This window comes from Lissotriton helveticus, chromosome 1_2, assembly GCF_964261635.1.
Source record: "Lissotriton helveticus chromosome 1_2, aLisHel1.1, whole genome shotgun sequence".
NCBI classification, from domain to species: Eukaryota; Metazoa; Chordata; class Amphibia; order Caudata; family Salamandridae; genus Lissotriton; species Lissotriton helveticus.
In genome coordinates, this window is record NC_136058.1 from 205,108,547 (window position 1) to 205,180,635 (window position 72,089).

Below are 72,089 nucleotides of genomic sequence, written 5' to 3' on the forward strand. Positions count from 1 at the left end.
ACTGATCAACTCAACCGAAAGCCACAGCCGCTCATCAAACTCATCATCCCTCAAAACAGCATGCGCCACAGCGTGCTATGGCACCACACCGTGCTATGGCACCACACCTTTTGTGTCATGCAAGTAGAGACGAAAAGACAATGATGCATTCCTAGTTTTAGATCTTACTATTCAGTGTTTAATGAAGGTTTGCAGGTAGGTGTGATACAGTCTCTGCATGACCTGATCCAGGACCGTTCTGCACATATAGGTTGAAACGTCAGACCCGTGTACAGTCATCCTTAGAACGCCCTTAGAACATATATAGCAGTGGACCACAATGAGCCATGATTCTCTTTTTTTGTTCAAGTAGTGCACTGTTAATATACCCAAGGGCTTTAGTGACCCGATATATGAATAATGGATACCCTGGCCTTGAAAATAAGGCTCACAAAAGATAAGGCCATTGCATCATGATCATCTATATGGTTCAACATTATGTCTATTTAAGAATGGTTGTATCTAATAACTATAGTTCAGCTGCCAAGCAGGAGAAGCATGTCACTGATACGGTAAATAAACTGTTGGTGAAGCCACATCTAGGTGGGCAGGGGAAGAGGTATTGTACGGGTAAGTGCACCAGGCTGCACTTGGCACATGCTTTACCATGATCAGACAATGTCTTGGAAAACCCCCTTAAGCAAATTGTTTGTGGCATAATCCATGGCAAGGTTTTACATGGAAACGGTGTACCTGAATCCGTTGCCCCGCTGCTATGTTAGTGAAGCAGAACACACGGCCATATCTCCCATGTCTTTGGTTCCCTATGTGTCTCTTTCTTTCACCTGTCTCCATGTATCCGTGACTCTGGGTCCCTTCCTTCCACCCACTGCTTCCCTGTCTCCAACACCCTTTCTCCTTCACCGTCTCCTCTTCCATCCCTCCCTTCATCCCCCTCATTTGTGGTTGTGTCCATTCCACTCCTCTCCAGTATCCCTGCTTTGATGTCTTCATCTTCATGTCTTCCAGTGTCTGCATCCCTAGACCCATGTCTCTCTCGCTGCCTGCGATCCTGTTTCATGGACTCTTCATGGTTTTGATGCTGCCTGTCTAGATAACTAGCATTTCTCGATGCTACTGGCGGTTTGCTCGCTTTGCTACAGGTAGCATGACTCCCACACGCTGGTGGTAGGTAAGATTTGGTAGGCTTAAGTTCCACAACAATGCCACATTTTGCATCGCCAAGATTGTATCAGCATATTATCCTGAATTTGTACAGAACTGAAATTAAGTTGAATATGTGTGTATCACATACGTCTAAGTACAGGTCTATCCTCCGCAGTCAAGGTGGTATTATAGCTCAATCCCTCCGCGGTATTCAACAGCAGTAGTCACAAGGCTAACTCGGGGGAATGCAATGCCTCTGTAGGCAGGAGCTCCAGGGAGAAAGAAGAGCTTTGTGAAAAAACCCTTCCAGGCAGACCCGGGAAGGTCACTAACACTGCTACCAGTTTACTCTGCATTGTGCCTTCTTCGCCTACAGTCCACACAGCCAACCAAGCCCAAACCTGTGGAGTTGGTTCTCACACGTAGGCAGATGGCACACTTGTGCCACTCCTTCAGGTATTTTAGGGAGGAGTTCAGCGGGGCAGCCACTCCACCCACCTGCTTTCTGTTTAGGGAACACTTCTGGCTTACCTCACCATCCTGCTTCACCAACCCCCCAGTGGTGTTGACATCTCTAATGAGGCCCTTCTCGAACCAGCCAAGGTGCAGGCACACGCATAAGATTGCTCCAAAGCTGGCTGTGAGTGATTGGACACAGAAAGGGGTCTTACTGGCAGGGGAAGGCGTGGAGCATGAGAATGAATTTTACATCCATCAAGAAACTGGGACGGAGCCACACCTCACCATTCGGCAGTGGCGGCTCCTCTGCTAAAGCGGAGGAGAGATGCCCCACTGCTTCACAGCAGTGAAGTAAAGGAAACATAAAACATTTTATGTTTCCTACTGCTGCTGCAGCTTTGGGGGCGGGTGGGTCTGCTCCGACTACAGAGGAGCAGGGCTGAAGTGGTTTGCCCACTCCTACGGCCACATGACTGGGTGGCCTTCTCGGGCAGGACAAACAGTCATGCGCACTTTGCATCTTCTCCATGCGAGGTGCATTACAGCCTTTGTGGAGAACATGCCCAGGCCCCCCTTCCCTGGCTGAGCATTGAACCACGGCGGTCAGACCAATCACAACACTGCATTGCAGCATTGTGATTGGCTATCGGGAGGCTGGGAGTGTGCTTCCTGCATCCTGCTGCAGACCGGAGATAGGAAGAAGAGGACAGAAGAGAGGCGGCGGCGGTGGTCGGCCGGCCGTCACAGGTAAGTTTATTTTTTTAAATTTTTTTCACCCTTTCACCCCTCTGCCCAACCACCCGGGTCCGGTAGCAGCCACTACTTCCGTTTGGCAGAGTTTGGTTTTGGAAAATATGACTTTGTGGCAGAGAATCTGCAGCTGAACACCGACTCCAAAAAAGCTGCTCACATGACCTTCTTCTTCCTCAATGGGGTGAGTGTAGGGACCACCTACAGTTGCCTGCAGCCATGCTACTGCTAAACTGTATCACCATTTCGGTGACAGAAATCAACTTCTTACCAGTTTGCTAAGGGGCTTCTGTGTTTTAAGTCTGCGTCAGCTTGAAAGAGCTTGCAGCATCATGGTACCGACAAACGCTTCTGCTCCTATTTCTGATCCATGACCTGCAAATCATGAACTACTTCATTCATTCTGCGGGTCTTTTGTCAGACTCTTTCCCTCAACCGTAGTTCGCACTCTTCCACAGGAATGGAGAGACAGTACAGGGATATTACAGAGTAGATGTTTGTTACATTTACCTAGGATTTCCCCAACTGCTGGGTTGACAGTGCTTAATTTGTGCCGGTGTTTGCTGGTGCTTGGCTTGCACTTGTATTTCAGAAAGTACATCACATGCTGGCGCTCTCGCCCTGTTTTTGAGCAGAGCATTTCAGTGGGAAATTTAACAATTCAATATGCTAAACAAAGAGAAAACTGACACTTCCAGGCCATCCGTACAGCTTGGAGTTTTTGATATTTACACTTTTTCCTTGTTATGAACAGAATTTTCCACACGTTGCTCTGATTGTTCTGTTCAACTTTATGATTGTTAATTAAAATCTTTGGTCACGACTTGCAGTACCTATTTTTTTGCCAGTTTTTCTCCTTGTTATGCAGATAGGAGGTCGATTCGACAGCAAAAGAGTAGTGCAAATGAAGGGATGACAGAGACCCTAGCGGGGAACCTGCTTTAAATATAAAATGTGGTACCGATTGGTCAGTGGGTCACACCAAGTCTGTACCCTAAACAACAAATAAAGGAATACCTTGGTTACATATTGTATAAATAATAAAAAAGGGAAGGAGTCCTTAAAAATGTACAAAGAAAATCCAGCAGCTGTGGCAGGAGCTGTGGCTGCAGCCAGCTGCAGTGAAACACTTCAAGCCAAAGCACTTGCTTTTTTACAAATTAAGCACTACACTAGGAATACTCACTGGTAGAAAGTAGGTAGAAAACTAAGACCGCTTAGTCAACCCAACGAGTGAGTAATTAATTCAATTCAATTACTTTATTCAGATAAAAACATACCCATAAAAGAGCAATTCATATAAAAGCATCAGTGAAACATAGGGGAGAATTAAGAGAGTGTAAATTACAGTAGGTACTGCTCCCGGGCGGGAATAAAAAACAAGAAAAATGCACTTACCTGGGGCCGGTCGGCCGCCGCCTTTCTTCCGTCCTCTTCTCTTCTCCAGTGGCAGGAAGAACACAGCCTCCCAGAATCCCCCAGCCAATCACGATTCTGCATGACAGCAGCATCACGATTGGTCTGAGCTTCGACCCAGGGGCTGAGAGGCTGTGCATGTTCTCCACTCAGGCTGTGCAATGCCACCTGGTGGAGAACATGCTAAGTGCGCATGAGTGTTTGACCAGCCCAAGACAGCTGGACAAACAGTCATGCGCATTAGAGAGTGCCTATCGCAATTAACAGCCCAGCCCCGCCCCCCAACAAACTGAGCCAGTACAGTAAAATAAAACAAGAAATTTGTGTTATTATCATTTTATTTTTCCATTTTGAGGTGTTCAGTGGGGCAACGCGACCCCGGCTTAGCGGAGGAGTCGCCACTGGAAAATTAAGCACATGTACACTACCACACAATGCACTCACCAACCACAGCCCAGCTTCCCCTATTATTCGTTGACATAATGTTTGCCTTTGACCATATACAGCCCTCCGCAGCATTTTGGCTAGGTTCGTACTATAGAAATACCATATATATGCAAGCATAGGAATACATGTAACTTACGCACTCCTATTTCACTGAATGTGCAAGCGTGGAACAACTCACATTAGTTTAATTATTCCTATTTACTCAAGTACCTTAGGGTATAAGATAGCCATAGGTCTGGAAAGATCCTTTATAACACGGGCCCTAAGTTTCTTATACTTTGGCAACAATTTTAACTCGTATGATTGTATTCTGAATTACTTTTCCTAGGCCTTATTGCTATTTTTTGTATTTTTTGTATCAGTAGTAGTTATGTGTTTAACTATTCACACACAATGTGTGTTCTTTAGACTTAAGTTAGCCCAATTTAGAAAAACTGAACTGAAACCTATATTGTCTAAGACGCTAGTACTTCCTTAAACCGTCAAAACATGGCTTTCTAAGGCACAAAACAAGGTATGGCACGTGTTGCTTTAAAACATTACTTCATTTAAAAAGAAAATGGGAAACGTGGAAGTAAATTGTGTCTTAGCAATAGCATTATTATTTCTGATGACAATGTGTATGTCACAGATATCACTGGATTTGAGGGTAGGAAGAGGCCCGGGGCTCCTGTTCATGGCCCTCCCCTGGTCAAGACCTCGGTCCCCTGCCTAACCCCTTAGCTGTGGTACCCCCTTCACTGTTCATCCCCATGTTGCTCAGACTCCAGTCTGCACACTCAACCCTGAGGTGATGCTAACCTCCCATGCTGAGTCACTAGTGCAATTCCATAGCTTCTCTTTAAAGTGTTCTAGTAGAAATGTCTCTTTTTGGTTTGTGCACCTTTAATCCCACGTTCAGACCCTTTCTATGATTCCTTAAAATAGAACATCAAGTATGGAGAATCAAGATGCGTCTCTACCTTTTATTCATACAATGTTTGAGTCTCCTACGGGGCTCATTTTGTAGAAGCTAAGGATGTACTCTAGGTTTTCTACTGCCTGGAAAATAAATTCTTGAGAGTCAAGTTATGGGCTGCCTTGGGCAAGAAATGTTGCACTTCAATGTATAAATCGGTCTCCTTGAGAAGGCGGAGGCTAGCCATCTCTTGCAACAAACAGTCGTTGAGGTTGCTTTGTTGCCTGAAGTGAACATGCTAAAAGTATTCCATCAGACCCTACCAAGAACAATGCGGATAAGCGAAGCGGTTTCAGCACTGTATTGGTGAATTGGCTTCATCAGGGCAGTGTGATCTAGAAACCAAGGCTGCTACTAGGCGAAGTTCCATTATGCACATAACTCAGGAGAGCACATCTTCTCGGACCATAGGCCAATTACAATACTGCGTAGGCTGAGGAAAAACAGGTGATTATGCCGGTGATAAAAGAAAGTAAGAAAGGAGGAAGGAAGAAAAAAGCAAAGTAAGAAGGAAAGAGAAAGACGGAAAGAGGAAAGAAAGAAAGAGAGAGAGAAGGAAAGAGAATGACAGGAAGAGAGGAGGAACGAAAGAAGGAAAAAAGAGAAGAAAGGAAAGAAGATAAAGAAAAAGATGGAAGAAAGGGGAAGGAATGAAAGATGGAAAGAAAGGGAAAGAAAGAGAGAAAGATAGGAAAGAATAGAAAAGAAAAAACAAAGAAAACGAATGAAAAACAAAGAAAGAAGTAATGAGAAAAAGAGAGCACACAGTGAAGGACAAAGTGGAAAATAAAAATAAAGGAAAGTAATATTGAAAGAAGGAAAAGAAAGAACAAAAAAGAAGGAAAGAAAAAGAGAGAAAAAAAAAGTAAAAGGAGGATAACTCAATTCAGAACAGTTTCAAATGGACACAAACTGGAATGCTGTGAAATAGGAGAAGTCAAAAAAAGCAAAACACTTCTAAAGGAATTTACAACAGCATTGGCAGGAGATATAATCTGATAAAGATGAAATGTGCATCAGAAGCGCCCTGCTACCATACCAGGCTCTAAACACATAGGCAACACCCAAGTAATTATAAATCCAATAGAACTGTCGGAAGGTAGGGCCGAATTCGACCAAGAACCCTTCAGTATTTGCCCGGCGTTAGCCGCCTCTCATACCATTCGAGATTACCAAACAAAGAGGCAGGCGCTGGAGACAGAAGACAGGAAACAGGAGTTTATTCCGACGGAGCAGAACACGTCAAATCAGACAACAGGGTATCTTCTCGAGGTGCTCTAAACGCATCCTTGAGGCCTGGCCTCTTATACACAGGTTTATTGCTTTATTACATAAAACCCATTCTTGTCAATACTTTGATGTACAGAAAGGCATCCTCGGAATCTCTGCTCCAAACCCGTTCCCACACATATTTACAGTAAAAGTCCCCTCCCCGATCTCAGTAGGTGATGACTATCGCGCAGCTGGATATCCTGCCGGCTCCCGGAATGTGTGCGGCTGATCGGATCTCATGGGGTGGGGGCTTTTATCAGTCATAGATTCTTTGAAGAGGGACAGCTTCCTACTGTAAGGGGCAATAAACTGTATCCGCAGGGCTAGGTGATGGCCTGGGATCGGGCGGGACAATCGGGCACAGAGGAAGGGGGTTCATCAAAGGATGCGTGATCATTAAAGGGACGGAGGGAGGTGTTAGTCGGGTACGGGATGTGGCTCCGAGGCAGGGCCGCGCTGAAGGGGTGGTTTATGGCCCAAGCATGTGAGAACGTGGGCTGTCAGTGCGAGGGGGATGCTGGCGGGGTCAGAGAGGGAGAGAGAGAGAGACGCGCTGGCTATCGGCAGTGGGCAGAGAGGCCATGGCGTTCAAAATGGCTGCTACTTACGCGCACATTTGAGCTAAAAGGGGACAAGATGGCGCCGATAATGTTTACGTTGCAATCTAGATTTTAACAGTCCTCCCTTTTCAACATATCTAGCCAGCTTGTCAATTTATGTCTTTCCCCATCATATTACGGATCTCTACATCATACAAAGCTTTCATGCGTTCAGCTTCAAAGTTCGGAGTATTAGGGCAAACACAGTTAGCAAATAGTGAACACAGAGGTGGCAAGCATTGAATACCCAGGCAGAGTCCGCATATTACGACGATTGGTATCAGTACAATCATGAGCAACCTCCATCCCCAGTCCTTTACAGTACTCCAGAACCAACTCCCGAGCGACCATCCTTCTTGTTCCTGATGAACTTCTGAGGAGAGTCTGTGGAGGTGTTCGATGGCCTTGTAAACGGAGGGTGAATTGTCTGGTATGTAGGTACAACAGCTGGACCCGATGATACGACATGCTCCTCCAAGGTCCGCCAGAACAAGGCGGTTTTGAAGAGCCACCAGACGGACCGCCTGAAGCTCGGCTGTATTGTTTGTGAGGATACCAGCTGTAATGTTCATCGTTGTCTTGACTGCCTGGGATAAATGTCGAATGGCACGACTGTTCGCCATCGGACCCCAAAGTGGAACAAGTCCTTTCATTGCATCCAAGAATTGTGCTCCAGTGGAGTCGGCCCGCTCGATGTCCTTTGCTCATCTCTGTCGGTGATGGTTTGCCGGAGCCACATAGGTTGGAGGAAGGATGAAGGCTATGTAGCAGGTACCTCCCCAGCCCTTTGGGAGACAGGTGTAGGCTTTTGTACCACAGACGAAGTACATGTTTGGAGAGGTGACAAAAGAGGGTGGGTCGGTTGAGTACAAAGTTCTGGTGATGCGGCAAGTGCTGTGGCCCACCATTTGTGTCCCATGGCCTGTGATGCATACGAGGCCCGAGACATTGACGACAGATAGGGCCACAGTCAGGGTGGCAGCTGTTCGTTTCCGGAGGTAGGAGAAGGTGGGTCTGGCTGGATTGTTGAATATTTGCATCTCCACCATTTCTTTAGCGGGGATGTCCATGTGAACAAAGGCATTGGAGGATAGAGGGCAAAAAGGAGCAGCAGCTCTCCCGGTTTTGTTCAGCCAGACTCCATGATAAAAGTGTGACATAGTTTCGCTGGAAGTGGCATTGTCTCTGTAGCTCTCTTGCAAGAGGATCAGCCAGGCAAGGCAGGAGCCATGAACATAGAAAGGTGAAGGGATGAAGGGAATGGAATGTCCGGTGGCATGTGGTATCAACCCACAGATCCAGCAATTCGTGGCATTTGCAGCAAGGTTGTGTTGGTGCAGCAACTGTACGAAGGAGTTGTTCCAGAACTCCTTACGCCTTTCTTGGATTTGAGGTGAAAGAGAGACCAGGTAGTGTTCTTTCATGGTGGTAGGCTGTGCAGTCGTTAGAAATGTCTTATGAGCCGGTGCGTTCTCTTCCACGATCCAGAAGGTAGTCATGAGGAGGAGGCAAAAGAGAAGAGTGATAAGAAGAGCAATAGTCTTTGAGCTGTGCAAACTGTCAGTTTTCGGGTTCCTGTAGCGGGTCTTCGGATGTCCGGTTGCTTCCATCATCTTCGTATCGGGCGCTTCCATCATCTTCAAGGTGCTCGGTAGTGGGCAGAACCACAGACTTCGTTTGGTTTCTCTCCTGGCAGCCTTTGTAGTGTTAGGCCGCCGCTCTGAGAATGATAACTTAGTCAGTGGTCTACTTATCCGAAGCTCCATCCTTTCGTCGCAGGTTATACCCTTCTCTGGATGGCACAGTGGGATCAGGGAATTTCGCCAATTCGAGTGTCTCTGTTTCAGGGTAGCAGCTCAGGGATGGTCGGTCTTTGTTCAGGAGCTCTTCCTGGGTGCTCACGTCTTCGGTCGACGTCAGGGCCGGAGAGATTTTCTTGCAATGATGTGCATGCAGCCAATTTCGCTTCCCCTCCACTCGAAGAGCTGTTTGGGTGGTGATCAAGACTTGCCAGGGGCCTGTCCAGCGGGGTTCCAGACTCTTCTCCCATTGGAAGTTCCGAATCAGGACGAAATCTCCAGGCCGGATGGCATGTCCGGGGCCCCTGGAAGCATCGGGGATGGCCTGGAGCACCTGACGATGAATAACAGACAGTGTTTTACTTAGGTTATACAGGTAGTCAGACATTAGGACGTCTGGGACGTCGTGAATAGATGTCGGTTTGGGTGCGGACCAGATACTCATGGGCCGGCCGAAAACGACCCCGTAAGGGGTCAAGTGGTGTTTGGTGGGGGTGGAACGCATTGACAGCAATGCTAGGGGGAGAGCGTCTGGCCATTTTAGTCCTGTGGTAGCCACTATTTTCGCCAGTTTTAGTTTCAATGTGGCATTGTGCCGCTCGACCAGTCCAGCAGATTGGGGGTGAAAAACTGCGTGGAATTTCTGTCATACCCCCAGTCCTTTCAGGATGAGCTGGATAACCTCGGCTACAAAATAGGGGCCATTGTCACTCCATAAAATACGGCAAAGGCCGTAGCGAGGGAAGAACTCTTTCAGTAGTACTTTTGCAGTGGCAATAGCAGTGTTGTCACGCGTCGGGTAGGCTTCCACCCATTTGCTAAAAGCGCACACAACAACAAGTACATACTTCAGTCCTTGACATCTCTCTAACTGGATATAGTCCATCTGTAGGACTTCAAATGGATGGTTGGGGACCCCAAACCTTCCCCGGGGTACGACAGTTCCTTTCCCAGGGTTTTGTCGAAGGCAGACTAGACTAATCGTTTGGCTGAGTCTGTAATTCTATCGTTATGCCAAACTCGGGAGACAAGTTCGGCCATAGGGGCAGATCCTATGTGTGCAGGGGAATGGGCCATCGTCAGTATGGGGATCAGGTACGAGTTGGGTAGCAACCATTTGTTCGTGTCTTTTGTCCGCCAGCAGCCTTCATCATCCTTTAATCCCACCCGTGCCCATTCAGTCAATTCTTGTGGTGAGCTGGCCATTTGGATGTCCCTAATAGTTTCCCTAGCGTCCGTCCATTTTTCTGCTTGTGACCTAGTCACGTACATGCGAGTCGTCGTCCTGTTCTCAGCTGTGGTTCGGGCAGTGATGTCGGCCAGTGCATTTCCCTGTCCAATGATGTCTGTCACCTTTTTGTGTGCTTGGCATTTGATTACGGCAAGTTGTTTGGGGAGGAGAACCGCTTCAGTCAGAGCGGAGACTAGACCTCCGTGCAGGATGGGCGTGCCATGAGATGTCAGAAATCCCCTCTCCTTCCATAAGAGCCCAAAATGATGAACCACCCCGAAGGCATACTGGCTGTCCGTGTAAATGTTTGCTGTCGTCCCCTTTGCTAGGATACATGCTCGTGTGAGGGCAATCAGTTCTGCCGCCTGGGCGGATCGTTGCGTGATGCGGGCGGTTTCAACTACAGTTCGGGCTGTGGTAACTGCATAGGCAGCTGAGGTGGTACCGTCGGGGAGTTTAATGCAAGAGCCGTCTACCCATAGCTCTCCGTCAGGGTTTGGGAAGGCAGTGTCTCGGAGGTCAACTCTACTCCTAGTCTGTTCGTCCGTGAGGGTCACACAGTCATGTATTGGGGGCACATCGGGATCGTTTTCAGGCAGAGGCAGCAAGGTGGCTGGGTTCAGTGTGGTGCATCGTTTCAGTGTGATGTGAGGTGCGAGCAGTGTCAGTTCATACCCAGTCAGTCGCGCGCTGGTCAGGTGTTGTGTCTTTGTCTGGTTTAGGAGGGTGTCAACAGCATGAGGCACTAGTACCGTGAGAGAATTCGATAGTACGATTCCCTCACTTTGTCGGATAGAGACAGCAGCAGCGGCTACTGCTCGAAGGCAGGCAGGCAAAGCTCTTGCTACAGGGTCAAGAGTGGCAGAGAAATAGGCACATGGTCGTTGTTTGGGGCCAATGGACTGGGTCAGGACAGACAAAGCGCATCCCTCCCTTTCTTGAGTGTAGAGAGAGAAGGGCTTTGTATAATCAGGGGTTCCTAGGACGGGCGCTGAACAAAGGGCGTCTCGTAGTTCCTTGAAGGAGGATTGACATTCAGGGGTCCAAGGGAGCGGGAAGGGGACATCTTTAGCCAGTAGGGAAAGTAGTGGTTTCACAATGAGGCTGAAATTTGGCAACCATTGTCGGCAGAAGGAGGTGAGGCCTACCAAAGAGCGGACTTGCTTCGGGGTTTTAGGGATAGGGGTCTCTAGAATAGCCTGTATTCGATCGGGTGTGAGCTTTCTCCCGTCTTTGGACAAGAGGTGGCCTAGGTAAGTGACTTGAGGTTGGCAGAATTGCAACTTCTTCTTGGAGACCTTGTGGCCATTTTCCGCGAGGAAGTGCAGGAGTTGGATGGTGGCTGTGACTGCAAGTGGAGTGGTGTCGGCTGCCAAAAGGATATCATCGACGTACTGTATCTCCATCCGGCAATTGGACTGCGTCCAGCTGTCTCTTGAGGGCCTGGCTGTAGATGCTTGGACTTTCAGTGTAGCCCTGGGGTGCTCTGCAAAATCTGTATGAGCGGGATTTTAAAGTGAAGCCGAAAAGGTAGCGGCTGTCCAAGTGAATGGGGATGGAGAAGAATGCGTTCTTGAGGTCGATTACCGTGAAGGTGGTGGCAGTGGAAGGAATCAGGGTCAGAATGGTGGTGATGTCTGAGACTACAGGGTACTGGGGTACAACCACTTTGTTGACTTCTCGTAGGTCGATGATGAAGCGGTACGCTTTTTCATCTCCCTCACCCTGCTTCTTCACAATGGGTAGGATAGGGCTGTTGCAAACATTGCTAACTATCTCTTCTACCACTCCTGCATCTACCAGGGACTGGATGATTTTTACCAACGCCTTCTCGCCTTCGGGCGATATCCGATACTGCGGGAGTTTGGGGAGTACTGCGTCCTGTCGAACAGTTATGTGTACAGGGTCTATCATCATGCGTCCTACGTCCGAGTCAGTCTTTGCCCATAGGTACAGAGGTAGGGTGTCGAGTAAGGACAAGTCAGTGTCAGTGATAGGAAACATGCGTTGTGTGCGACAAGATCTGAGCAGTGTTGGGTTGTCGTACAGAATGACTCGAACTCCGTCTTGTGAACACCTGATAGTAGCTCAAAAATGTTTCAATAAGTCAAGTCCCATAATGGCGTCGGGGGTGTTGGAGGAGAGCAAAAACGTCGTGTCAGTGGTGTTATTGTCCAAATTAAAAGAGATCGGTGTGGACAAGGGATTAGTGGAGGGCGTTCCATCAAAACCTATTGATGTCAAATGTGAGCCAGACAAGGGTGCCCTGGGAATCAATCGTTTAGACAACGCACTACGTGTTGCACCAGTATCTACCAGAAATGGAGACTTCGTACCTAGGACCTTAGCGGTGACATAAGGGCCTTGCTGGTCAACATAGAGCTCAACTGGATCCCTTCCTTGCCCTTGGCAGTCCTATGCAAAGTCGTGGGCATTGTCGCAGTCAGACTGTTGGCACTGATTCTGTCGGGGACGGTCAAACGTGTTCGATCTACCAGGTCTGTCATTGTTGGTGTCGCTTGTGTGCCCTCGTCCCTGTCCTCTATTTCTCGGCCCGCCCGCTACGTCTCTCGTGTCTTTATTTCTGAGTGCTTCTTGCAGAACTGGACATTGAGATTTCCAATGGCCAAATCCTTTGCAAAACGCACACTGGTTCTCATCGAGGTCTGTTCGTGGAGCGCCGGGTGCGGGTGTGCGGTCTCTAGGGGGTGGATTTCTAGGAGCATTCGACTGGTAGTTCCCTCTATACTGTTCCCTTCTTATAATCACCCCTTGCAACTGAGCAATCATTACCCTCTCTTTCAAGTCCTTTTTCTTTTTCTCAGTCGCTTGATCGTTCTCGTTCTTTTGTCGCTCATAGTATTGAGCCATCTGAAGGATAGCTGCGGGTTTGGAGGCCGCCCAACTACTCTCGCTAGTCTGTAGTTTCTGCGAGACTTCTGGTGTCAGGCCTTTCACATAGGTCTGGACAAACAAGTGATGTCCGGTTGCAGTGGTCATGTCCTGGCCGCTGTAATCGGAGAACACCGTTTCAAACCGGTAGAAGTATTCTGATACGTCTTCCTGGGGTTTCTGGCGACAGGTCGTTACTACCGACCAGTCCACCTTCCTTTCTGGGACTAAGGTTTTTAATTTCTGCACGATCTTATCTGGTAGGTCTAGAATGGCTTTCATAGGTTTCTGTCCCGGCTCTCGCTGTTTGTCTACATCACCGAGTTGTATCCAGGTATGTCCGAGCAGCTCAAGGTGGTCGACTTTCCGGATTTGCTTCCACACATCAGCTGGCAGACATAACCCGAAAAACAAATCGATATCCGCTAGGGTCATAATCGTTGAACCCAGAGCGGTGGCTAATTCTGTATAGAAGGCTGTGGGGTTCTTTCGCAGATCAGGCAAGGACTTTCGGAAAGTCAGGATGTCTTGCCGATCCCATGGTTGGTAAACCCAGTTGTAAACTACTCTCCCTCTCGCATCTTGGTGGTTAATATCGTTGTGTGTTCCCTGTCCTTGTGGGGGAACCCAATAGGGAGCGGCCTCCTTTATGGGCATCATAGTGTCCATTTTTTCTACTCTGGCTTCAGTCACTGCAGGAGTCGTGGTGTTGGTCTCTGGTTTCAGTTCCGTGAGGTGGCGGAAAACTTCAAGCGTACGCGTGAAGAGGTTCGCCACATCACACTCGCCTCCATCTCCGACATCAATTTTCCTATACAGAGTCATTAGGTTTTCAGGGCCTTTTCCTTGGTATCGGTCCTCGTAGGCATTAAGGGTGTGGTAACAAAGGCGTACGACAAAGTGTCGTCTGTGGCTATTGGCATATGTATTGTACATATCCGTTATATAATCCTCACTTTCCTTTCGCACCACCAGTGTCTTTACAATCTTATTGATCCCAGCTCGTTCATCCTTACTTAATCTATTCGATCTCGCGGGGTCTTTCCTCCCCGCTTCGGGATCACCTGAAGTTGCTGCTTGTGCTGCGCTGAGTGCAAGGGATTCGGTCGGCGCAGAGGCCATGAGGACCGAGGCTCCGGCACTACTCTCGCCTGTCGTTGGGGGTTGCGGGTGCTGTGCTAAGGGTTGGGAAGGGGCATATGGAGGGGGCATGTAGATGATTGGGGGACCTAGTAGTAAATCATCGTTCGTTCGCTGTTTCAAAGGTAGCTCGGGGTAAAGTGTAGAGGGTGTCCTGACGGGACACTGGCCTGATGATTCGGAATCTTGTTTTAGCTTGGTTTCCTCTCTTTCTTTTATTTCTTCCTTTAATTTGTTAGCGGCCAGGTGAGCTGCCTTGCATAATTCCTTTTCTAACCTGACCTCATTTCTCTTCTTTCGCTGTTCTGTTTCTTTGCGCCACATGCCGAAGCTATCGAGCATAGTGGGTGTTGTCTTATTGTTATAAAGGGCTGTTTCCAGCGCGTTTATTTTGTCGTTATCAAAGGATCCTATCAGTGGCCACTGACTTCCCCGATCCTTTCTCGTGTATGTATGCCACAGCTTACTATAAGCCACGGTGACTAGTCCATATTTAGTAAACATGTCCTTATTAGGGGTGCCCTCCAGTGGAGCCGGATGGTTCACCTCCAATAAGCGGTCCGGGCTGAACCAACTACCAACAAACGGGGCGAAGACAGGCATGACGGGTTACAAAGGGGACAAAAGTCTGCACTACCTATCCTTCACTATCCGCAAAGACTAAACAGAGTATTGCGACCCTGTGCTTATTTGTGAATAGAGAATAACCCAAAGAGAACCAATTCCGAACGATCAATGTTCGGATAAACAATCAATCAAATGAGGGAAAAAATAGGCACGACGGATTACAACGGGGGCAAAAGCCGGCGTTACCTATCCTTCACTATCTGCAAAGACTAAACAGAGTATTGTGACTCTGTGCTTGTTTGTAAATAGAGAATGATCCAAAGAGAACCAATTCCAAAACAGTAAATGCTTGGATAACAATCAATCAAATGGAGAGGGAAGCAGGCACGACGGATTACAATGGGGGCAAAAGCCTGCGTTACCTACCCTTCACTATCTGCAAAGACTAAACAGAGTATTGCGACTCTGTGCTTGTTTGCAAATAGAGAATCTCTCAGAAACAATCAAATGAGTAATACTAGTATTTTCAAACAATCAAACAATCAATTCGCAATTCGTCGTGTTACACGACCTTACCCGGACCGCATGGACAGTTTCTCGTCTTCCGCTTCCAGCGCCTGATCGTCCTCTGTTCTCCGTAATTGCTGTGGCACTCCTGATGGTTCCCAGTCAGGACCGTAGATCACTCGAGAGAGGTCTGCTCGGAACCGGTGAAGTTCGGATGATCGGCTGCCAGACGAGGGTCTATCGGGCAGGAGCTCTTCCCGATCGTTGCAGTCGTTCACTCTGTCATTGGGACCTCTCCCACTGGATCCACGCGTCGCTGATGGGCCCCACGTTTGGGACGCCAATTGTCGGAAGGTAGGGCCGAATTCGACCAAGAACCCTTCAGTATTTGCCCGGCGTTAGCCGCCTCTCATACCATTTGAGATTACCAAACAAAGAGGCAGGCGCTGGATACAGAAGGCAGGAAACAGGAGTTTATTCCGACGGAGCAGAACACGTCAAATCAGACAACAGGGTATCTTCTCGAGGTGCTCTAAACGCATCCTTGAGGCCTGGCCTCTTATACACAGGTTTATTGCTTTATTACATAAAACACATTCTTGTCAATACTTTGATGTACGGAAAGGCATCCTCGGAATCTCCGCTCCAAACCCGTTCCCACACATATTTACAGTAAAAGTCCCCTCCCCGATCTCAGTAGGTGATGACTATCGCGCAGCTGGATATCCTGCCGGCTCCCGGAATGTGTGCGGCTGATCGGATCTCATGGGGTGGGGGCTTTTATCAGTCATAGATTCTTTGAAGAGGGACAGCTTCCTACTGTAAGGGGCAATAAACTGTATCCGCAGGGCTAGGTGATGGCCTGGGATCGGGCGGGACAATCGGGCACAGAGGAAGGGGGTTCATCAAAGGATGCGTGATCATTAAAGGGACGGAGGGAGGTGTTAGTCGGGTACGGGATGTGGCTCCGAGGCTGGGCCGCGCTGAAGGGGTGGTTTATGGCCCAAGCATGTGAGAACGTGGGCTGTCAGCGCGCGCGGGATGCTGGCGGGGTCAGAGAGGGAGAGAGAGAGAGACGCGCTGGCTATCGGCAGTGGGCAGAGAGGCCATGGCATTCAAAATGGCTGCTACTTACGCGCACATTTGAGCTAAAAGGGGACAAGATGGCGCCGATAATGTTTACGTTGCAATCTAGATTTTAACAGAACCAACTCGTGTACGATAGCGCTTCTTGTGAGAGAGCAAAATGCAGTCACTAAAAGTGAAATTAATTAGAGGCTTAAGTAGACTGACCCACTGCTCTATGCTGTATGTCTAGTGAGTGGAAGCAAAATGTGAATGACACAACAATAGACTAATGGGTGAAGAGAGGTGGCTGAAAGCCCTATATGTAGGTATATTTTATATATTTTAGTGAAATCCAGAGGTCTTGGATACCGCCAGACCTAAACAGGGGCTCAGAAGAGCCCTGGTCACATTATGCTGGTCCACCAGAACTGGAAAGGTTTTAATTCATTAGAGTTTGCATCCCACTTCTGAATGTTTTTCTTTATATAGCATTCAGAAGTGTGGGCAATGCACATTACAGTGAATTAAAACTCTGCTTTAATACAGGTATATTACAAAAGCCCCATTTCATGTTAGGGGTGCCAAAAGTTACAAGAGTTCTGTTCCCTTTCTCTGCTGAACTTTGCATGCTCCTTTTCGTGGCCTCTCCCTTCAGGAGAGGAAAGATGAAACCCAAATTCCAGAGTTGACCAGTCTGGTTATACCTGCCTCACAACGACCTTTGGCTTCCGACCTTTGGCTTCCTGCCTCTGTTCTGCTGCTGTCCATATGATCCCTATTTGGTGTGTGATGGAAGCTTGAAATATTGGTTGTGCCTTTCACCTGAGGCTGTGTGGAAGAACTGAAGCTGTGTGTCAGCACTGGGTGATGTGTTTGTCCCAGACTGGGCAAAGGCATTTTGAGATGTGTTTTCACATATGGGCATGTGGGGATGTTACAAGTTGTCTGTATTGGGGTTGATGACTTCTGTACACCTGACGTATCAAGGCAGCACTCCTGGAATATTATGGCTGCACTGATGGCACTACTTCTGTTACTATATGTCTGCATTACCCACATTGCGTTGTTTTATTAATCTTGCACCTGCAGGGGTGTTCAGAGTGGGCCTTTTACTCATGCCCCCATGACTTTTCAGGTCCCATCTCTCACACAGGTCCCCGTTGTTCAAACATACCTACTGACTAAGAATAGTCATGCATTTGATATATTTCATATACGTCTGTTCAATTCAGTTACACAGCTTACTGTTTGTTGTTTCTTATTCAGTTTATGTTTATCTGTTGTCAACAAGGTGTCATGTACAAAAAGTAACTCACGTCAGGTACTCGTGCCAACTCCCCCTGCAGCAGTTTTGTCCAGCTTGCCCGCAGTCTGCAGCCCTCTGCTGCCTATCTACCTGCTTTGCACTATGTTTGTGCCTCCTCTGCTCGTTTCTTGCTCTCTTTTGCCTTTTCTGCTCATTTGTCTGTCCTCTGCCTCTGTTTTTCCACACTCTGTTTTGCCTCATCTGCTCGTTTTTCTGCACTCTTTATTGCCTTTTCTGCTTGTTTTTCTGCCCTCTGTTTTCCTTTTCTGCTCACTCGTTTTTCTGCTTGTTTCTTCCCTTTTCCCCCCGTTTCCTCAAGACCTAGCTTTTCAACAGAGATCTCACACCATAGCGCCCAGATACCCGAGGGGTGACAGTGCCTCACTCTACAAATATTGATTGATTGATTGAGTGAGTTGTTCCTTTTTGTGTTAAGCACCATCGGTACGTAATATTTCTTAATCACAATTTTGTAGATACAGGCCTTTTCACACTGCTCCTGGTGAATGCTACAGACTCTCTGGTGACTTTTGGGCAATCAACATGTTGACCTAACCGGATTCTATGGATGAATATATCCAGTGCATCCACTACTATAGTTTATGTTTGAAACATTTATAAAGCACAAGAGCAACTCGAGGAGTGTTCTGGTGCTAAAGTAGGCACAAATCCCATAGAGATCGCAGAAGTTAGTACGCAGAGCTGAACAACCAAGCTTTGAGCAACTTTTTAAAAACCGGAATATCCTTCCCTATTTCAGGTGAGAAACTTGTGCAACGCAGGTTGACTAAGTTTAATATTTTAACGATAGGTGACTTATATCCGGACGGCCACATTTTTTCAGCCACTGAGGAAGCCCGCTGCCAGGAGGTCACGTTCATGGATAAATTTGTGCTCGAATGACTGTATTCTGCACTACGAACCATGCTTACTGGTTTTCCATTAGAACCTCACTCAATCGCTCTTCTGTCTCTCATTATTGAGAGCCATAGTGGAGTGCACATTGTATCGAAACTCTACAAACTTTGCATCACGCAACTCCCTATCATTGACGACAAACTGAGTACAGAATGGGAGACAGACTTGAGTCACCAGATCAAAGACGACCAATGGACACTATGCTGCAGGGCCACAAAAGACATTTCACTGAATAGTCGCCATAAATTATTGCACTAGAAGTTTCTGCGACGAATATACATGACACCGGCCAAGCTGCATAAAATCGATCCCAGCAGACCACACATGTGCCAGAAATGCGGCACTCAGCAGCCGATTATGCCCACCTCTCCTGGACCTGCCCCTGCATACGCCCTTTCTGGGACCTAGTACACTCAACACTGGGTGAGATCCTTGGAGTTCATATTGTTCCTATGCTGGAGGTGGCGCTCCTGGGTTACACTGTGAATTTTCCAAAAGCAGTCCAGAAATTGGCGTCCCTTAGCTTTCTGCTGGCGAAGCAAGAAATTGCATTACGCTGGGGCAGCACACTACAGGGTTGGTTACATAGCCTAGCACACTGCAGCACAAATAGCGAGATATACTCCAGCACATTACCTAGCACAGCATGTCCCAAAGATATCTGGGGCCCATATAAAGTTTACATAGATACCCATCTCAATTCCGCCACACCACTGTTAAGCTTTGGTATAGTACCCAAGGGGGTGGGATAGCTCCATGGCTTCATGCACGAACAAGTCAAACGGGACATCTCCCATCCCTGCGGGTGCTATCACTTCCGCTTATATGCTACCTCAAAATGATCCTACGTTTTTTGGGATCAGGACCCCTTGAGCTCCCTGGGTGTAGCATGTTATATGAATAAATATGGAGGGACTCTTTAGATGTATGCTTATTGCATTTCAGTTGTTCAATATGTGTGGTGCATAATTTTAATATGAGACTGGACAATGGTGCTTGTTTCTTATTCAATATTAATGTGATACTTTCATATTGAAAATATATGTGATTTACAGTGACCAATAATAACTGAGCTGGATATGTAAAATTTGATAATCAATAAAAATAAAGTTTTTTAAAAAAACAAAAAAAAACTGAATATCCTCTGTAGCTCGCAACTGCCGTGGAAGGGAATTCCAGTATTCCAGTCCTGGCAACCAGATAAGAATAGGAACTTTTGTCTGATCTTTTCCTTCAACTAGGTCTTTAAAAGTCTAAAACAAACCCCAACCACATTAGCCACTTGGGATGCAAAGGTGACAGAGCTGTTTAACTTCACACCCAGGTAACGTGCCACCATGGTAGGGGCCGGAGGGAGAGGTGCCCCTTTAGGCCAGATGTTAATGTCCCAACCAGGTGGGGGAAGGCCAAAAAGCAGAATTTCTGTCTTACTGACATTACATTGAAGATTATTGGAATACATTCAGTGCCTCAATGCAGGCCCTAAAATTGGTCAAAGGAAGGGGGCATATTTATCGAATGTGAGGAGTAGTTGAGTGTCATCGGTGTAAGAGACTATTTGTATGCTGCATGATTCAACTAAGGATGCCAGGGGATCATATACTGATTAAAAAGGGTAGGGCTCAAAGCTGACCCCTGCGGCACCCCTAAGCCCAGAGGCTTTGTTTCAAAAGTAAGTGGCTACATCCACACTGATTGATACCTGTTTGTGAGAAAGGAACTCAGCCAGATCACCGCTGAGCCATTCACACCTAAGGCGCCCAAACGCTGCAATAAAAGCGGGTGTGAAACCATATCAAATGCTGCGGTTAAATCCAGGAGAATCAGCACTATGTGACACCCCATGGTTCACTGCCAGCTTGATAGTATCAGCAACCTCTAACAACGTGGTTTCTGTGCTGAATCCTGGGAGAAATCCTGACTGGGCTTTTCACCTTGTTCCTTTCTAGAAAGTCAGAAAGTTGACGGTTTACCAGTTTTTTCAATAGTTTGGCAAAAGCTGGCAACAATGATATTGGTCTGAAACTGGACAGATTGGATTTGTCTGTGGTGGGTATTTTCAGTAGTGGACTTAGGTTGGCCACCTTCCAGTAAGTCAAAAAGGGGCAATCCCTGGACACTATTTTTCAAAAAGCGAACTCTTGCCGCCAATACCTTATCATTCACTCATCCCACACAAGCAGAAGTGTCAGCTAAATCACTGGTCACAAACTAAATCACAATGTTTACAATCTATTTTATTAAAAAAAGGAGAATTTTTTCGGTTAAAAATTCAGTAAAGATTAACTGAATACATCAATTTAAACACATCTCATGAAGACATTATTAAAAACAGACCTATTATTAAAAACAGAAGAAACATTTTCATACAAAATAAAATAAGAAAACAATATGTATCTATTGAGCAAGACCACAGTACATTTGTCAAATCCACAAGGATAGTTTCACAGTGTATCACAATTTAGACATAACAAACAACATAACCCCTCTGTAATCAATAAAGCTCTTAATGGTGCTACCGATTGATTGATTCAAAAAAACCTTGTGTGAATATCTGGGGTGCTTCTAGTACAATATAATAAAAATATCTCAGGAGCCCCCTAGGTAAATTTGAATTCTATGCAGAAATTGCGTCGACGCGTTTCGGTGTTGTCGCCCGTTGATATGGTCACACCTTCCTCAGGACAATGCTTTATATATTGGGGTCTTCTAGAACAAAACTCCGTATCCTCTCTGTGTAAAAAAAGAGAATCAATGAGTACCTATATTTATTTCCATGTCATTAACTACAGAGGTACACCATTGTCTATTCTCACATGCATTATTGATTTACGTAAGAGTGTTTCTTAACTTACAACAATATAGCTCACTAGTTACTTTCTATTACACGCCTTTATACCCTTGCATGTCAGGTCTATGAATGGAAGTACTATCAATTTTTACGTGGCAAAAAATCATTTTCCACATCTTTCACATATCTCTAGTGCATATTTCTCCTACCATAGTCACTATATATTCATGTACTATGGTTCTACATTTACTTTTGCACCTTTGTCATTTATTAATCACCATGTGTCCCATATAAAATCACAATTTCACAATTTTCTCCATTTGTATCATATCACGTCCCTTCATTGTGGTTTAGAGAGTGACCTGTTGTACTCTATAGACATGTCATTATGAGAAGGTGGGTCAACTGACCTCTAGAGTATATTGTCTGGGTTCCTCACATTCACCCGATCTTTCACCACTTCGTACGTTATCAAGGACAATATCCTGTTAAGCGGAAAATTTGAAATTATATCTAAACTATAGTTGCGCTTTCATGTTTACATATTAGGCTTTGAGTTGACGGATAAAAATTACCTCTATGTTTCAGGCCAAACCGAGCTAAATGTTCTGGTCCTAAATTGGTTACTTTTTAGTCGCTGTAAAATTCATGTTCCTGTGGGTACACCTTATAGTTGATTCATGTGGGATCCTATTTATCAAAGAGGGAGTAGTTTTTATTTATTATTTCTTTTATTACAGCTCTATCTTTCACGTTTTTATTTCACTTACACCCTTACCTTGGACTCTTGGATAATCCTCGTTCCCCGTAGTTAAACTATCTTTCTGGATCGCCTCTTGCGTCCTGGTACAGAATTATTAAAACCGGTGATTTCTACAATGGGAAAACAGTAAGAGTAAATACACCACCCGTTCTTCTCTATTTATTTAGTTAGATTTGGGGCTCTCACTTCCTATTTGCCTCTCAATATTGTCCCAGATTTGGTTTAGCTGCCCAGAATCTTCTCCCCTGTGCGAACCGCGGAGTTTAAATTCCAAAATAACTCTCTTTTCCCATGAACGCGGTCTCACCTACACCTATAGCTGGTTTTGTTAACTGTCCTGTTCACGCAGCTTAGATTTAGGGACGAACAGGAACAATGCCAAACTAGCTCCCTTTTCGCCGCATACGCGGTAACACCTGTATCTTTTGTTAATTTTATTCGGAGTCTTATTCCCGCACTTTCAATTTTAAAGGCGGACATGCACGGGACCCATGCCCCCTCCCCATCGCCTCGGTGTCCTGATCTGTGTAAAACCGAGGACTATGGACTGAGGACTATGGTAGATCTATCTCTCCCCTCCTCAAGCCGCGGTCTTACCGAGGGACTAAAAACCCTTAGATTCGTTCGATAACGTGGTCCCGCTTACCTCTGTTACACCGGTTCTTTGCGTCCACGGGTACGTCTCGTCTGTCTTCCTCCCTTTGGAGAGGGCTTGTCCTTCATCTATTTATATGGCTCTTACCTCATTTCTTTCAGCTGGGGGTATCGAGAAAGGCATTCCACTTGCGCATGCGCAGAGGGCACTGTTTCTCTACTCTAACACGGCGGCCATTTTTACGCTCTGTTTACTCCCATACCCCATCACTATTGAGGGCATGAATAATCGTTTTTTCTGTTTCATCGCACTCCCCCAGTGCGTTTCACAAACATATCTGATCCCCTGTATTTATTCCTTTATATCCTAGAATTAGATGTTTTTATATAAAATTTTCGAGGAGCTTAAAAAAAGGATTATAATTTATTGAAAAACGACAAATGACTTGTCTGTAGAAGATAAAGGGGTCTGCTGCTGGGTTCTATATGTATCAGTTTGAACAAGAATTCCATTAGATCAGGGCGTCCCAGTCTTCCCTAGTATTCAGCCCATTTTTAATTGTATTAAATTTGACCATAAACCATTGTTCTTGTTGTTTACGTCTCTTTACACTATTGCCCATTCTTGTCTGTTCCTTGATCTTTTCCAGAATTACCCACTTTATATCGGACTCGCTGTGTTGTTTCTCTTGCCAATGTTTTACCAGAGGAGCATTTTCTTTTTTCAGTCTAATGGCAGATTTATGCTCTCCTATTCTCACTCTAAGTTCCCTCCCTGTTTCCCCTATGTACCCTAGGCCACAGGGGCACAGGATCAGGTACACAAGGTTTTTGCTCCTACAATTGTTGAGGGTAGTAATCCTATGTGTTACTAAATTAAGGCAGACCTCTTTTGTGGGCAGGCATAAATTACAGACGCTGCATGATCCGCATTTGTGATTCCCTATCGCTCTGTCTCCTGTTAGGGTCAATTGCGTTTCCACTACATCTTCTCTATATGTATGGACTAAGGTGGAACGCAAGTTTTTATTTTTTCTATATGCGTATAAGGGTCTGGGGAGCTTACTGTCGGTTCCTTCATTCAAGATTTTCCAATTATGGTTTATCACATTTTTAACCTGATTTGCTATAGCTGAAAATTGGCTGACCATGACAATTTTATTCATAGATACATCCTTCTCCTTTTTTTCCAGGAGACTCTCTCTGTTATAATAGCGGGCCCGCTTTAGTGAATGATTAATTAGTTTTTTCGGGTATCCCCTCTCCCTAAACTTCTCTTTAGTACCTTCGGCATGCCTATAAAAGTCATCTAATGATGTACAATTTCTTCTTAAACGGAGAAACTCTCCGAAGGGTATGCTGTCTTTCTGACTTTTGGGGTGGTAACTGTTGTAATGAAGTACCGTATTGCGATCTGTCTCTTTCTTGAATAGTTGGATATAGTAAAAAAGATTTAGAGGGTGACTGCATTGTTATTAGTTTTAGAGAACCTTGGGTTGCTGAACTTATTTGTAGAGAGCCTAGATTTGGTCGTATTGGGGATGTTCAGACCCTATCATTACAATACTTTTACCCAAAAATTAATACTGTCCCAAATTATAATCATTTCCCTACTGGGAATGGTTCAAGAGAACGTCCCTTTCCCGATGTGTCCATCCATCCTTTGTTTCGGCCCCACCTCTCAAATCGATTTGCTCCACTAAGTTGGTTGGATGGAGTAGATTGACATGATAGTGGATTTATGGCTAATGACCAGGGACATTTAGATTTGTTAAAGGCCATTTCACCCTCAATTGTAATCAGTACACGGGAGTTAGTGGAAGATGTCATCTCCCCAGGAACTGATGTGGTGGAAATTCTGGATGACTACTTGAGCAATAATTCTCTCAATTCTCTTGTTGCCTTGACTGTAGAAGAACATAATGAGGGTTTGTGTTCTATTGTGTCTAATGTGTCGTGTGTAGGCCCAGTTGAATTAATAGATCTACCAGTTCTTTTACCGATTGAACCTCCTTGTGAGCCTGTAAACTGTTTAAAGGTACTGTCTTGGAATATTGCTGGGCTAAGGGGTAAAATGGTTGAGACTGACTGGGGGATTTTTGTAGAGCAATATGATGTCATGGTTTTTCAAGAATCTTGGTCGATGGAAGCACTTTTCCGGCTGGGCTACTTGAACTTTTATAAACCAGCTCACAAAGGCCTAAGGAGACGGCCGTCAGGGGGGCTTGTAATTTGGGTCCGCCAATCGTTAAATGTCAGGATATATGAGTTACCAACTTCGAATGATGATCTCATGGGTCTGAAATTGACTAGGACTGGAACTCGGGATTTATTCATGATCAATGTTTATGCAAGGGGAAAACCTGGGGGAAAATGCCCTGAAGTGATGAATGATCTTGAACTTTTGTTAAATGACATTGGTACTGACAAATGTGTAATGTTACTGGGTGATTTGAACTGTACAATTGAGCCCATATTGTCCATGGATGATGGTTGCTATGAGGATGCAGACCAGCTTTGGAACATCCCAAGTCTATCTCTACCACCAGTCCCTAAAGCATCAGAGGCAGTGTTACATTGGCTTGGGCTATGTCTGGAGAGGAATTTGAGGGCAGTCAATGGGAGGACCAAGTCTGACCTTGCAGGAAACCCTACCTTCGACAATGGCTATAGTAACAGCCGTATTGATTACTGCCTATTTAAAATGGAGTACTGGAATCTTTTGATAGACATGGAAGTAATTGTACGTCCCGAAAGTGACCATAACCCTTTGTCAACCACGCTAAAAATGGAATTTGGCATAGATGGAATACAAAATGTTGATATCTATACAACCGCGAATGCAGTCCTTAGTAATGATTGTCGTAGGCTTCGCTGGGATAGGATTGTGGAAGACCCTAGAGTCCTGTCTAAGATCTCCAAGGATGTCATATTGGCTACTGAAAAGTTGGAGCTAATATTGGCAAATAGGGGTATTCTTGATCAGGTAGGCCCAATTCATGAATCACTATTTACCACAATAAAAACCCATTTCATGTCTAAAAGTGGTCCTAAACATAAAATAAAAGTTAATTCGGGGGGTAAATGGTATGATGCAAGTTGTAGGAAGGCGCATAATCGCCTGATATCTGTAATTAAAACTAGGGATACTCTGGCAATTAAAGTTGCGAGGGCGGAGTACAGAAAAACCCTTAAACTTGCTAAAATTATATGGGATGATAATCGCTGGCAGGACCTTTATGAGGCCAGTCTATCAGGTAATCAATTGAAATTCTGGCAGGTGGTTAAATGGGGAGGAAGTGGTGATCAGCAAACCCCAACTAACCATGTTTCGGCGGATACGTGGGTTGAGTTTTTCTCAGCCCAGTTTTGCGGTAAGCAAGTAAATGATAATCCCAGCAAGGAGGGAATGTTGCTCCTCCCACAGTTGGTGAACTGTGGTCACGTGGTTTTTAGTGAACACGAGACGGAGATAGCGATACGATTAAGTAAAAATGGTAAAGCATCCGGAATGGACTGTGTCCCAGCAGACCTTTTTAAATATGATATGGAAAATTGGGTGCCGTATATCACTGCCCTGGCTAATGCCATTGCTTTGGGAGCAGATATACCGGTATCTTGGAGAGGGGCAGAGATTCTTCCGGTACATAAGAAAGGTGATAAGTCTAATGCGGCGAATTATCGCCCCATTAGCCTTATAGACGCACTACAAAAAGTAATGGCCAGATTGCTGTTAGGCAGAATTCAGTCATGGGCAAAGGAAGAAAATATTTTGTCCCCACTACAGGCAGGCTTTAGAGCCAACACGAGCACTATCGACCAGGTAGTCAGATTCACCATGATTTACTGGAAGACGGTGCATCTAGGAGGAGGTACATTATACGCTGCGTTCGTAGATTTAAAATCTGCGTTCGACCTGGTCCCTAGAGACAAGATGTGGTTGGCACTAAGTAAAATGGGAATGCCTCCCGATTTATTAGACTTAACGATTAGGTTACACAATCATAACTTTGCGAGAGTGAGATGGGGATCCCAAAGCCAAGTAACGGAGTCATTCCCTGTTACGAGGGGAGTTAGACAAGGGTGCGTCTTGGCACCATCCCTCTTTCTTCTTTTTATTAATCAGGTAGTGGAGTTCCTTTCGTCTGTTCCATCTGATGCCCCCGTATTGGGAGGGACTAAATTCCCACTTTTAATCTTCGCCGACGATACCCTGATTCTGGCTAAAACCCAGGTGGGGTTGCAAACTGCTATTAATAAATTCACGGAGTTTTGTAAACTAAATGATTTGGAGATTAATGTCTCAAAAACTAAGTTTATGGTATTTTCAAAATGCAAACCACGTAAGGGTTACGTTACCATGAACGAAATACCATTAGAGCAAGTATGGGTAATGACCTACCTAGGTGTGTCTATTGATTATAGATTGCGGTGGACAGAACAGATTGAGGCTATGTGCCTCAAACTAGCTAGATTATCAGGGTGTCTTGTGAAGGAACAGCGTTGCTCCCTCACAAAAAGAGTACTTCCTGCCACGAAAATCTATAAGGCCAAAATTAGTTCGGCCGTTCTCTATGGCTCTGATCTTTGGGGTCATGTTGATCTTGTATCATTAGATAAAATCCAGAACAAATTTTTTAGAAATTTGGTAGGTCTACCGCCCTCAACCCCCGTAATCCCACTATTGCTCGATATGGGCTGCCAATCTCTTAAAAATCAAGCTCTGTTTAGAATGGTTGCTTTATGGAGAAGAATCTGGTCTACCCCAGAACTGACAATGTTTGCTAATGAGCTTCGGGAAGTTCAATTGTCTTTTGGCTCGGGATATATACCTTGGTTCAAAAGCATTAAAACCACCCTCCTTAAGATGGGTCTACCATTACATTGGTCAGATCCAGGTAATCAATCCTTTCCCTCAAAGATTGAGTTTAAACAGTTATTCTGGTCAGTTGTTAAAACTGATATGATTTCACTTTCAGCTGGTTCTTCATTTACTGGTCTCTTCTTGCTTTATAAAGTAATTCCCCAACTTGAGATGTATTGGGATAACATCACCAAAGGCCTAGATAGAAAACTCTATCATCAATTCAGAGTAGGCACCTTACCAATTAGGGAATTTACTAATAAATGGCAGAATAGTCTGAAAATGTATTGCCCTTTTTGTGTAGATGTTGACGAAACTGAGAGCCATTTTTTATTTGAATGTCATGCCTATCGCGCACCCCGGCGGAAGTGGCTCAAACCAGTTTGTCAACGAACAAGAACACGGGTGTGTAAAGAAGCAATACACATCTTAAGAACGAATACAGCAGAGTGGGTTTCTATTGGTTTGGCAAAATATCTTGGTTGGGCTTGGGTAATACGAGCAAGGTATATCAAAGAAGCAAGCAAGTAGCGTTCATCACTAATTTTATTAGCATTTTTGTAAAACGGAAAATGACTGATTATGATCTGGGACATATTGTCTGATGCATTCGTTAGTCTTAATATTGTGTATAACGGAAACTGTTCTAGATTTTGTTGGTATAATTTTCTTGTTAATAACTGCTAAAGGAAAAAATGTATTAAGTGGTTATCTGCTTATATTAAGGTTTATACCTTTGATATTTTGGCTTTTACTGTTTTGGCTTTTGACTTTGATTAATATTATTTTCTTCTTTTTGTTTCTGACAAATTTTATGTATGTATGTTGTGTCTTTTATGAAGGAAAACTTCGAAATAAAGACTATAAAACTGAAACTGAACTGAATAGTTCTACCATTAGCTGATTATTCTCACTCTTCACACTAATGTCTAGAAAGTCAACCTTTTTATTGCTATATGTTGCTGTAAATTTGAGATCTTTGTCCCCAAGGTTGATCCATATTAAGAATTCATTCAATTCTTCCTCTGACCCTGACCAGATGAAAAAAATATCATCTATGAACCTGACCCAGTTCCTTATGTTTTCATAAAAAGGGCTAATCTCATTATACACATGCTTGTCTTCAAATTTACTCACGTAGATGCAGGCCAGGCTCGGGGCGCAAGTAGCGCCCATACTGGTCCCTTTGCGTTGGATATATAAGTCTTTTTTGAAGAGAAATATGTTGTTCAATAGCACCATTGATACACACTGGACTATGAATTATTTATTAGCCCCTACTATCTCATTCTCTTCTAGTAGATTCCTAATTACATCTATTGTGTCCTGTTGTGGTATATTTGTATATAGTGACTCCACATCTAGAGTCACCATATACTCATGTTCTACATGGAAGGGCAAGCCCTCCACCCTGGTGATCATGTCGGTCGTATCTTTAATATAGGACTTTTGTTGTTGGACTAATGGCTTTAGATACCTATCTGCATACTTGCTAAGAGGCTCTAGTAAGGAGTCGATAGATGCAACTATTGGTCTTAATGGTGGATCTTCCATATTCTTATGAATTTTCGGTAATCCATAAAAGGCAGGTGTTTTGGGGCTTTCGTTGTATAAGAATTTAAATTCCTCTTCACTAATAGTCCCATTGGCCTTAGCAGTGTAAAGTAATGATTCTACTTTTCGTTTTAGTTCCTCTAGTTTACTTTGGGATACTTTAGTGTAGTGTTCTTTATTTGACAGAAGGGAAATTGCCTTTTGTTCGTAATCCAACGTGTTAAAAACTACAACCCCCCCCCCCCCCTTTATCCGCTGGCTTAATGGTAATCAGCGTATCCTGGGCGAGGGAGTCTAAGGCTTCTTTCTGATTTTTGCAGATGTTATGTGCTTGGTAGTGTTTTTTCTCCACTAGCTTCCCAATTTCCATTTTTACCATACTTTCAAAGGTATCTATGTTTTTGTCTACCATACCTAAGCTCGGGGTGAAGGTTGATTTAGCCCTCAGGCCCGAGTCAGTGGGGGGATCTCTCTCTGGCCTATTCTCAAAAAATCTACGTAACCTTATTTTTCTGAAGAAGGATCGTAAGTCTTTCTCTAATTGGAATTTATTGATGCCTGCCGTGGGGACAAAACTAAATCCCATTCTTAGAACTTCCTCCTCAGTTCGCGTCAGGTTTCTGCAGGATAAATTTATGTTTGGGGTGGTCCCTACCTCCAATAGACCTTGTTCCTGGTCCTTTTGTACTCTTGAGGTGCTTGTAACAGGGAACTGTATCTGACTGTAAAAACAGGTTTAGCATTGGGTAGGATTTATAGCCATGCTATTGGCAGCAAGAATGTAGGGGGGCAAGGATCGTCTAGGGATCCCGATTTTATAAGAAGTCAGAGCCTGGGCTGACTCTTCCATAGTAATGGTAGCAAACTCTGAGAGGGAGGGTCTCTTAAGAGAAGGCAGGTCCAACCATTGATTTCTAACATCATTACTATCAAAGGAATCGGAAGGAGGCAGCTGAAGGGCATCCACGATCTGTTTTATCTTGGAATTGAATACGTCTGAGGGTACCTTTCACAGCTGGAGTGAAGGCTGTGTTGGTAGGTGTAAGGTGTCAGGATTTGTTACTTTTTTAACTATCTTGAATAGTTCACCAGACTGATTTCGGTCATTACTAATTTGTTAGATGTGCAAATCAGCCTGTGTTATCTTGATAGCCCAATGGTATTTATGCAGAGCCATCTTTTTTTTTAACTGAGTTTTATATAGCGCTAACTTATTTTATTTATTTTATTTTTGACATTTATAGAGCGCGGCGAATACCCTGAGGCGTCTCGGCGCTAGACCATTCATTTGTTTCCTAGTTGTGCAGATAATTTCATTGGTTGAACAGCCATGTCTTTACAAGTTTCCTGAACTGGAGGAGAGAGGGACTCATCTTAATGTGTTGAGGAAGTGTGTTCCATAGTTTAGGAGCGGCCACAAGAAAACGGCGATCACCCCATGACACCGTCTTTGATCGAGGAACAACTAGTTGATGCTGTTCCGATGATCGAAGATGTCTGCGGGGAATATAAGGTTTTAGTTGATCCTTTAGGGTATGAGGTCCTTGGTTATTGAGGGTTTTGTAGACTATGCATAAGGACTTAAACTTTATTCGATTTTTAATGGTGAGCCAGTGATATCGTCTTATTGTTTCTGAAATGGGGTGAAATTTAGCAGTTCCAGAGAGCAGGCGTGCCGCCGCATTCTGTATGGACTGAAGCTTGTTTATGACCCTGGCCTGAGCGTCAAGAAAGAGTCCGTTGCAGTAGTCTAATGAGGACAAGACTAAGGAACATACCAGTGTTTTAATTAGTACTTCTGGGAGAAAGGGGCTAATCTTCCTTATCATTTTTAATTTGTAATGGGCCGTTGTAGCAACTTTATTTGCATGGTCCATAAAGCTGATCCCATTGTCGAAAATGACTCCCAAATTCCTGACCTTTGCGGTTGGAATGGGGGGTGAACCAAAAGCCGGTGGCCACCAGCATGATGGCCATTCTGGGAGAAGAGGACCGAAGATGACTACCTCAGTCTTCTCAGAGTTGAGTTTTAAACAATTTGTGGCCATCCATGCTCCTATTTCCGTCATTCCGTTTTTGAAATTGTGGGCCACCTGTCTTCCATCACCTTTAATGGCCAGAACCAGCTGCGTGTCGTCCGCATAAGATGTTAGGCTCATCCCGTATGCTCTGATGACAGTTGCAAGGTCCGACACATAGATATTAAATAGTGTCGGACTAAGGGATGAGCCTTGGGGGACACCGCATGGCAATGTGAATTGAGCCGACTGAAACGGTCCAAGGGTGACCGCTTGAGTTCTCTTAGCAAGAAAGGAGGCAAGCAGATCTTTAGCAGAGTGACTAATGCCTAGCCTTCCGACACGATCGATCAAGGTGTTGTGGTCGACCGTGTCGAAAGCTGCTGACAGGTCAAGTAGGACTAAAATAGCAGTCCCACCTTGATCCCTTATTGCTCTGACATCGTCAGCAGCCTTGATAAGGGCGGTCTCAGTCCCGTGAAATCTCCTAAAGCCATACTGCGAGTCATCCAACAATCGATGTTTCTCGATATAGTCTGAGAGTTGGGAATTCATAGCCTTTTCGGTCACTTTGGCCAAAAACGTTAGACTCGCTATAGGCCTATAGTTTTTGAGTTCATTTTTGTCGAGGCCAGGTTTTTTTAAAAGGGGTTTCAGTAAAGTATTCTTTAGTAAATTGGGGTAATTCCCTGAGGACAGGATGGAGTTGCAGACTTGTGTCAGCGTTGGTATATTAGATTCCAAGACTGGTGGTAGCACTGACAGAGGGCAGGGGTCTAGGGCAGAACCTGATTTAATTGTAGAGACTATACTTGTTATATGGTCGTCTGACAATTTCTGAAAATTAGTAAAGACGGTAGTCTGATGTGGACATGATGGAACAACGTTCATCATAGATGATTTAGTTGTGAAGGCTTGAAAAATATCGTCCACCTTAGTGAAAAAAAAATTTGCCAAGTCCTCGCAAAGCGCTTGGGAAGGAGGGGGGATAATGTCGGGGGCATTTCCTGCCAGTGTCTTGGTGATTTCATAAAGACGTTTACTGGAGTTTTTGGCATGCTCAATTTGGTTGGTATAATATACCTTTTTTGCTTTAATGATCATGACTTTATAAAGTCCTAGAGCATCTTTATAGACTTTCTTGCTTGCTATATCATACGTTTTTCTCCAGCATCTTTCCAAGTTCCTGTTGATTTGCTTTTGCTGTCTTAGCTCGTTGGAATACCATGGGGCAGTCGGTTTTGATCTATTCTTGGACAATATTTTAATGGGGACGGTGTTCTCGGTGGCCTGAGCAATCCAGGTGTAAAATTGTTGTGTGGCCACGTTGGGGTCAGTGGAGATCGATGGACTGGTATTGTCCAACTGTATTTTCAGCTCAGTTGGATTGATATTCTTCCAGTCTTTAAAAGGGGCATGGACTATTGTGGCTGGTTTCATGTTTTGTAGGGAATTAGTGTTAATTTTGCCAAAAATGGCGTAGTGATCAGTCCACGGCATTGGGCAGATGTCCGTTATTTGGAGGCCGTCCAGGTTGGAGAATATGGCGTCTAGAGTGTGACCCGCTAAATGCGTGGCCTTGGCGACTAATTGTTTCAACCCCAGTGTTGCCATGTCCGCTATAAGAGAGGCTGTGTCTGTTTGATCAGCCTGGTCTAAATGGAAGTTGAAGTCTCCTAAGACCGTTAGCGTGTTTTCTGTAGCTAACGTTTCCATCATTGTAGTAAGATTGGCAAGGAAAACAGTTTTTGTCCCTGGGGGGCGATAAATCAATACTCCCTTGAAACTGGATAGTGAGCAGAGCTTTATTCTAAACTGTAGTGCTTCACAATGGATAGAAGGAATGGGAGTGATGGTGACGGTGAAGCGGTCTCTGGCTATAATAGCTAGACCACCTCCTTTTTTCCTAGCTCTGCCCTGCCGATAGGCTTTATAACCGCTAGGAACCGCGGTGACTAAGTCTGGCTCTGATGAATCATTAGTCCAGGTTTCGGTAACAAAAAGAATGTCCAGTTTGTTATCAGTGATGAGGTCGGCTACTTCTTGGCTATGTTTACATAGTGAGCGGGCATTGATGAGTGCTATTAGAAATGATTGCTCTTTGATAATGGTCGAGGGTTTAGAATGCACAATGGCTGTATGTAAAGGGATGGAATAGCTGCAGTGTGGGCAAGTCGCACCAAGGTCGTGTCTAGCGTTAGAGGGATCTCGTCGTGAACAGCTCGATTCGGCCGATGGTCTGAGTTCTAACAGAGTTGTTCGCGAGTAAGATAGGTCTGAGGCGCAAAGCAATCGGCCAGGGGGTATGGCCCTCGGCCCGGTCCCGGCGCGGACGGGCGCAGACGGGCTTGCCTTTGGCGCGCCGTCGGCGCGCCCGCTGCGCCCGCCCGCTGCGCGGACGGGATAAGCCATTACCCTTATACATGAGGGAGTGGGAGGAGGGTGGGAGGGGTTCAACGACTAGACAACCACCCTTACCTCGCTCAAGATGGCTGCTGAGGTGGGTGAAGTAAGGTGTCAGCGCGTGAGACACAGAGCTGAGGACTGTGGGCTACAGGAGCCTGTATGGGACCTCGAGGCGACGTTACTCTCGCTCCAAGGTGAGCGCGATATTTAAAACGGGCAATTAAGATATTTACAGTTTTTAAAAACACGCTATTGTCAGTCACAGCATGAATTTCTAACACGCTATAATAAATAACAGCTTGAATGTCTAACACGCTATTGCAGATCACAGCGAGATTAGTGCACAAGATTAGGCAAAGAGCCCCCGGCTTCCGCCTCAGGGGAGAAAGTGAAACGAATGAATTTTCTGGTTGACAGACTCTCCACCCCTTAAGAAGGCTGGGAGGGCGGGAGGGGTTCAACGACTAGACCGCCACCCTTACCTCGCTCAAGATGGCTGCTGAGGTGGGTGAAGTAAGGTGTCAGCGCGTGAAACACAGCGCTGAGGACTGTGGGCTACAGGAGCCTGTATGGGACCTCGAGGCGACGTTACTCTCGCTCCAAGGTGAGCGCGATATTTAAAACGGGCAATTACGATATTTACGGGATATTTATTTGACCCGGTACCAGGTATCAGAGCGCTTTACATAGCACCAGTTGCGTTACATGAGGACACATTCATTTTTGTTAGGCACGGGGAGATTACGTGATTTGCCCCGAATCACAGGATGTTCAGCGGCATTGCCGAGACTCAAACCCGGTTCCCCAGATTTAAGGTCGACAGCCCTAGCTGTTAGGCAGACTCCTCTGATAGATCTTATAGATCAATTTGTCCTTGGAAAGATACAAACGTCTCCAACTGCTCCCAGGTTTTACCAGATTTTCACAGGGTTTCGAGCCCCTCATTGAACCAGGGCGCAGATTGCCATAGTGGCTACAGAGTCAGTGGTAGTGGAAAGCCATGTGTTAACCAACTGACTGTCCACCTCAATGTCCCCAGTCAAACGTGGAGTAGATTTGTATAAATTTTATCGGAGAGACTGTGACCTACTTTCTACGCGAAACATTGGGGCAGAGACTACGACCCCGTGGACCTTGTGGAAAATAATCCTCCTTCCAAGAAAAATAGATGAGGGCGTGATCCGACCAAAGAGATGGAACCACAGTGAGGAAATAGTGTTTAGTGTATGGCCTGCAACATGTGTGGGCTGGGTCACAAATTGCTGCAAGGCCCAAGAAGACATATTATCAAGGAGAAGCTTCCCATGTGGGTCTGAGGCGACACCTGCATGAAGGTTCTGATCTCAGAAAATTGTAAAATTAGTCAACTTTAACATGAATTTCAAAAATAACTTTATCTAATGACGAGAAGAAATCCCTAACTTGACCTGGGGGGCGATTTAGCAACACACCAGCTAGTACTGTGTTGGCCGAGAGGGTGATGCAAAAACACATTTACTCTTCCCAGGAAAGTTCCTTAGAGTTGAAAATGCTACAATTTAGAGATATCTATTATTCAGCACCAAGACATTGTTCTGGGTGAACACGCCCTTTACAAATACACAAGTCATAATATGTCTATAGACAATTGCTATGCCAACCCCTCTCTTTCCTTATCTATTGCAATGTAGTTAGCATTCCCCTCCGGAATGGCTTTAGCAATATCTGACTATCCTATAACCAAGTTTAAGTACGAAAAAATATATCTATGTTATCTTCAGTTTTTGTAAACTTACTTTGGAAGTCAATCACTATTAAATAACTTATATTAGATACATTTATAGTGAATGTTAACCATTTCTTTTCTTTTGTGCTCAATCGTCCATCACTGTCCCTCGAAACAAAAAAATGTAATCCATAAAAAACTCTGAAAGGTTGATATTGCAACCCCACTCATTGAGCCGCAGTCCCCAATGAAGCAGCATGCCACCTTGGTGGGTGAGGGATCCCGTATCCTAATCGGAGAGCTCCTGCAATTTTGGGCTTCTCAAATTGTGGAACGGCAAAAAAAATCATGTGTTGACCATTCAAGATTGCCAATAAAAACACATGTCCATCAACATCATACCTTGCTCTATTCCCTGCTCTCATGCTCCATCATCTATTTATAGATTTTGAATCAAGCCTGCCCTGTTTATTCGTGGCAGAGAACATGGTTCAAACGACTACATGGTTCCAGATACTGGCATGTGTACCTGGAATGACGTTTTGGTCCCCGCTTGAATTTTGAAGTGCCTGAAACCTTCTTGGTCACCTCCCACTCTGCATATTGTTCTGCGAATTGGTAATGCAGCATACACATCCTTGACTTCTGCTGGCAGCGGGCTGAACTTTCAGATCCTCTCTTCGATTGCCACGGTTGGCTCAGTTCATCCTCCCTGCTGTCGGAGATGATTCGGCGGCTCTTGGCACCTCTCCTGGATCCATTTCTGAAGTGCTCCCTGGGTGACATTGGCAGCTGCGGGAGCCAGCTGCAAAAGCTCGCCGCTGTGCTTGGGCACTGGTCTCTGGGCTGGTGCCTAAAGTGTTGTGGCACCGCTCCACCTCTGGTCTGGCTCTGCCTCCTTTGTTGTGAGCAGGCACCATATCTCGTTTGTTGATGGTTCCACCTGAAGTGCCATTTGATGTTTTCATAAAGGCCAACTATATCACCCTCTACATTTGGAGCACAATTCCAGGAGTATTCAGTTTGTTTGAATACATCTCTACAGAATGATCTTTCCCAGAAGCAATTAGGCTTTGCAGTGTGGGCAATGAAAGCAAAATGAATACCGTTTTTGAATATAAGTAAAAATGTAATTTTACAGAATGTTCTTCCACAGAAGCCTGGAAGCAATTAGGTTTTGCATTGTCGGCAATGAAAGCAAAATACATACAGTTTTTGAATATAAGTAAAAATTTAATTAATTCATCTCGATAATGCTTTCTACTTTCTCTTCCATTTAGGTACCAAAAATATACCCTTGTAGGATAAATCATCGGCAAAAGAAGCGATGCACATTAATGCGAATATAGACGCCTTTGTTGGCCATGCGCTTATTTGGTCAAGGATTTATTAGCACGTTTATTAGCAGCATCTGCGGAATGCTGAAACTGGCTCAGCAAATCCAAAGATCTGGTGTCCAAACACTAGCCATTGCTGTTGGCCTGCATCTTGAGGCTTTCTGAGATCTGTTAGAGTGTAGAGCAGGAATGTCAAGTTGATTGGGACTATGGGGCCGTTTCACAGAACTAACTTAAGACAAAATCCTAAACTTACTACTTTTGGTATTCACAGAAGTTAGGATTTTGTCTTAAGTTTGTCTTAAGACAGACTTAAGACAGACTTAAGACAAAATCCTAACTTAAGTCTGTCTTAAGCCTGTCTTAAGACAAACTTAAGACAAAATCCTAACTTCTGTGAATACCAAAAGTAGTAAGTTTAGGATTTTGTCTTAAGTTAGTTTTGTGAATCGGGCCCAACGAGTTTGGACAGTTAGCAGCAATTGCCACCCTCAGCAGAAAGCAGCAGTGCTTCACTGCTTAGGATACTGCTGAAGGAAGGATTTGCTCTTGATATCTTGTGCTTCCCATCACACTTCTGAGTTTGTCCCTGAGGCTGCTTGGCTGAGAAATCATGGTACCTTTGAAGGCTATGCATGCTAGAAGACGTTGTGCGCATGCAGTGAGATCCTATACAGGAGAAATGAGGGCGTAATTTGCGTGAGATATTTCTGCACAGTTAATGGACTGAAGTGTTGAGATGATGTCCTGCCATTAGTTTACGCTGTGGGAGACATAACTGGAGGATGAGTAGAGGGAAGGTTTCTAACACCCAGTCATAGGTGTGGATGGTGGATGGTGTGTCATTAGCGCAGCCGAGATGGAGTCTTTCATTGCAGGTTTAATTTAAAGGAAAGAATAGAAGAGGACATTCAATATGTGAGCAAGGATGGGCGGTTTTTCAATACAGAGATGTAAAACAGGCAAATTACCATATGAATATATATATTCGGATTTATTATTATTTTGACCTTTTATAAGGCATAGGGCAGCCTCAAAGCACCTGAGGTAAGGAAATAAAGGGAAGGATATAATTCTGAACAATAATTTAGTTGCATGATGGAACCTGCCTATGGGATCTCTCCTCAATATGTGCAGAAAAAAAATCTAAAAGCAGACTCTTACAGCCTTGGAGTGGGCAAGCCACTGAGGGCCAGATGTAGGTGGCTCATTACCGGTCGGTAACGGCCAAAATTAACAAATTTCGGCCGTTACAGACCGGTAATGGGCTTTTCTTATGTAGGGGGCCGAAATTAAGGATTCGGTAATTTACCGAATCGATAATTTAAGTAATCGGTAAATTACCGATTTCTTAAATACCGATTCGGTAAATTACCGAATTCCGAATGTAGGGAGCACTTAAATAAGTGCTTATCCCATGTTAGGATTTGTTATTTACCACCAACTACAAGTTGGTGTTTTACAAAAAAAAAAAAAGCAATTTAATGCAAATTGCTTCAGAGCCATGTTGCAGACATACATGCCCTTAGGGCATGTATGTCTGCAAGGCGGGAGCACATGTGCGAGGCAGCTGGAAAACACATACATTCTGATGGAGTTTTTTAACAAAAGGAAAAACGTTATTCCCTAAGAGTGAGCTGGCTTTCACTCTGACCTGAAAACTGAGGCTGCTATGGGCTCAGTCTTGGACGATTTACAATATACAGCAAATGACAGTGGTGTAGGTACCTTAACATTAATAAACCTGTCTGCAGTTTTCAACATGGTTGGCTATCTAATTCCACAACACATACTTTTTGACTCTTATATTTGGGGCACTGCATGGGAGAGGAATAGATTGATACATTCCTGTCAGAGCAATTTTAAGGGTTTCAATTGCGACACCCACCTCAGCACCCACACCAGTGCCAGTGCTGATTTTGCAGGACTCTGCGCTATCACATTGCCAGTGGTGGAAATCTCCCTTTTGGAAGGTATACAGAAAGGTATAAAAGTTTATTAAACTTTCAGAAATTTGGAAATTCTGGAAAAATATTATGTTAAATGTTTTATTTTAAATGCAGAAGAAAATTAAAAGAATGCTACTGCACATTAACCTTAAATTGTAACTATTTTGATTATATTAAATTAAATTGCAATTTTTTTAAGGTTTTAATTAAAACCATAATTTTCACTTAATGTAACACAATTATATTTTTGCATTATGTAGTAATGATGTGCAAAAGTGATACATATTAAATGTAATGTAATTATATTTTGATAGATATATAAATGTTACATGTTGCAGACATACCTGCCCTCAGGGCATGTATGTCTGCAACATGTGCACTCATAAACAATTGAGGGGTGCAACAGGGTGTCAAAGTAACACCCTGCCACCCTTCAATGTTTTCCCCCTTTTACCGAATCTGTATTTACCGATTCAGTAATTGACATTCATTCCTATGGGCCTCCAGGCCCATAAGAATGAATGGCAATTACCGAATCGGTAAATACTGATTCGGTAAATACCGAATCTTAACGATTCGGTCATTTTGACTGATTTTTTAGCTACATAGCATTTACCGATTGGTAAATACCGAATCGGTAAAATTCGGTATTTACGAATCGGTAAATACTATTTACCCAAATGAGGCCCTGAGGTGTATTTAGAAGATGTGACATCAAGCTGGCACAGGGGTCTGAAGAGTACAACCAACCGCCTCAGTATCGTATACTATCACTATAATTCATGCGTTATATCACACAACAAAAATAGCAATTCCACTACATTGACTTAAACGCTACGGGCCTGATTCACAAACTGCATTTGTACTATGTAAAGTGGTACAACAGTGTACTATTCAGTTATTTGAAAATGCAATTCAGAAGCCTGCAAGTGTAACTCTCCACCTTCACCTCTCCTATCTTTTCTATTGGGAGATCCACACACATTTAAATGTACTACTTAGTAACAATGTTGGAGGGACCATGGGGCATGGCTGTGAAAAGGGGCATAGTTAGTACTAGATGGGAGGGGTTTCGGGAGGGCCAAGGATGTGTTTAAGTAGTGTTAGAAAGTGATTTGTGGAAAGGTTATGCACCCAACAACAAACGAGTAAGCCCATTTCACAAACTGCACTTATAAAGCAACTACATCAAAAAATCGACTCGAAGCCATAGTAAACGTACTCCTCCTCAGAGATGGAGTTAGCCCAACATGAGATATGGCCAACCATTCATACTGCAACACTCTCCCACAGTAAATTGTGCAGGTATGAAATAAAACCCCATAGGAAATAATATTATATTACATTATTAAAACTAGTTCAAAAATAAATATAAATATTATTAATTTTATGTTTAATATGTCTAAAAATACAATCTTATTTTATTTTAAAATCATTTACTAAACATGTTTTATTTTAAAATGTATGTAACATTTATATATCTATCAAAATATAATTACATTACATTTCAGATGTATCACTTTTGAACATCATTACTACATAATGTAAAAATATAATTGTGTTACATTAAGTGAAAATTATGGTTTTAATTAAAACCTTAAAAAAATAATTGCAATTTAATTTAATATATTCAAAATAGTTACAATTGAAGGTTAATGTGCAGTAGCATTCTTTTAATTTTCTTCTGCATTTAAAATACAACATTTAACATAATATTTTTCCAGAATTTCCAAATGTCTTAACGTTTAATAAACTATTTTACCTTTCTGTATACCTTCCAAAAGGGAGATTTCCACCACCGGCAATGTGATAGCGCAGAGTCCTGCAAAATCAGCACTGGCACTGGTGTGGGTGCTGAGGTGGGTGTCGCAATTGAAACCCTTAAAATTGCTCTGACAGGAATGTATCAATCTATTCCTCTCCCATGCAGTGCCCCAAATATAAGAGTCAAAATGTCTGTGTTGTGGAATCAGTTTGCTAACCATGTTGAAAACTGCAGACAGATTTATTAATGTTAAGGTACATACACCACTGTCATTTGCTGTGTATTGTAAATCGTCCAAGACTGAGGCCATAGCAGCCTCAGTTTTCAGGTCAGAGTGAAAGCCAGCTCACTCTTAGGGAATAACGTTTTTCCTTTTGTTTAAGAACTCCATCAGAATGTATGTGTTTTCCAGCTGCCTCGCACATGTGCTCCCCCGTTGCTCTCGCTACCCATACGCTTTCCTCCACCCACATGCATGCATTTTGCTCTCTCTCGCCTGTGTGTTTCGGTCCCCTATGCTCCACGTTATTGCACTTGCCTGCGTTCTCTTACTTCCCCACCCGCCTGCTATGGTGCTATTTTGTTTCATCCACCACACCCTGATCCCACAAACCAAGAATCCATTATTATTTTTGTTTCTAAAAAACACTTTTGCACTATGTTTTAAAACAGTGCTTTTGTAAACTTTATTTTAACTCACTGATACATCTTGGATTGGTAAAATAAAAAGTGTCTTTTAGTAGCCGAGCATGGGTTTTGAACTTGTACCTACAGAATGACGCGGTGGCTGCATCATTACATGCTTTTTTTAATTATTTTTTTAATCATGGTTCACAGCAGTGGGGATGCTGTAACAGCACAGTTGGAAACATTAGCACTGCTGAAAGGTCTTATGGGTGAGACCTGTTTCCTTTGCCATTTCTGTTCCAATTGCCTCAGGCAGCAGCTCACTTCCAAGTGTGGCTTTTTGGTCTAGAGTAATCTGATTCCCTTCAGAATGGCTAAGTCACGATATGGAAGGCAAACATGGCGGCCGTCTGTTAGAGCGGCGCGCTCGTCCTTTGACGGAGGCTCCTGTTAACATGCCCCCGTACATCTGCTAATCGCACTGGTCGGGCGAGCGGCGAAAATGGCAAGCTAGGAAGCAAGGACGCTGTTAAACTGTCAGAGAAAATTTTGAGAACCCTACCCGGAGGAACGAAGACGGGCTGAAACAGGGCCGGCAAGTGGGGAAGAGTAAGCACCAGCCTGCAGGCGGGGCTCTGAGGGCTCCGAAGCACTGTGCTCGGCGCTCGGCGGAGCTGCTCCACGAAGCAGCGAGGACCAAAGGAGAGGCGGCTTGAAGGCGGAGGGTGAGATGCCTCGGAGGAGATCTGGACCGGGCTCGGGTAGCTGTGTGCAGAACAGTGCGTGCTGAGCAAGGAGACAAGCGGGAACTGGGAGCCTCGGAGCTTTTTGCCTTGGAGTAGGATCTCGAGCGGATTTTCGAGTTCGATAGCGTGGAGGCAGATTGAGCTGCCGGGAACAAGTGCTCAATTAAAGATAGCAGTGTACAGAGCTGCCGATGTGCTGGGGGCAGGTTTTCCTTCCTGCACCCTACCGCTGGGGGGACGCAGCTGTGGAGCTGCGAAGAAGCAGAAGGGCAGCAGTGCACAGCGTTTCTGCAAATAGAGTGACAACAAGCAATTGGTGCGGTAAGGAGGTCCAGCAGGGGGGGAGAGTGTCGAGTGCTTCAAGCGCATTGGGGGGTGAGGTCCAACCTCCTGTCACGCGGGACCCTACAGATATACAACACTTTTCGCAGTCCCCAGCCCTATTACCCAGAGTCTTCAGATTTAAGGGACAATTACAAGCTCCCAGCCAGGCATCTAGTGCGCCTCCATACATAAATAATACCAGAACCCTGGGGAAGCGGAAGGCAAAGGGGAAAGGGAAAGGAAGTAACAAAGATAAGGACTCTGCTGCCCCTGTAAGTCCCAGCGACACAGGCCAACCACAGGTATCTGAAAGAAGCCCAGAAGAACAGCCCCTTACGGAGTCAGAGCTGGACTCTGAGTTTGAGCTAGTAACTGAGAAACCGCAACCCCCAGCCTCAAGAGAGCTGAGAAGAGGGAAGGGATACCAGTTAGGTTACACCGGCCCAAAGGAGTTACCACATAAGGCAAGTCAGAGCAAAGGAGATTGCAGAACAAAAGCCAGTAAAAAACCCCGAATTACACCTTCACTGAAGTCTTATTTCAAGGTCCTGCCCCAGGTTTTAAACATAAATCAAGACCCTCAAAAATCTGCTGGCCCTCAAATGGCTTCCTTAGTAGTTGACGGCATTGAGCCCACAACTATCTTCACAACTATACACAGCAACTTGGGAGGGACTGAGGAAACAACAAGGACAGAGGAGCCAGCTAGCAGTGTAAAGATGGAGGGTCGAGTAGAGCAAGCGGGTAATGCAATATCTCCTCTGGACCAGCAAGTCTCCACCCCTGCGGTAGGAAGCGAGATAAAAGAGCTGGGTCAATGTAGTGGGCACTGTGAAGATAATGATGACACCCTCCAAGCCATACTTCTTAGTATGAGGCAAGAGATCAGAAACGGGTTTGAGGAGTCGAAAAAATGCTTCGAGGAATCGAGACAAACTCAATCAGAGATCCGCACAATGTGCGAAAACTTAGAATCCAAGGTAGATGGTCTCTCACTAAGAACTGGAGGCCTAGAGGACTCTGTTGACGAGCTTAAGGCAAAATTGGAGTGCGCTGAGGCGAGGATTCAGACACTACGACGGGAAGGAAACACAGTTAAAGAGAGAGTAGAGTCTCTCGAAAATTTCTCTAGAAGGAATAACCTGAGACTTCTAAAAATTCCGGAGGGAAAAGAAGGAGGAGACTTAAAGAACTTTGTAGCAACTATACTAAAAGACTCTCTAAATCTTGATGACCCCTTGGCTGAGATCGAAACAGATATCCAGAGGGTACACCGGGACCCATTCCGTCTTAAATCAGGCAGAGATAAACCAAGGAAGATCCTGGTGAACTTCCTGACTTACTCACTGAAGGAAAAGATTCTGAATCTAGCCCTGAAAGCTAAGACCTTGAAAGCCTTAGACTTCTCTTTTAATGTGAGGTCCGACCTGTCTAAAACCCACACTCGATAGGCAATGGGAATTAGGGCAACGGATGGAGAAGTTCAGAAGCATAGGAGCTACCGTGCAAATGAGATTCCCTGCCTTCCTAAGGATAATGTACAACAATAAAATGTACAATGTTAAATCTCCTCTTGAAGCGGATGAGCTACTAGCCACTATTAGTAACTACGCAAACTCTCCAGATCGCGTTTAAAAAACAAAAAAAAAAAAAAAAAAAAAGTGGGGAGGAATCGGTAGAAGCTCCTCTTTTCAAAAAGAAAAAGAAAACGAAAAGGGAAATAAAACAGAGGGGGGAAAAAAAAATTTTTTATGGAGGAAGAAGTCACGAGTGCTTGGCTGAGGGAGTAATAAATTAAAAAAAAAAAAAAAAAAGGGAACAAAAAGAAAGGGGTGGGGGAAAAAAAGGGAAGAAGGAGGAAAGGATAGTAAAAAAAAAAAAAAATGGTGAAATAAAGGATAGATGAAATAAATAAATAGAGGGGGAATGAAAAAATAACACATAAATTCTTCACTAAAATATAGGAACCCAAAACTATATTTGTGATATATAACATAAAACGTTTATTAACATGGGAATTTCACTATGGATTTTAATCCCCTGTTCAACTCACTGTCTGAAGTCCTGCGTTAAATTAGGCTGTAAAGGGGCCTATCCAAGATTCCTAGATTTTCGCCCAAAATTACCTTGGCAACTCAAGGTTTACCATCAGTTACAATAAGTGGGAATATAAGTAGCAAATAAAAGTTCAAAGCTACAATTTTACTAATCGCTAAGTGTCATTATCTAAATATATATTGAGAAGACCAATAATAGCGATATCAGGGCATGGAGCAGGGACACGTCAGAGACGACAAGCTGGCAATACACCATGCCAGAGTAAGTTGGGGGGGGTTTTCCAGGGGTGGGAAAGGGAAAGCAAAAAATAAAAGTCCTCATAAACCGAAGTTTACACTCATGATGATAATCGATCTAATGTTCTTCTCAAAGCCGCTGTCTGATCAAAACCGATATAGATTTAGCCAGCAACTGGTAACCATGCAAAGAAAGGAAGAAAAAAAAAAAAAAAGGGTGTCAGAGCGGAGGTGGGGAAACCCATGCTGATAGAGTCTAGAATCAATGTCAGATATTAAATTCATATCCTGGAACGTAAATGGTCTGCGGGTAAAGGCGAGGAGAAATAGAATTTTACAGTATTTACGAGACTCACCTGCGCAGATCATTGCGATTCAGGAAACACATTTAAATCAACAAGAGATTTCTGATATACTTAAAAGTGTTAAATGGGTTGACAAATTCGTAAGCACGGACCATAATGCCAGTATCCGGGGTACCGCCATCATTTTTAAAAAAGCGGCAAGGGTCCAGATCAAGGACTGGAAAACAGATGCGAGTGGCAGATGGCTGATAGTTAATGCCCAACTACATTCGAAGAGTTTCACCATTACTAGTTATTATGGACCTAACCAGGACGATCCTTCCTATCTCAATATCCTGCAGAACCACCTGATTACTTGTTCTGACCCCATAATTTGTGTGGGCGATTTCAATCTTGTCCTAGATCCAAAATTGGACAAATCCCCAACTTCTAGGGCAGTATCACATAGTAACATGAGGGACACACTTCTCAGATGTATCTCGAACCTTGGCTTGAATGACTTATGGAGACAAAGAGCCGGCAAAACCATCGGAGTTTCTTTTCACAACTACAAATACAGACACAAATCACGAATCGACTATGCCTTATTCAGTATCTCCCTTAAAGACCAGGTCAAAAACATAACATACCTGCCACTGCATCTTTCAGACCACTCTGCCATTCTTTTTTCGCTAAAACTTGAGCAGAAAGCTACTCATCCATCTTGGTCTTTTGACCGAACAATTTTACTGGAGGAAGAGGAGAAAGACTACCTGGTACATGAAACTGCCTTCTTCTTAGAGCAAAACTTAGGCTCTGCCTCGTTGGTAATGGTATGGGAGGCCTGGAAAGCATTTATTAGGGGCAGTATTATTGGTAGGGCCTCTTATAGGAGAAAGAAATATGGGGAGGCAATTCTTCATATAGAGCAAGAACTGACCCGCTTGGAGTTATCAGATCAGGCCCCCTCGGATAATCAAGAGGAGAAAATAGAACTAAAGGGGAAGCTAGATACATTATTGCAAGAAAGGCTAAATAAAAGATGGAAGGCTAGCAAACTTGCGCATTTTGATTATGGAGAATCTGCTGGGAAATTGTTGGCCTGGAAATTAAAAGCCGACCAGTCCAGAAATTTTATTAAAGAAGTGAGGGTTGATGGGGAAGCCACTAGTAGACTAACAGATACGGACATTGGCGAAGCCTTTAGTGAGTTCTTCCGGTCTATATATACAGAGGAACTCAATGCTAATGCAGATGAAAGAAATGAATGGCTGGACAACATAACTCTTCCGGAACTGAATAACGTCCAAATTGAAAATATAGATAAAGAAATAACGGAACTAGAGGTCGTCAATAATATTAAACAATTGACACAGGGCAAGGCTGCGGGACCGGATGGTCTCCCAGGAGAATTATATAGGGCTCTCTCTCCCATCCTCATTCCAGTCCTTACGAATCTTTTTAATGACATATTGATCAGAGGGGAGTTACCACCAATCTCTTGGGGGGAAGCTAATATAGTCTTAATATTAAAACCAGGTAAGGACCCAGTCGAATGTGGATCATATCGCCCAATCTCGCTTCTCAATACCGATTATAAAATCTTCACTTCAATTTTGGCAGCGAGACTGGGAAGCGAGATTGGATCAATTATCCACCCTGATCAAAAGGGTTTCATTAGAGGACGGCAATTGGCCGACTTAACTTATGACCTGGTGGGAGCTGCGGATATCGCTTCAACCTTCGGCTTACCCTTAGCTATCATGACTCTAGACGCCACAAAAGCGTTTGATAGAGTAAATTGGGAATATTTAAACATAATAATGAAAAAATTTCATCTTGGTCCCAAAATTTGTAGGGCTATAGGCCTAATATACAATAACCCCAGAGCTTCCCTACTAATAAATGGTCTACGAACTACCCCTTTTAAAATTAGCCGTGGAACAAGGCAGGGTTGCCCCTTATCCCCCCTTCTTTTTAATTTATACGTAGAACCATTTGCACAATCCATCAGGGAGGATATTAACATTCCACACTTTACTTTTTCTGGCTGGGATAAGAAGCTCGGTCTTTATGCCGACGATATACTCATTTATACAACCGACCCTGCATTGGCATTTCCCATAATTAAAAAGAAAGCGGAGGAGTTTGGCAAATTCTCGGGGTATGAGATAAATGCAGCGAAAACGGAGATTATGGTCTGGAATATTCATAATCTTCAACTCCCGGTAAAATCTTCAATGAGGTATTTGGGAGTTACAATAATTAAAGACCTGGAACATCTGGCTCAAAAGAACTTAGCCCGGATTACCCGCGAATCCCAATCCCTGATGAAGGCTTGGTCCTTTCTCCCACTTACCATCTATGGGAGAACCAGTTTGATAAAAATGACTATCCTCCCAAAATTTACATTCATTTTCAACTCCATCCCGCTGACTTTTGACACCAAGCAGCTTGCAAAATCTCAGCAATATATTAACTCATTTATTTGGGGGTATAAATCCAGCAGACTGGCCTGGAAAAAACTGAGATGGAGAAGAGAAAAAGGGGGGCTTGCATTGCCAGACCTTCAATACTATGCCTGGGCCTTTCATTTGACCCATTCCAGGATGCTACTCAAGACCCCCTTGGGAAATGCAAATGGTTTTATGTATAAAGCAATGCTATTGGGTTCGGACCTGCCAGTGAATGGTTTTCTTTTCAAGTTTGGCCATCAGAAGTTCTTTAAAAAAATTAGGCTGAAGTCATTACTGGGCACCATAAAAGAATGGACTCAAATTAAATCTAAGGCCGGGATAGGATATTTTTCTAAACATGCTCCGATTTGGGACTTACCTGGGCTATTATCACAAGAAGCCAGCGTGGTTAAAAGAGTCCTACTGGATGCCGGAATAACACAATGGGGGGAACTGCTGGTAGAAGGATCAATCTTGAAATGGGATACTTTTAAGCTTAGGGTAACATCACCTCTTTCTTGGATTGTACACTTACAATTGGCCAGCTGGCTTCGGATTCAAACTAAGAAGAAAGCAATGATGGGAGAATATAGCACTCTAGAAAGCACCCTAGTGGAGAGACCTGTGGGAAGAAAGGAAGTAGCACTCTTCTACTGGCACATCATAGAGGATGAAGAGCGTGACCTCAACTTCCCGGAAAAACTCTGGGGTGCAGAGGGAGAACTACATATGGAGGTTATTTGGGAGGAATCTTTTACCCTCCTTTATAAAATCATCAAGCCAGCATGGCTGAGGCGCAATCACTTTTTCACGCTTCACCGAGCATACTACTCTCCCAAAAGGCTCTCGAAATTTCAACCCGGGAAGTGTTGTAGCAAATGCTCCTTTCCAGCAGCTTCAGACCTCCATATGTTCTGTGAGTGCCCGAACATTGCCACCTTTTGGCAAGAAGTCATGACAACACTTGAATCTATTCTCAGATCATCCATCCCGTTCACATGGTCTTTAATCATCTTCGGCCTAAATAATAACATCAAGGGATTAGAGAGAGAGCTCCTATTCTATGCCATCCTTCTAGCAAGAAGGGAAATCTGTAAAAACTGGGTTAACATAAACCCTCCAACCCACGCAGAGTGGCTATCTTCACTATATGCTACATCGAAGGTCGACCTATCCAGAACATGTAACCCCGATCTTTGAGATTTTGGGACCTTTTGATTAATTGGAGAAAGGACAGTTAGCCAACCCGGGTTTTTTTTTTTTTTTTTTTTTGTCCCGGGTCCGATGATTAGGCCTAAAATCTCCTTGTCCACAGGGAAGCATCCCAGGTCGTATAGTCACTGGACAACTGGCCAAACTGGCCCGAAGGGAGAGTGCTCTTCCATGCTTGGCTGGGGACGTCGGACCTGACTCTCTGGGCACCGGGAGCCTAGGATTAGGCTTCTCGGAGCTACAGGGGGGGGTCGGGCCTCGTGTCTATGCGGCTAAAAGCACACTTGGATCGACCACTTGGCTCATGAGGACAAAAAAAAAAAAAAAAAAGAATGGCTAAGTCACAAAATGGCTGCCAACTTTAAATTCCAAAATGGAGGAAGGACTTCTCCTTTTATATGCATTGTCTGTAATCTTGTATTTGAACAAATAAATATGCGACTACTGTGGACTCTGCCATAGTACACATTGAGTGTAGTCATTACTGACAATATAAGTAAGGCACTCCATAGAAACAGCTCATAGAATCACTATCATTTCAATTTTCAAGCGTAAATGGGCATTATATTATGCAATGAATAAAGGTGATAACACAGACTTATATGAATGTTGGAAGTAGGCCCACTCACACATGTTGCATAAAGCAATATACATCAAGCTTCAATGAAGTAACCCTGTTTTCTTCAGAACCTGAGTATTAATTAATATAAAGAAACAAGTGGTTATGTTGGAGCAACAACCAACGTTTTATCTACAGTTCATTAATGACTGCATTAAAGAGACATCAAGCTCCTATTGTCTTCCAAACAGCACCTTAACTTAAGACAAACAAGTAAGTGTAATCAATAAATGTAAAACCAACAATGCATATGGGTATATCAACACTTTGTTTTTAGTATTTATTTTGCGCGCTTTCCTTATTTAGTCGCATTGTGTTCACTTCATGCACTGCACGAGCACTTTTCACCCATAAAGGCAACCTTCGTCAATTGAAAGTAAATATAAATGTATACTATGATTAACAGCAATAAACAACAATTATTATTATCAATGAATATTTTGAATACTAAAAACAAATTGCTGATATAGTCATGTATGTTGTTGGTTTCACATTTATTGTTTACACTTCTTTGTCTTAACCCCTTCGCCGCGGCGCGGATTTAGGGTGAGCACGGCGCTGGGGTGCTCATGACGGAACCACGCCATCATGAGTCATGGGCAGCGTGTGCTCATGATGGTGTGGGTGAGCACAGCGCTGCGGTGCTCATGACGGAACCACGCCATCATGAGTCACGGGCAGCGTGTGCTCATGACGGCGTGGTTGCGTCACGGCCCCGCCCACTCATTAATTCGCCCGCACAGGCGGGGAATTAATGCCGCGTGGACGGAGTGGCAGCCGCATGACGGAACTACGCCGTCTTGAGCACACACCGCCCGTAGGTCATGACGGCGTGGTTCCGTCTTAAGCATGGAACGGGTTAAGTTGCCGTGTTTTTGTATGATAAATAGAGATTGATGTCTCTTTGATACAGTCATTAATGAACTGTAGATACAAAGTTGATTGTTGCATAAAGCACTATTATATATATAGGGGAGTTGTGTGTGTGTGTGTGTTTTCATACACACCTGAATAATTGTCAAATTGTTGTACATTAACTCCTGCGGCATACATCACCCAATAATGACGGTGTCTCAGAAGACAAAGAGGGTGCAACAATAATGTGACCGATGAGAAAGAGTTTGTCAGTTGAGCTCAGTGAGTCGAAGGCCAGTGCTTTATGGACTTGAGGGAATATATTATATTATTTTGATTAGGGGAATCTGCCTCTCTGTCTCCTCTCATTTCTCGTTACATGTGATCCATGGGTAGTTAGGGTTCTATTATTGAATTGGTTCCATCTATTTGTCGTTAGTGTGTGTTGTCTAGTAGATTCCTTGTGTGTCCCTGTATAAATAGGCCTCTGTAATTGGATTTGGAACCATTGCTCGGCCAAACAGATTCTGCTGTGACTGAAATTAGCCACTCATATGACAAGACGGAAGCCACATTCTGGGCAAGGTGGCTGATGGGAAAACAATATGTTTTCGGGAATAGAGATGGTGCTTACGTGTCATACATGTTCATTTATTGGACCTGAAGGAAAAGCATTTGGAAATACATAGAGTGGTGCTTTCTGCATTTTTGCAGCAGTAATCCAGTATCTTGAATTGCTTGAAAAGAAACTGTTTAATAGGGATCCATGTTGTGAACATCTCAGACCTACTGATGCAAGCTTCGGTGTGGGCATTGTTAAAAAAGTTGACAGACTGTTCTACCCTTTGCGACATCCTGTCCACCCCTGCAGCTATGCCTCCTTGTTCCATCTCCAGCTAGGTGGCCTTTATGCAACTGGCTATTGTACACCAGGTAGAATGCATTCCCTGTGCTACTTCTGTGCCCCTCTCCTGCCCACATCACGGCACACACCTAGACCAGCATTCAAAAGCACCTACCTCAGTGCATGAACGCTATTTCATAAAACACATAGATTTATAAAATATCAGTAGGTGCATAAACATACTTTCTATGTACAAATGCATACATATCGTCTATATGCATTATGCAGCTTTGGTCGGTAATCTTATGTAGCAGAGCATGGGCCGCCTGTAGCTCAACCTGGGGCTGTATTATATAAGGTGTCACTGGGGCCCGCTTTGCACACCCCTGGGCACTTAGGTTTTATTGAAGGGGGTGCAGACGCTTGTGCGTCCCCTTCTATAATACCGATAGCGCTGGCGCACTTAAAGCGCCAGCGCTATCAACAGAGGGTGTCCCCTCATTTGCATAGGGGCGTGCCCTATGCAAATGAGGGAATTCCTTTGACTTTGCGCCCACGCCATGTTACAGACGTGTATGCAGAGTCTCAATGTTTTGAGACTGAACTATTTTATCTGATGCCCGATGGAGCTACCTGGTTTAGCTATAGGGGAGATGGGCCAAGGATTCCCTCCTTGGTCGTCACCTACCCAGTCGGTCTTTAGACAGACTTCTTTTCATCTCTCCTTATTGTCTCTTCCCTTATCATCACTCTCTCACCTCCCCTACCCCCCACTACTTTTCTCTTTCCTTTCTCTCCTCTCCCAATGTATTGCTGATTGTCTGATGTAATGTGTAATTGTTGATCTTTTTTTGTTATATTGTTTTACCACATTGTTCCACTTCCTTTCATCTCTCCAGTCTTCTCCTCCCGCATCCTCCCTTTATTTTATGTCTCTCCTTCTCTCCCCTCTCAGTGTATTGAGACTGAACTATTTTGTCTGACGCCCGATGGAGCTACCTGGTTTAGCTATAGAGGAGATGGGCTGTGGATTCCCTCCTTGGTCCTCACCTACCCAGTCAGTCTGTAGACAGACTTCTTTTCGTCTCTCCTTATTGTCTCTTCCCTTATCCTCCCTTCTCACCTCCCCTGCCCCCTCCACTACTTCTCGCTGTCCCCTCTCTCCCCTCCTAATTGTATTGCTTATTTTCTTTGATGTACTGTGTAATTTGTTGAATTTGTTCTGTTACATTGTTGATTCTCATGTAAAGCGCTCTGATACCTTCGGGTCTAGCCAGCGCTATATAAAACTCTTTAAATAAATAAATAAGTCTGATGACGGCATTCATTGAGACCTCACAGACGCAAGTTGCTGACGGTGAGGTATGAGGGGAAACAGGCACACAGGTATCATCCATTACGAACATTGTTAATGTGACCAATGCTGACTGCGATGCTTCACATCTATGTGCAGTTAATCTTCTAAACGAGGTAATCCAACTTTCACCTACAATGGTAGGCGACTTTTTTACAGACTTAGAAGATTTGATGTTTTCTCCAAACAATAACACTGACATTTGATTTGGCACACAGTGTTCTGAGAAACTTTGAATTCGCCCTTCATTTTTCAAAACAAAGTTCTAACTTTGGGACTCTTTTTCCTATGATTAATTTTTTCTTTCCAAATTTGTATTTTTCATTTATTGGCACAAGTAATCTGCTTAAAGTAAAACTGTTCATAGAGAACAAGAATTCTTTGAAAAAACTTCCAGAGACAATATTTGACCTTGTCCATATACGCAAACAAGTTTCATGTAATCTGACATGAAATGGTTTCAGCTTTTTTTATTCTGTATTTACGAGCCATTTCATAAATGTATATTTTCATGATTTATTCACTTAGCATCCAAATGTCAACATATATGCTTAGAATGAAACATTGCTTTAATGCGTACTGCACCAATGCATCTTTTATGTGTACATCCAGTTCAAATGCATTTTTATGTGTTTTGGGTGGGTGTTAACATTTCATGTTTAGATATGTTTAACATGTTTAGAACTTAGTAAATGTCTTACTTAAGAAAGTGGAGTGGGTGTTGTATGGCGTTTTAGATTCCGAATGAATTTTTCCGATTCATGCCCTTATATAGGTACATATAAGCATAGAAATCAAGCCCTTATTTAGGCATAGCCCATGCTACGCAAATACAGGCATGGCTACTTCCATCCGTTCATCAATATCAGAATGATTTCTTGGTAAGCAGAAGGGACTTCCCCTAGCCTGGATATTGATTTCTCCAAGAAACCCATTATTATTTATGAACAACTATTCCTAGGGGTTCATCCATGACGTTCATTGCCCGACTTTACGTCAAAACTGGCATTCCTAAACACCTTCAAGGTATAAATATACCTTCACTTGCTATAGCAAAGCACAGTGTGGTTCGGTGCAGTTCGACTACTTACTTGCCCGACGCAACTCGCTACAGCAAGTGCCGAAGGAAGCTGACTCTGCAGCTGACACACTGACAAGAAGCTGCCCTCCTCTGCAGAGAATCCAGCTCCAGTGTTTCTGACTCCCCTAGCGGGGTGTTGGGAAATTGAGTCTGAGACAGAGATACCACCCTCCTTCATTCTAAGGTATGGAGCTGATTTGAACCTAGAGAAACCTTTCGCAGTTCTTGGCAAAAACTAAACCTATGCTAAAGACCATACTTACTTCTTCCCTCATACTAGACTTAGGTTAGGTACATTGGGCTAGGTGTATTTTAGAAGCACCAGTTGAGTATTTTATCCTGTGTTATTTATGTATGTATTTTTATATGTCATGGCACTAGACAGTGCTATTACAGTATTATTTTATAATACTATTCTCGCTGTACGCATTATACTTTGCATTCTGTCTAACGAGTGTAGCAGTTCACCTCTCTTGCATGAGAAATAAGACTGTTCAATAAACCACTTTTATTGAAATGCCCGTCTCACTATTTTCTCTGCAACTCTGTAGAAACGAAGCATGCACGATTGACTGAGTAAAAATAGTTATCCATGTTTCCATAGAGACCTACTGACCTCAGTCCTATGTCACATCTATATGATATATTATTCCAATACGCAGAGCCTATTGGGAATATAGGAACTACACTACAACAGTGCACCATTTAAAAGGTGGTGCACTGTCAGTGCGCCTCCTGACAGCAGCCCTCTGAAGGAGGTAAAGGGGGTCCCATTGACCACCCAGACATCCCCTTGCAGGCAGGTACAGTCACTGACTGCACCCGCCTGGTAGGGAATTTCTAATCCCCTTTGAAAGTGCAGGTGGCTGCCGCCTGCACTGTGAAAACACGGAGCGGCTGCTCCATGTTTTCACATGAATGCACTGCCCCTAGGGCAGCACAAGTTTGTGACTGCCCCTAGGGCAGCGCACTCACCATTTTGGGATGCATTGGCATTGTTTGCGCCCGGCGCACCTTCTCAAAAGTGCGCTGTGCGTAACCAATGCCAATTCGTAATATGGCCCCTGATGTGCTAACATCAACTATCAAATCAAAATCTGTAAACAACTCTTTATAGAATGTCAGGATCCTACCAAGGGCCATGGCACACAGGTGGACTGTGCAGCCCTGCCACAGTTCGTCGAACAGATTTTATACGAGAGATCACTAGATGTCCCTCACGAGTCAAATGGAAAAGCATTGAAATTATTCTTACATCAAGCTGCAGTTCCACTAGTCGTTACTAGATGTCCCTCACAAGTCAAATGCAAAACCATTAAAACCCTTTCATCCAGCAATTGCATTTGACTCGTTGAACGGCAGTTCTTTGTAGAATTATTTTGATATTGGATACTATAATATTCACTGCCCACTGCTAATCTCATGCCATAATGCTTTGCAGGGCCTTAGGTTGGGATTGTTTTTTTGCCAATAACTGTGCTTGGGGTGGTCCTAAGAGGATGGGACCACTACTGAATGGTTCAAGAACATGTGCTTTTTGTTTTCAAGGCATCTGCTTGGTTCTCTCCCTAGGTTAGGGAGGATCGCAAAATAATAACCTCTCTCACTGCTTGCTAATTTTTCAGTTTCACTTTTGTGAAAGTACTATCCCCCAGATTCATCAATGTCCCGTTTTGCGAGTCCTTAAAAGCGATTATTAAGGAATCGCTATTAAAGACTCCCAAAACGGGATTCATGTAGAAATCGCAATATTATTTGCGATTTCTACAGCTTCCTTATTTGCGATTAGCAAATTGCTAATCGCAAATTAGGAATGACTACCCATTCATTCCTATCGGCCTAAAGGCTTATTTGCGATTAGCAATTTGCTAATCGCAAATAAGGAAGCGATTTCAAGGGTGCCAGGGGTGTCCAAAGGACACCCTGTAGCACCCCTGAAATGAAAATGTAGACTGATGTTGCGCACAAACATGTCCAAAGTAAATGTAACATACAATTTAGAAAAGTTTTCGCTATTTACCCCGAAGTTACACTTCGCGGTAAATAGCGGCCCCATATTGCGAATTCGCAATTTCAAAAAGGTTCATGAATAGCATTTAAAGAATCTCTAATTGAGATTCCTCAATTAGAGATTCTTCGCAATATAGCGATTTCTAGTATAGCGATTTTTGCATTTGGGATGATGAATCCCAAATGCAAAAATTGCGCTCACAAAGCCTTGCGAGCCAATTTTAGTATGATGAATCTGGCCGTAAATGCTCTTTAGCCTCTAAAGATGGAGATATTTATTTTATAGTAATTGGCACTGTGCAAGATGCCATTTGCAATTATTTCACAGTGCCGACAAGTACACAGTGCCATCAGCTATGCTACGCAGTACTACATGTAGTTCAAAGTATACTACGTGCAGCTACGTGTAATGCTGCTACGTATAGTGCTACTACGCAAACTACGCCAGGGTTAATTTTTAGAAGTAATGCGGACAGAACAGGGGCAAGGAAATCAATGGAAAGATTCAATGCAGAAGCCATATAAGTTGCTTAGGGATGGGTAGCTATGACATCAATTATGATGCATATTTGCATTGCTATTTTTTAATTGTTAGTACCTTGATTTTTATGCTGAGTAGGGCGTGCTTGAATCATGGTCCTTTTGAAAGATGCTAAGATCTTGAGTCCTACCACTTGCAGGTGATCATCTTGTGAGTTGCTACTCAGAACCCCTCTTGTTATGACCCTAAGGGGCATATTAGCAAGAGCCATATCGCCACTTTTTGCCGCTAATGCTGGGATATTTTTATCGCCCTATTAGCAAGCTGTCGCTGACTGCAGTTAGCGGCAGCTTTTAGGCGATAGCGACCGGTTTGGGGCCCGCTTTGCATGTCAGCGATATTTATCGCTAATGACATGCAAATTGGCCGTACCCAAACTGTTAGCGACTGAAAGCAGTCGCTAACACAGCTATCGCCTGTGAGCAAGGCAGGCATATCGATAAAAAAAATCACGCTAAGCGCAAATATCGCTATAATCTAACGCCTGCTAAAAACATGACTTACCTGTTTACCCAATGGGAGGTGGATTTTCAGGTTAAGTCCCCATTGGCGTTAATGCGTGAATATCGCTGGATTTCCAGCTATATTCTCGCATTTCGCCACTATCGCTGGATATTTTAGCACAATGGAGAAAAACGTTGCTAATAGCAGGATTTCTCTGCTAACATATCCAGCGATAGGCAGCGATAAATATTGCTATTTCTTGCTAATATGCCCCCAAGTTTGTTAGTCCTGCTAAAGTTTGTGCATCCATTTTTATGTGGCCTCTGCTATCATTCCATGATTGAGAAATACCTCTATCGCTGACAACCGCTCATGCACTTGTTGGTATACTCTCTACGGCGGCATCTCTCCATGGATTCCCTTTGGAAGTATTTTTGAGTAATAGTCATTTCATTGAAGCATGTGCAGTGGATTCCATGGGGACTTGGGTCTCCCAGAGAGCATCAGTCGCAAAAAAAGTGATCCTTAATGCAGGCGACTCTTGATTCATGCACCTGATCAGACAAGCCCAAAACAATGCAGATGTTTTTCAATCTTGTTCAACTCCATGTGTGTAGGTAGTGTACTGACCTAGTGAGAATGTATGCTGTTGACGCCAGTAAACAACAGTGGCTTACTCAGAATGTCACTATGTGTTTTTAATTAATCTTACTTTCACTTCAATTTAAACTCCTCCTCTGGCTTCTTCACAGGGGAAAGCTTCCCTTAAACTGTTAAGCAAAGCCACAGGCTGCAGAAATGTTGATCACGGCACCCTTTGATAACACCCACCACTCAAATTACTTTCACATTTTTACTATACTAATTCACCACTAATCATTTGTGGGTTCAGAAGTATTGTGCTACTCGCCGAAAAAGCGCTTCAACACCCCATCAAGGGTAGCAAGTGCTATATAAATGCAAACCTTTTTTTTCTTTTTTTTACAAATTAACCACAGCACATAACATAAAAACAGCTGTGCAGAGCCTCCAAACACGAGGTACAGACCCCTGTGTGCAGGGGTTTCGAGCTCCACTGTCAGATCACTGTGTGACTTTGCCTCTCCTCTGGGTGGCTGTGTGAAGGCAGCTGCTATCGTGTGACACACGGTGGCACTGTGAGCAGCTAACACTGCCCGCTATTACAAATTCTGTAACAGGCTACATTTTCTTGCGCTGCCACTTGAGCACCGCTCACAAGCTCACAAGCACTGTATTCCAATTTAATGCCAACAAGAACGTACAGTCCACGCCAAAAGTAATTGCAACTTTACTGTGTGTCGTTATCATCGCTATCGGTGTCAATATCATTTCTGCTTTAGCGACAGGAAGCCAGGGCTTTTCCGCTGCAGCATAGCAGCAATGCCATTGAGCAATCAATTGCAATTGATTTTCATCAAAGTGAAAAACACACATCAGAATAGCACAATGTAAATTACGCGGATCCATTAGTGGCAGAAATTCATACTCGTCGCAGCCAGAATTGATCAAAAGAGCAATACCTTTTTGCCTCGTGAGTTAAAAGCCAAGTGAGGGCAGAGCAGCAAATGCCTTATTATTTCTCGTTCACGCAGGATCCAGAAATTCAAAAGGCTGCGAAAATCCATGTCTTGATCCTTTATCAGAGCAGCCTCCTCTTTCTGTGTGGCAGAGATGTTTTAAGGCATGGGCAAAAGGGGGCAATTACCCAGGACCCCTACTTTCAAAGGGGTACCCCAGTAAAGTGATCTTTCTACCAATCTATCAGAAACTCTCTGGGCCCGATTCACAGAATGAACTTAAGACTCAATCCTAAACTTACTACTATTTTGGTATTCACAGAATGCACTTACTAATTTTGGAATTCACAGAAGGTAGGATTTTGTCTTAAGTCTGTCTTAAGTCTGTCTTATTCTGTGAATACCAAAATAGTAGTAAGTTTAGGATTGAGTCTTAAATTCATTCTGTGAATCGGGCCCTCTCTGCCTATCTCTACCTCGGACTTTTACTACAGGGAGCCCCAAAATATTCCTTGTACTGGCCCCGAAAATCCTTAAAATGACACTGCCTTGCAGCATACGTGGGCAAAGAGCTTTAGTACATATGACTTTAGTTCTTTTTTTTTTTTGTTCAATAAGTTTATTAAATTTTAAGAAGTATAAGAAATAGTTAAATACAATACATAGTGATACAATCGAAATCCATAGGCACAGTACTTATGATATGACTTTAGTTCTTGAGTCTGATCAACCAACCCTGCGTCTCGAGTTTGGACGAAAAATGTACACAAGACAAATCATGAATTTTAGCAAAATGTTTTTTATTTATTTATTTTATTTATTTATTTTATTTGTTGCCGATAATAGTATAGTAGTATTTGCACACGCTGTACGCGGATGGATTCAATGAGGTTCGGTTCCCAAATTGATTTTACTTTAATCATGATGTCTGCAGCTGCCTCCTTTCCATAGATACAATTTCTTTGTAATGTAAGAAATATCAAGTAGTGAATATCGAATCACCACGATATTGGAACCAAAATGTTAAGGGCCAAAATTATGTTAAGTATATGCAGGTAACTATTTTAATTACACAGGAGTTATCACAGTAATTTAAGTTATTACGGATTACTCATGATGTGAAATTACCGAAATCAGGCGATTGCACCAGTTCCGGGAATTAAGAGTAACTTCGGGGCAAAAATACTACCACTGGAGAACAGGAGCAACAAACTTATATACATCAAACAGCTGCTGACTACTGCTGTCATGCGGTCCTGTAGGGTTTAGTGCTCTTTTCTTAGCACTGAATGCATCCTAAGGCCCATTTTATGTGCAAAGGTAAATTTTTCAATGAAAAAACAGAGCGAAATGCTGGATTACGCTTCTCACACAATTATGCATTAAAACGGGTAACTTTGCAGTAATTACAAGGGGCCAGGTAGAGCACCCGTCATGCTCAGTGGCAGAAGGCTGTTTCATGCCCGCTGACGCTGCCAAGTTGGCGGGTGAGTAATACACCACTCTTCTTTGCTCTTCGTCCCGGGGGTTAGGATTTACCAGGCAATGTGATCAGCATCTATCTGCAGGTTCCCCCCGCTACTTCCCGGATAGGATTATCGAAACCGGGGGTCTGGACAGCCATCGCAGGTAAAGATGGACAGCAGTAAATTTATACTTACCTATATGCACATACCTCCTCAGTATTTGAACCCTCAATATTTTGATACAATATTCGTATATTTTGACATCGCCTACTCAATATTCTGGACTGAAACCAGTTGAAATTGTTGGGTTTTATTATCTTAGAAGAGTCTCAGGCTAAGAATTGGGGTATTAGACTACTAATTAATGTGATGGGCAAAGCTCCCATGGAGGCAGAGCAGGCTATGAGTGAAAATGATATATGTTATCCCTATACCTTCTTATTAAGTTGCACATATGATCAAACATGGCTGACCCTTTCACATGGAGAGACACTTCTAGTGCTCTAATTAGTAATAATCCATGATTGCCAGTTGCATCATAGTGGCCTGTTATACATCAGGCCTGTTCCATGTTAACAAACCCTGCATTGGAAAGGAAGAGTAAGACCCATACGCCAAGCCCTTTTGATTTTACTAAAATTATATGTAGAATTTATTTACCTACAGAGGCTTTCAGCTGGTCCTCTTCATCCATTGGTCTGTTGTTGTGTCATTTACATTTTTCTTCCACCCACATCAGCATACAGCAAAGGGCAAGGGGTCAGCCCACTTTCAGCCATTGGCTAACTTCATTGTGAGCGAGGGCATTCTGACCTTTCACAAAGAGCACATCTGCATATTAAGTAGTTCCAATTGTGTTCCCGAACTACCATGGCATTGTATTCTTTTTAATACCAAAAACCATGTTTGCTTTTAGTTATATTTTTTGCCCTACAGCTTTCCCAACAATAGTTTTGCCAAACCCATGAGGAAACCCATGAGGAAAAAAACAAGTGTTGAAAAAGCCAACTGGCTGACGATCAATCCCAGAACTATTGGCTTTGCCATTGCTTCTTATACTAGCATATAGTTAATGCCACCTTATCACTATACCTGGAAGAGGTGAAATCCAGAGTGGATAAAACAGGGGTACACCATGGCACCATGGGCATCGCCAAGCATGCAAACGCTGCCATAATCCTGTATGGCTTTCTTTAACAATCATTGTGACTTAACTTACACCACTGTTTTATTAAAAGTAAGAATTCCTTTAGCGTTTACAAGTTTTAATAACTGTTTGCACCTTTTGGAATTCTCTATTGATCTTTCAGGGTAATTTTATACGAGGCTCTTTACAGAATGAGTCTTACAGTTTGGACGACCCTCAGAGGATAAAAGCCTGAGTCAGCCCTGCAAGGGATGCACCTTTGACCCCAGGATGCTGAGGGCGTCCACAGCCGTTCCTTGAAACACTTGAAGCAGCTGATCCTTCCCCCAGGCACAATTCTCCTCAAATGTCTATTTTCGAGACAAGAAGAGCACCTTTGCACCTTGCAATTAATGGCGCTGCTGACACAGCCTTGTATTTATGGCTGCGCGGGCGATCCTTCATGGCCGGACATTTGCGGTGTTTGTTTGCTTGCAGTTTTATGATTCTCCATGGTGACCTCTCTGGTTCCACAGTCGGCTCGCGTCTGATTCACCACGGTTTTTACAGCTTTCCTTATGTTTCGTTGGAGATGAGAACGCACTTCTGCCCTTCACTGGCTGAGCTAATTCTCTGCCCTCTCCCTCTGGTCCGGCTCCGGGGCGCCATCCATCACCCAGGATGAGAATGGTACAAATCACCCACTGAAATCACAGGAACAACCAAAGTTCACGGAACACAGTTCAGTTCGTTCAGTCCGTCCAGTTCGTTGTAAAAGAGTTGCTAGGAAAGGCTAATGTGTGGAATTGTAAGTGGTTAGTTTGTTTTGGAGGGTAACCTCGTGCCATATTGACGTTGCTTTACTCGCATATGCCGCGGTACGTACCCCCATGAACGTCAATGATGGGCGTGGTGTCGGGCCTTAGGCCCACATCACGAGGATAACAGGCACAGACACCAGGTGGTATGGTACAGTAACTGGCCACGAGCACGTGCACCCTGGCCTTTTTATTGGCAGGGACACGTCACTCGTGACACCAGTGATGGATGAGTGGGGGTGTAAGTGCGTCCAGCCCTTAAGGGAGTGGCTGGGAATACCAAAGCCTGCCAAACACTAGAACGTGTCCTGCAGGACACTACAATGGGCAGCCAAGACCAGGGGCATAGCTCCCAGTGGTACAGGTACAGTGGCACCGGGGCACAGAGGTCTGAGGGGCCCACTGAACGCTGATTATTGCTGTATTTTAAAATTCAAATTGACTCTAGGTGGGCCATTTCCTACCTTGCATTTGACCCCATGACACACTGACTGTGCTACAGGGCTATGGGTGACTCCACACCAGGGGCCTTGATAGACCCAGTGCACCAGTTGCAAATTCCAAACTTATGGAATGCACTGAAATGTGTACCTGCCACACCTAAGACACAGCCCACGAGTGCAAATCACTTACGGGGAAGGCAAGGTTTGTGGGGATAAACATGCATGCATGCAACACATTTCATATGCGCAAATTTCATTCCAAGTTTGTGGATTTTCACAATGGTTTTGCACATAGTTTTCTACCATAAAAAAGGATGCAAATTTTCTCATGCCAATTGCAGGAGTCAATTTTGTGTTCAGGGTAAAATAAGGGAGGGACCCACCTCTCCCCCCTTAAATTGGCGGGCAGGTAGACATAGATGTTTTGGCTATAGAGAAAGGTATTTTTCAGATGGAGAAAAATAAGTTAAGCAGTGCAAACACACAGATTTGTTAATCATTCAGAAAAATACACTTTCAACATTTCTCTATATGTAAATATTTATGATTGTGGGTGCTTCTGGGAAAGTTTGAAAGTCACAGCTTTCTAGGAATGCTGATGGAATTGTTTTGTGAAAATCGGAAATTTGGCCCAACGTTAAGAGTAATCCTGGATGAGCCAATTCCGAACCTTAATGAATCGGGGTGTAAGAGATTCAGGCGCTGAAGGGGTGGGGGGGCTGCTGGTCTGTCTGGGCGTTGAGGTTCAGTCGAAGAATCAGGTCTTGAAATCCTTCCTGAATTGGGTCAGCGACAGGGATTGCCTGAGGTGGAGGGGCAGGGTGTTCCAGGTCTTGGCGGCAAGGTGGTAGAAGGATCTTCCTCCGGTTCTGGTCTTATGAATCTGTGGGATCATGGGCAGTTGTCTAATGGGTACGTGGAATGAGAGGCAGTGGTTCAGAAAGTCTGGTCCTACGTCGTTGAGAGCTTTGTAGGTATGTGTGAGGAGCTTGAAGGTGATTCTCTTGTTAACTCGGAGCCAGTGGAGCTGTTGAACGTTCTGAACATTCTATAGTTTCCTGAGTTGTTTCTGGGTGATGCCGGTGTAAGGTGCATTGCCCTAGTCCAGTCTGCTGGTGATGAGTGCATGGGTGACCGTCTTTCTGGATTCTGTGGGGACCCTTCTGAATGTCTTTCGAAGCAGGCAGAGCGTGTGGAAGCAAGATGAGGATACTGTGTTAATCTGGCGGTTCAATTTGAGCGAGGAGTCCAGTATGATGCTGAGGTTACGGGCATGGTCCATGGGGATGGGAGGTGTTCCCAGTGCGGTGGGCCACCAGGAGTCATCCCAGGCTAAGGGGGCGGTTTTCAGGATGAGTACTTTGTTCTTGTCCAAGTTGAGCTTGAGGCAGCTGTCTTTCATCCAGGGGGCAATGGCCTACATCCCACTGTGAAAGTTGATTCTGGCGACTGTGGGTTTGTTGTTGAGGGAGAGGATCAGCTAGGTGTCATCAGTGTAGAAGACAACATCGAGTCCATGGTATCTGATGATGGCAGCGAGGGGTTCCATGTAGACATTGAAGAGGGTAGGGCTCAGGGAAGAGTCCTAGGGTGCTCCACAGCTGATCTCTATATGTTCTGAGAGGAGCAGAGGTAGTTTGACTCGCTGTGTTAAACCAGTAAGGAAGGAATGGATCCAGTTCAGGGCCTTCTCGCTGATGCTGGTGTTGTGGAGTCTTGTGATTAGGGTGCAGTGGGAGACGGTATCGAAGGCGGCCAAGCGGTGCAGTAGGATGAGGGCTACAGTTTCACCATGGTCGAGGAGGGAGCAGATGTCGTCGAGGAGTGCGGTCTCTGTGCTGTGGCTACTTCAGAAGCCATATTGAGAGATGTCCAGGATGTGGTTCTCTTGGATGAGCTTTGAGAGGGCGTCGATGGCCTTCTCAATGACTTTGGCTGGGAAGGGGAGGAGGGAGATGGGTCTTAAATTCTTGAGGTCTGTCAGGTCGGTGGATGGCTTTTTCAGCAGGGGGTTGATCTCAAAGTGTTTCCAGTCGCCCGTGAGGGTGCCGGTTTCGATGGAGCAGTTGCTGGTGCAGCGAAGCTCTGGGGCAATGGAGATGGCTGCTCTATCGAAGATGTGATATGGGCAGCAGTCCTATGGGGCTCCGGAGTGGATGATCTTCATGGTCTTGAGTGTGTCATCTGTGATGAGCGAAGTCCAGGTGAGCAGGATCTGCTGGGGTGCAGCGTGGATGTGTGCGGTGGTGACGGGTTTTGAGGCAGGGTCTTGGGTTTCGAACCGGTCATAGATTTGCCTGATCTTGTGGTGGAAGAAGGTGTTGAGTTTGTTGCAGAGGCCTTGGGACGGTGCGACGTCTGTGGTCTCGCTGTTGGGCCTGGCGAATTCCTTGACTATGGCGAAGAGCTCTTTGCTGTTGTGTGCGTTGGCGTTGATTCTGTCTTGGAGGACCGTTTTCTTTGTGGGTTTGAGGAGGAGGTGGTGTGCATTGGTGGCAGTTTTGAAGGTTGCATGGGTTTCTGGGGTTTTGTTGTTTCTCCATCTCTTCTCGAGTTATCTGCATGTGTGTCTGGACTTGGGGAGCACGGGAGTAAACCAGCTGGCTTTTTTGGAGTGTTGCTTACCTGGTGCCTTCTTGAGGGATGTCAGAGTGTTGGCACAGTTGGAGATCCAACGGTGAAGGTTGCTTGCTGAGGTGTTGGCGTCTGTTGATGTTGGCGGTGTGGTAGTGCTGAGGAAGGCGATGAGATGTTCTTTGGTGGCCTTGTTTCAGCTACGACAGGGGGTGGCAGTGTACGGTGGGAGTGGTGAAGGCAAAGTGCATGCAGTGGTGGTCGGTCTAGGGGAGTTTGGTGGTGTGGCTGTAGGTGAGGTTCCCGCTGGCGGAGAACACGGGGTCGAGCGTGTATCCGGCTGCGTGAGTCAGAGTGGTGACTAATTGCTTGAGTTCTATGTTGGCGGGTTCTCTAGATGGGTTGCAGTGTTTTTCTCACTGGGGTTGTCCAGGTGGACTATTTGTAAGACTCCAAAGACGAAGTTTGACATTTCAGGTAGAGGTGAAAGGGGTAAATAAGGCCCAATGTACAAAGAGTCAGGTTACCAAAAGTGGCTGCAAACTTTTTGCAACCTGTCCTTGATACGGTGATGCAACCTATGTGTTAATAGGTCATATCACAAAATTATAGTTTGCAAAAGATGTCATAAGAACAGCCTAATGGATATAAACTAGGCAGGTGGTCATTTGTGACCTCCTATGACTGGCTACAAACGCAGTGATGGTGGACTACATTGACAGCAGACAACCATTCTTGTGCTTGCATTCCCAACAGTGAAACATTTTTGTTTAAACAGCCTATACTACTTAAAGATACCGATGATACTTTATTTGGGACCACATCACGTTGAGAAACAGGCCCTGTCTCTAAGACCACTTCTGCGTCCCCCCAGAGTCGCTCAACAAAATTCAAGTGAGAGCTTTCCATTGCTAATCCATAACTATCTCTTCTGAGGAGTCGGTAACTTATCAATAGTATGCAAACGCAATTGCGGTCACAAACCATTGATACAAATCATTCTTAATCGGAAATAGGAGAGGACGCCCTTCATAATTGCGATAAGTAAACCCATTTTGTGAGTCAGAAATGCTTTTCTCACTTGCAAAACGATTTTAATACATAGCAAAAACCAATTTTTGAGGCCTCAAACCCATGGACGTCAATTTACCCAAATACCGGGGGTAGCAGAAGTGACATTGCACACCATTTGACCTTTAACTTGACTCGCACACACTTGCTTACTCATACTAACACATTCACACTCTCTCACACACATAAACATACTCTCACCCACAAGCATTTATACAACATACATAACAGCATTTGTTGACTTAACTTAGCTTCCAGATAGGGTCATATTCCAGCTAATGTACTCCTTTTTTTACACTAATAGTGAATAATATTATTCACTATTTGTATAATAAAAAAAATTGACAGAAACCAGGCAAGTGGAGCTACAACCAACACCCATTAGAAAGAGCTTCCCCTGTGTTCCAGGCACTGATTTTGACACCTCTGAGGCCAGGGGTGCAACATCAGTGCCAGGGGTAGCACGGGGCAAGCCAGGGGTCGCAGGTGCAACCATTGGCAATCCCTAAATGTCATCCACGCACAAACCCTGTGCTTTTGTGAATTGCGGTGCTTGGCTTTGTGCTCAAGGCCATAGTTAGGATTGAAGTATGTGGAATTTGATCAGTTCTAGAGGGGGCTCAAGAAGCAGCAGATTTTACCCACAGTCAGTTGTAAGTTGTCACGCGTAAGGATTCAACGAATCGAGATTTACACATTCACTGCACATCAACAAACTGCTTAGCCAGAGCCGTGACAGGCCTCAGCATCACCCACTCCACCTCCTCATCACTGTCGAGAATCCTCTGAGCTGTCTCATGCTGGGAATACAGAAGTTAATAGTTTATGAGAATTAGGCTTTTCTAATTAAGTCTGAAGAACATTAGAGTCAACAGTACTGTACATTTTCCAGCAAAGGCCATAAATTCATTTGGATCCATTTACTGTCAAGTGCAATTTCCATTATTTAAAGTAAAAAGAGCACAAAAAAGGGGCTCCAGCCTCGACAAATGATCCCAAATTTCAAATTTACCTTCTTCTGGTTCCAAGGAAGGAGAAGCAAATTAGACGCTGTATAATGCTGGTGCTTATTAGTCAAGGGGCGGACTTTTTAGGACAGATGTGGCTCTTCCCTCCCCATCTTTTCCTTTGCAGTTCAAGCCTTGACCTTTTCATAACAGGACCGTCTTTGACACTTGCAAGCAGCTGTCAGTGGATAATGAACAAATTGCTGCGCTAATCGAACAGAGGCCTTTGGCAGCGCCGCGCCTTATAGTCATGCAACAAAGGTCAGCACCGAGCTAATTGGAGCTGCTGGTGATCGCTTACCCTGAGCCTGGGCTTTGGAAAGGCCACTTCTTATGGGGTCGCTGTTAGATCTCAGGTGTTTGATTGGTGCGGGATGGACAGCGCATCCATCACTAAGACCCGCAATCGGGCTTGAGCGCTCAGCCCGCTTTGTATGCAGATCCACCCCAGACTCCAGCTCTTGAGGGGCCTCCTTGTCATCTTGATGGATCTTGGCGCCAATTTACCGATAGGAGAGGACAGTAGACGGTCAATGGTGGCACCGCGCCTGTCAGGCATCAAGCGCTTGGAGTGATTTGCAGCGATCAAGCAATCAAACTATGACTTGAAATGCAAGAAACATTTTGCAGGTTAACCCTATGTTCCCGCCTAAATGACAATCGGGGCAAGCGGACATTAAAAATGCATACATCCGGCTTCCTTGCAACCTTTTTTACAACCTTTTTTTACATATTTGTATGCAAAGACTCCTCTTTTATGCATTGTGATCATAACCTGAAATACCTTTCTGAACGATGAGAGGAAATAACATCTATCTGTCACTATTTTCCTACTTTTTTAAATTTTTATTTAATCATTCCACTCAGTTATTTTAACTTTTCATGTAAAATGACAAGCAATTGTAAAACTGTTTCTTTCTTACAAATATTAAAAACAAAACAGTCAAAATACGATAGATCAAGGAGCAAAAATACTTTCGAAAATGTTCTTGAAGAAAGAGGATTTAAGTAAGAGGATTTAAGTTGCATTCGAAGTTCGAGCAAGCCTGTCCTCCAAGTTTCTAATTAGTTGTAGTGTTATGACAAATGTGCGGACGCAGATAACAATGTTTGAGAGTGATTTGGTGCCAGAGTCAGCACTCTCAGAGCCCCACATAGATCTGTAGGCCATGCCATACCAGGTGTCGTATAGGACGTAGGGCGCTAGGACCCTGTGGCTACGTTGTTTCCAAGTTTCTTCCTAGGACACTGGACATCGCTTCCTGTTGGGTGGAGGAGAACAGGAAGGGCCCAGGTGAAGAGAGGACGAGGACTTAAATGCATGGGTGGAGATCAGCTCCCCAAGAAGCAGGCTCAATGTGTAAAAGACAAGGAAAAACGAAATAAAGAAAACAGTCCCCAAATGACTAGCTCTCATGGTTCCAGTGGCACAAAGAGGACAAGACAACAGCCAACGTCAACTGGATATAAGCCCTAATCATAGGTCAATGCAGACCACAGGGCCTGGGTATTAGGAGTGATGTGAGAGACATGTCTCCGCACCCACGCTCTGCTCCATCCTCAGGTAAAGGCATGGATTAATAATCCTCTCTCTCCACACGATAAAAAACAGAATATAGTGCAGTGTCAAAGGCACTGCAAAAGGCGATGGTAAAACAGTACGCCATGGATGAGGACATGGAAACGTAAGCCACACCAATCAACTCTAGATTGAGCAAATCCAGACCCAGCTTCACCAGATCTCACATCAGAATTTACCAACAAACAAGTCTGGTTCAGGCACACAGCAACGCTTGCTAGCTTGAAGGCTACCCCCCCCTCAGCCCCCAACACAGCTGCATGTCTCATCTCCGACCAGCCCAGTTTCCAACACATCTTTACTGTGATGCCATCAATGGCTCCCCCAGAGTAGACATCAATATAAAATCTCTATGCGTCAACGTTAAAGCCATTGGGCCCGATTCACAGAATGAACTTAAGACTCAATCCTAAACTTACTACTATTTTGGTATTCACAGAATGCACTTACTACTTTTGGCATTCACAGAATGAACTTACTACTTTTGGTATTCACAGAAGTTAGGATTTTGTCTTAAGTTTGTCTTAAGACAAACTTAAGACAGACTTAAGACAGACTTAAGACAGACTTAAGACAAAATCCTAACTTCTGTGAATACAAAAAGTAGTAAGTGCATTCTGTGAATACCAAAATAGTAGTAAATTTAGGATTGAGTCTTAAATCATTCTGTGAATCGGGCCCATTCACCCCAACAGACCACAGTAAACTCATCCAGTTTGGATGCTCTCCCATCAGCCCAGCACAAACCCGGTGAATCTCAGAAGCCCCAAGGCAAGAAAAAAGAAGACAGCCCTTCTCTGATGTCCCAACCTGAACAGCAGTATCTGCCTTAACCTGAGACTGGCCTTTCACTCTTGAGCTTCAGAAAAGGAATGAACCCTCATAGTCTCCTGTTCCTGCCCATCCTAGTCTATTCGCCGGTCCCATCTGCCTGCTGTTCTGGTACATATGGCTCTTCTGCCTTTAATCATGGTCCGTCACCTGAGATTGTCTACAGGCCTGGCTGTCCATGCTCCTTTAACCCACAAGTCAGAATGTATTCCTTGTTCTGTGTAAAGCCCTCTGCTTCCCCTCATGACTAGGTATCTCTAATCCATACTACAAATATAATACAGTATGCGCAATGCAGTTACTGAATGCAGCCTTTTGGGTTAAGCTAGCTCTGGAACTTATTTTGTGGCTGATGATTCATTGCGGACACCTTCTTCTTGGAGTGCATTATAGCCGTGAAAACTTGAAGGACAAAAGCTATATCTCCTGAGTACTGAATTTTGCTGGAATGAACAGGATTGCTGGTCTTTCGTTAGAGCACAGTTATGCTCATTCGACTTCCGCACCTTTGTACCGCACTCTGATACCCGTTCGGGGCATTTTGGCGCTTTATAAAACTTTTCAAATAAATATAATAATATGCTAGTCCAGAAACTAGTCCTTTTTCTAATTCAGACACACTTTTTTGTTTAAAACACTCTTGGCTTGCTTTTCTTTTTACCGCAGTCAGTGTTAACTCAAGGTATTTTAATCAATAAGACCTGAAGGATGTTGGCGGCATCAGCCTGCAGAGGATTTTAGTTAATTTTCGAACAGAGGATGTTTATGCAGGAATGATTGGTAGGAAAGAGATGAAGGACATTTAGAAGTGAGAGATGTAAGTTACGGGTAGGCACGGTTAGTAGATGCTACCCCTTCCTTGCCCTTTGGTACACATGACATTGTTCTTGCAAATCCTGAGCTAAGGGTTCAAGAAGACAGCAGGCCCGGACTGGCCGTTGTGGGAACCGGGCAATCCTCCGGTCGGCCGCAAGGGTGGGGGCCGGTTTTGGGCCCTGGGGGCCGTTTTTGTTGCAGAGCCGTTTTTGCAGCATAGCTGCAAAATCGGCCCTGTAACAAAATCGGCTGAAAAGCGGCCCTGACAAAGCGCTCGCCCCCCTCCCGCCCGGGGGCGGGGGGCGGGGGGGCCGGCCGAGCACTTTGCCAGGGCCGGTTTTGTTTCCCAGTCCGGCCCTGGAAGACAGTGACGGGAACAGAAAGTAAACAGAATTCATGGAGCCCTCTTTAATTTCCAGTGACTTGGCCACTTGTTGAAAAATAAGAGGCAGGTGAGTGGCTAATGGAGGGGTAACAGCAGTGGCGGCTGGCATGTCCCGAGGTTGGTAGGGCGGGAAGGACATTAATAAAAACTAAAAAATGACATTTAAAGCACTTGCTTGCGAGCACAACGAGACACCCTCCTTTATGGTCTTTTCTCCTCGAGGCATCCAAGGAGGCTCCAAACTCCCAAACCAATCCTAGCGCTGCTCTCACCAGCATGAAAGCAGCGCCAGAATTGGTGGGAGCGGCCTTTATCAGCGCTCAGAAGAGCACTGTTGGCTTTTGATTTCTGTAACCCAGCTGTCATACGGCAGCTGGGTTAGAGAGGTTTAAAGTATCCATTTGTGGCTGGCTGTCACAAGACGGGCGGCCAAAGAGACATGCACACATTAAACTGCCAGTACCCTGCTCTCTCTGCTGCCAATCAGCAACAGCACCACCCCGTCCTGACACTCCATTCAGGAAGAGGTGCAGAAAAATAAAATGGTAATGAACTAACTTTATTACCACTTTATTTTTCTCTTTAGAGGTATTTCATTCGAGCAATGCACCTCCACCCAAACGGAGGAGCCACCCCTGGGTAATGGGGTCACGACTGCAATATTGTCTGTGTACAAAGGGCGTGTCATGTCACTTCCGCTACCCCTGCCATTTAGTGGATTGATATCCATGCCTAGGACTTTCTTCCATGTCCTCTCTCTTCATAAGAATAATGTTACTAGGTTAACTGTGTAAGGCTTTCCCAGGTAAGGACTTGTGAGTCAGACACTCATAATGAAGCACCCAAAAGCACATGATGGCTGAATTTGTTCCTTTTTCATACCTTTAAACTCATCGTACCCACACATGTGGCGTGACATTTCTACCTCGGTAATTGTGAAAATGCAGCGCAGTACTCCATTCAGTGGAGCCCAATTAATTTTCTTTTAATTTTCTGATGTTGGCTTGAATAAAAGGATTTTTTTGTCCATCATGCCATTATTGCCCAAGTTGCTGATATTTATAAAAATACATGTTTTTGCTGGATTTGCTGCAAAAATGGTTTGCTCAAATGATAGGCTGCAATTTTCATCTTGAAACCAGGCCTTTACAAAATGTAATTAACAAAAATTCACAATTTTAGTGTTATTTAAAATGAATGAGATTTCTAAAAATGTCATATTACAGATACCTTTTTTATTTAGGTGCCCAGTGCACATAAAAAAGTCTCGCAGGAAAGCAGCCAGAGACTGGTTCATACAGAAAATATTACATAATGTCCCTATAAGAAATTACGCAACTTCATACACGTTGTGCACTAAGACATGAAATACACTCACATTGGTTCAAATATGTAGTATGCATACACGTTGTGCACTAAGACATGGAATACACTCATATTGGTTCAAATAGGTAGTATGGTGTCGTTTTTGGTGTTACAAATGTATAATTTATTTGATGTTTCATTGATTTCCAAAGTAAAACCATGGATAAAAGAGAGGCAGCTTTTAAAAAAGGTAACAAGCACTTGTGATTAATTTACACATGTAAGAGTAATCTTGCACTTTTGGCTATTTACCACTTACAAGTGTAAAGTTACTCAAAAGTGTATACTTACACATCCCCACCTCCTGAAACACAATTTACAAGTGTTAGAAATGGGGGTTTCTAGTTGACAGAGTGTTACCCTGTCAAAGTACGGGCCCTTCTTCCTAGTCAGGATAAGGAGTTACACTTCTGAAATAACCCCTGCTCATGCCCTTGGTAGCTTTGCACGAGCAGTCAAGCTTATCTCAGAGTCAGTGTGCAAATCATATGTACATACCAAAGAGTAATACAATGAAAACACTACACAAGGACAGCACATCAGTCTTAGAAAAATAGCCAATATTTATCTATATAAAACACGACCAAAATGATAATAATCCAACATACAGTTATTCAAAATACTCTTAAAGCAAAAATAGTCATTAAAAATAGTTCCTTGAAGTCGATAGCTCCGTCTGGGGCAATCACTTCATTGAGAACAAACAAATCCAACAGTTCTGGCTGACTGCTGAGTCGCCGGCCAGCCACGGTTTTGGGAAGACTCTACCTTTAGAAATGCATGGCGTCGGGCACCTCACAGTGAGCTCCGAAGAGCCGGCATCAGCAGGCATTGGTTCAGGCGGTCAGTGCAGGAGTCATTGGTCGTTTGAAGTCACATGCATTGCAGGTTGAACTCTGTGACGTTGAAGTCGGGAGCACCGGCGTCGGCAGGCATCAGGACTGCGGTGCGAAGTTCAGCAGTGAGGCATGCAGTGTCCTCAGGTCGCGGTGCAGGCAGCGGCTCGGTGACAGTGTCCTGCGGCATAGTTGAGACCAGGGCTGCATTGCGAAGTGGGGCTGTGCTCATTGCAGTGCTAGTAGGTCATGGTGCAGGCAGCATTGGTGCCGTTGCTGAAGCACTGTGAATGAATGAATAAATGAATAAAAACTTATAACG